Below are 72,089 nucleotides of genomic sequence, written 5' to 3' on the forward strand. Positions count from 1 at the left end.
CCGTGAGCTCAAGTGTCGGTTAAATCGCCAGAGCCTAACACATCCAGTAGCTAAACTGCACATTGTCTCTAGGTTGCGCATGTAAGAACCGCAACTAATCAACCGGTTAATTAAGTGATTATATTGCCCAAATTAGCTTCTAAAAAGTTAGAGTGAGAATTTGAGGATTTAAATGTGATTTTTGAACTCAGTGGGTTTTTCTGAGTCAGAAAATGTGTTTTCTGTGAAAAATCGTGAAAACCCACGAACCGGCAGTTGAACCGATTGAACCAGTTCAAGTCTACCCGGTGCCGCACGAGAAATAGTGGAAAAAGTCAAAAAACCTTAGAAAAATATTAAAAATAAAAAACCGGACGTTAACTTTAAAGGTTTGGCCCGAAGTTAGGCTAAACGGGATAAAAACGCTAACGGATTGGACCGGGCCCAAGTTGGACCCAAGCCTAACATATATAAGGGCTCATTAATGAACCCTACCCTCTCACAAACACACACACATAAGAAATTGAAAGAAGGAGAAGAGAAGAGATTGAACACTATTCATCATCATCTTCTCAAGCTCATATATTGAGCTACAAAGCTCCGATTGCCGCACCGTTTGCGGCTATGCATTCCTTGTGAAGAGCTCTACAAAACCCATATAAGAAACTAGTAGGGAAAGCTCGAATCCCTCTCAGTTATTCTCCTCAAAATTTCGAAAATCTAGGGTTTTGATTAAGTGAGTTTTTGTGATTTTGGATGTTTAGGTTTACTCTAATCCTTGCTTAACATTGGGATTTTGCTTCCAAAGCTATTGGGAAATAAGAGCTCTTGAGCCTTTGTGAGATTATGTTTATGTTGAGCCCTAGGTTGATTTGTGGTGATTTATATGTATATAGCTTGATTATTGTGAGTTTGGGAGCTTTTGGAGCTTATTGGTACTTGTTGGAGTTACATTGAAAGCTTGGATTGTGGTTGAGAGCTTGCTTGTGCTCAATTTTGAGTTTTGGATATATTAGGAATCGGTCAAGGTATGGTTTCTGTTTCCTCTATGTAGTATATAATATTCATGGACACTTAGGCTAGCGACCTATAGGATAAGTTTGAATTATAATGGTTGATGAGTTGTGAATGTTGATGTACGATGATTGATGAGCGGATAATTTATACGCTTTTTGGCATTGTTTTTAGTATGTTTTTAGTAGGATCTAGTTACTTTTAGGGATGTTTTCATTAGTTTTTATGTTAAATTCACATTTCTGGACTTTACTATGAGATTGTGTGTTTTTCTGTGATTTCAGGTATTTTCTGACTGAAATTGAGGGACTTGAGCAGAAATCAGATTCAGAAGGACTGCTGATACTGTTGGATTCTGACCTCCCTTCACTCAAAGTGGATTTTCTGGATCTACAGAACTCGAAATGGCGCGCTTCCAATTGCGTTGGAAAGTAGATATCCAGGGCTTTCCAGCAATATATAATAGTCCATACTTTGGCCAAGAATAGATGACGTAAACTGGCATTCAACGCCAGCTTTCTGCCCAAATCTGGCGTCCAGCGCCAGAAAAGGAGCCAAAACCAGAGTTGAACGCCCAAACTGACACAAAAGCTGGCGTTCAACTCCAAGAAGGACCTCTACACGTGCAACACTCAAGCCCAGCCCAAGCACACACCAAGTGGGCCCCGGAAGTGGATTTATGCATCAATTACATACTCATGTAAACCCTAGTGACTAGTTTATTATAAATAGGACCTTTTACTATTGTATTAGACATCTCGGAACGCATAGTTCTTAGACCATGGGGGCTGGCCATCTCGGCCATGCCTGGACCTTTCACTTATGTATTTTCAACGGTAGAGTTTCTACACTCCATAGATTAAGGTGTGGAGCTCTGCTGTTCCTCAAAGATTAATGCAAAGTACTACTGTTTTCTATTCAATTCATCTTATTTCGCTTCTAAGATATTCATTCGCACTTCAACCTGAATGTGATGAACGTGACAATCATCATCATTCCCTATGAACGCGTGCCTGACAACCACTCCCGTTCTACCTTCGACTGAATGAGTATTTCTTAGATCTCTTAACCAGAATCTTCGTGGCGTAAGCTAGAATGATGGCGGCATTCAAGAGAATCCGGAAGGTCTAAACCTTGTCTGTGGTATTCTGAGTAGGATTCAATGATTGAATGACTGTGACGAGCTTCAAACTCGCTATTGTTGGGCGTTAGTGACAGACGCAAAAGGAGGTTGAATCCTATTCCAGCATGATCGAGAACCGACAGATGATTAGCCGTGCTGTGACAGAGCATGTGAGCATATTTTTCACTGAGAGGAGGGGATGTAGCCACTGACAACGGTGATGCCCTTGCATAAAGCCAGCCATGGAAAGGAGTAAGACTGACTGGATGAAGATAGCAGGAAAGCAGAGGTTCAGAGGAACGAAAAGCATCTCCATTCGCTTATCTGAAATTCCTACCAATGATTTACATAAGTATTTCTATCCCTATTTTATTATATTAAATTCGAAAACACCATTATCAATTTATATCTGCCTAACTGAGATTTGCAAGGTGACCATAGCTTGCTTCATACTAACAATCTCCGTGGGATTCGACCCTTACTCACGTAAGGTATTACTTGGACGACCCAGTGCACTTGCTGGTTAGTTGTATCGAAGTTGTGAACCATGGTATTGGCACCATGTTCTTGGCGCCATTGCCAGGGAAAGAAGGAGCCATGAATTTTACATCATTAAAGTATAATCACGATTACGCGTACCAAGTTGCTCACGTTGCCAGGGATTATTCGAGCCTGGACATCACAATTTCGTGCACCAATGATTTATTATGAATTGATGATGATATGGTGATGATGATTGATTGTGTGAATTTGAAAAGTGAATTGTGATAATATGTGTGATGTTGAGGTTGATGAAAGGGTAATGTGATTGGAAATATGTGAAAGAAGATTGATTAGAATGTAATATATGTGGTATATTGATGTTGAGGTGGAGGAGGATGAAATGTGAAGGAAAATGTGGTAAGCTTGGTGTAATATGACATAGAGGGTCGATTTTGATGAGAAATGGAGTTTTGAATAGTTTGGTATGGTTTTGGTTGTGTTTTACAAGAAATTGTGGAAATTGTGAACTTGGGTAAAAGTTGGTTTTTGGTGAACTTTGTCTAATCATAACTTTTGCCTCAGTTTTCAAACTTGGTTGAAATTTGTTTACAATTAAAGTCCATTAAAAACACTTTAAATTGATATAATGTTTGCAAAATTTGGAATTTTGTAGAGAAAGTTATGATCATTCAAAGTTGCCGTTAAAAATCTGAAATTCTGCTAAAGTTGCAGAATTTTATGATTTCTGGTATGTGCGCACGCACAGCCCTGTGCGCACGCACACCTCTGTGAAAATTTCACCCTATGCGTACACACACGCAGAGGCAGGTAATCTGCTTGCAGCGCTAGCACAGCTTGTGCACGCACACACCAATGAGAAATTGCAACCTGTGCGTACGCACAGCCCTGTGCGCACGCACACATTGGGAAGGCCAGTCTGTTGGGGACGCTGGCACAGGTTGTGCGAGTGAATAGGCGTTGTGAATTTTGGCACCTGTGCGTATGCACACCCCTATGCGTATGCACACGTCTTAAAACTCTCCAGAGCGTGCGCGCGCACACCCCTGTGCGTACGCACACGCTCTGTTTCTCAAATTTTCCTTTGTTTTCAACTATTCTACCTTTCCAACAAGGTTGTAAGCTTCTATAACACGATTTTAGGACTCTTGGGCTCAGTTTTGGACATTTAAAACATGGAAAAGATTTTAAGGGTTTTAAATGACATTATTTGGGAAAAACTAGAAAACGGAGGTTAAGGTTTATGGCATACTGAGGATGGTTTGATGGTATGTGATGAATGGTTGATGTATGAGATGATAATTGTGGAATTGTTGAGTTCGGAATGAAAAAGTGAATTGACAGTGGTTGAGATGAGTCGAAGATTCGAATGTGTGATGAGGAATCATTGATGTATTAAACTGTTTTCTAAAAAACCACTGCACTACTGTTTTATGTTGAGATTATGAGACGCTGTGCACCCGGCAGGGACGGCGGTTGGATCCCGCCTGTCGAGGTAGCGGCGGTTGCGTAAGGGCGGTGGTTCATCTCGCTTGCGTTGAGATGTGAGGTCCGTGGCAAGAGTATCCCGCTCGCATCCCTTTGGATCAATAGAGCATGCAGGCGCAAAATCCTTGATAGTGATCCGAGCACTATATCTCGGGGGTTCCCATATGATGATTCCGAAGGGTGACATCTCCATGGAGATGTGTCGGGTTGGCAGTTGAGCCGATAATGTGATATCACAGCCAGTAGGGTAGGCATTCATCATGTGCATCTTCTATCTGTTTGTATACTTTGCCGATTTGTAATTGGTTGCCTAATTGTATAACATGCCTAAATGCTACTTGTATTACTTGTCTTATATGCTCCTACTTGTGTTTTATTTGCATTGTATATAATTGTGCTTTCTACTGGGATTGAGGAGGTTCGGAAGGCGGTGGCGATGGGATTGCATGGAGGATAGGTCGGTGGAGGCTGTGGGACAGCGATGTTTGATTAGATTAGAAAATCCCCTAAGAGTTAGTACCCTGTTTAGTTATGTTAAGGTTTTATATAATTATGTTTTATTGTTTTAGTATGCTTTAAGTTTGAAATCTTGTGATGGATATGAAGTCTAGGATTGCCTTTGGCGTCCCGGGGTCTTATATCCTACATCACTGGGCACTGTTACTATACTGAGAACCTCCGGTTCTCATACCATATTTCTGTTGTATTTTTCAGATGCAGGTCGCAACCCACCCCGGTGAGTTGTTTAATTGGTGACAGAAGTGGAGGATCCAGATACTTCTTTTTGAGTCTTTTGATTTATTTTGTATATGTTTCTCACTTTTGTATTTTGCTTTGCCTAGAGGCTTGTATTTGAGAGAACAAAATTTGTATAAGCTGTTTTTACTGGCCAGTTCCTTTTGGTCTGTATATATAGCTAGCCGACTTAAACTCCGTGAGCTGTGGCTAGATTCTTATGATATTATACTATGATAGTTGTTATGCGGTATCTATTTCTGGTGCTTTAAGTTAGTAGCTTCGTTAGTACGTTTTGCGCTTTGAAATCCAATTTTGAGCTATATCCTTCATCGGGCTTCTAGATTATATTAATTCTTCTATATATTATATGTATGAGTTTAGAACTGTCGTAAGCTTTGATTAACCTTTGCTTTACGACGCGAGGTAAAGCTTAGGCTAATTAGGGTGTTATAGCGCATCCCTAGGAGGAACACAAATGAAGGAGAGTGCCTTTCCACCTTCTCCTGAAATAATTACGAAGGAGGGTGTCTTTCCACATCGAAGGAGTGTGCCTTTCCACCTTACAACCAGATAAAGATATGGGAAAAAATAATACGAAGGAGCGTACCTTTCCACCTTCTCCATACCCACATCACGACAAGAGAGGGAGTCCTTCATCCTCAACTTGCCAAATTTGTGAGTGGGACAAAACTGTCGTCTTCACAATGTCCATCATAATCTCATTCTATTCATATTCACCATCAAACATAAACGATTCAGAATCAAAATGAAATCATATAAACCAAAACCAAATTATTTAAACCAAAACCAATTTTAGTTTCATTCTTATTTAAAAAATTCTCAAGAGGCTCAGAAATCATCCCATTTCTCTAAATCAAATTCAAATACTTTATCTTCCCCAAAACATCTCAATACTTTTCTTATAAAAATTTCGACAGCATCTCCTCTAAAATTTAGACTTTTGCCACCCTTCAAGGGTCCAAACCAAACCATTTCCAAATCTCAAATCCTTTTCCAAAATCAAACAAAAATTCAAACTTCCAAATATCAAATCGTTTCCAATTCTTCAAATCATTTTTAATAAATCAGCAAAACCAATTTCAATATCAAAATATTTACAAATCTTAAATTATTTTAGCAACCACCAATTTAACAAAATAAATTAATAAATCAAAATTCTCAATGACTCTAATGCAATCAAGAAATCAATATAACTATCAAATGACCACTTCAACAACAACCAACCAGGCAAGCAATTACATTTATTTGAAGCAACTCAATTTAGTCAATAAGACTTACAAAAATCATAAACATACATTTTTCGCATTAATATCAACTTATAACAATTTTTGAAAGTAAAATGAGTTTAAGAAATCGCCCCTACCTCAACTTGTCAAAACCCTCAAAATTAAATGTGTCTAAAAGCCTTATTCTCTTGTCCAGCAATAGCAGCAAAGAGCTTCGGCGGTAACGCAGTCACTTGTTGTCACACGCAGTAGCGCCACCGTCATCTCCACTCTTTCGGTTAGCCTCAAACAGCAACGGTGGCAACTTCTGACGGCTCTGGTGGCAGTAAGGGCGGTGAAGAAAACTACCACACCTTCCCTTCTTCTCTATCGTGTCCTCTCTCTATCTTGTCTGATTCATTTCGCGGCAGCTTGACGGCGATGCTCCTCACGGCTGCGGCTATGGAAGGTTCAGCGGCTCCCTCCGGCGAATTCTCCCAAATAAAAGTGGTGTCACCGTGAAGAGGAGGAAGATACGAACACTTTAATCGGATTATATTTTTCATTGGAGTTATGGAGCTCAAAAAATTGAACGCCAAAAGTTGGAGGTTCCATGGTTTCTCATTCTCTCTCTCACACGGCCTTTCTTTCTTTTGGTGATGAAAAAGGAAAATTAAGGGCTGATGATGATGATTATATAGTGAAATAGTGGGATACATGTCATTAAGGGGGTTGGGTGTCGCAGTTTCAAGCTGTTGAGTCGGTGACTCAAGTTATAAATATCTTAAACGGATAACTATGAAAGATGGATATATTAAAACATAAGTAATAATATATATAGGAATAAATATATATGAGTTACTAATATAAATGACATTATTCATATAATGATAAAAGATATACGATGAAGTAGTAGCAAAACTAAGTTCACTGAAGAATACCGATATTTACTTATACTGACAGATTTTGAACTTGATAATAATAATATTAACAAAACTTTATTTTAATCAAAGCGTGTAATAATAATAATAATAATAATAATAATAATAATAATAATAATAATAATAATAATAATAATTTTATCCTTTCTTGAAATATCTTGTTATAATACAATCAATTATATAAAATATTTTATTATAGAAAAATTATTTAATAACCTTAATTTGTCCAAATTCAAATGATAATAATAATTATAAAAATTCAATTTAATTTTGCCTAATAAAATAATTTCTAAGAAATAGTTCAAATTAATAGGATAAATCATAATTAAGTTAATCTTTAATAATTATAAAATCAATTTAATTATTATTAATAAATTAGTTTCTAAAAATAAGGAGCTCTAATTAATAAAATAAATTATAACTTATTTATATTTAGATTTTTCGAAAATGCGGGTCGTTATAAAGTGGCTCAAGCTTTGCCATGCTGTACATATGGTACGCGAATTGTTTGTTTCCCAGCAACGGCTCTAAAAATTTGGTGTACATAATGTGATCTCAACACTTCTTCACAACTCCGCGTAACTAAACCAGCAAGTGCAATGGGTCGTCCAAGTAATACCATACGTGAGTAAGGGTCGATTTCACGGAGATTGTCGGCCTGAAGCAAGCTATGGTCATCCTTGTAAATCTCAGTTAGGCAGATTCAAATGGTTATGAGGTTTTAATAATTAAAATATAAATAAAATATAGAATAAGATAAAGTTACTTATGTAATTCACTGGTAGGAATTTCAGATAAGCGTATGGAGATGCTTTGTTACTTCTGAACCTCTGCTTTCCTATTGCCCTCTTCCAACCATGCGTTACCTCCTTCCATGGCAAGCTGTATGATCCTCTCGGATGAAAACAAATCCATATGCGCTGTCACCGCACGGCTAATCATCTGTCGGTTCCCGCTAGCGTCGGAATAGGACCATTGTCCTTTTGCACACTGTCACTTGTGCCCCACATTCGCAGGTTTGAAGCTCGTCACAGTCATCCCTTCCCAGATCCTACTCAGAATACCACAGACAAGGTTTAGACTTTCCGGATCCCAAGAATGGCTGCCAATAATTCTAGCCTATACCACAAAGATACTAATCTCACGGATTCGGTCCGTGTATTAGATATCCAAGAGAATATACTCCAGCTGTCGTCCAATGACTACGTTAAACATCATGTAGACCGCTTTGTGGTTGTCAGGCACGCGATCTTGGCTAAGCGAGTAACGAAGATTGGGTGATTGTCACGGGTCACCCCTTCATTCTGACTTAACTGAATTAAGTACGAGAGTATATCTTGGAGAAGAAGTAGGCGTGAATTGAATAGAAAACAGTAGTAATTGCATTAATTCACGAAGAACAGCAGAGCTCCACACCTTAATCTATGGGGTGTAGAAACTCCAGCGTAGAAAATACATAAGTGAAAAGAGGTCTAAGTATGGCCATGAGGCCAGCCTCCATGCCAAAGGTCTAAGGACTAAACATCCAGAGATGGTAAAAAAGACGACGTAAAATAAATCTCTAAAAGTTGTTTTTATACTAAACTAGTAACTAGGGTTTACAGAAAATGAGTAACTAAGTGCAGATAGTGCAGAAATCTACTTCCGGGGCCCACTTGATATGTGCATGGGCTGAGCATTGAAGTTTTTTCGTGTTTAGACTTTTCCTGGAGTTAAACGCCAGCTTTGGTGCCAGTTTGGGCGTTTAACTCCAATTCTGGTGCCAGTTTGGGCGTTTTGCACCAGAATTTTTAGGCTGACTTTGAACGCCAGTTTGGGCCATCAAATCTCGTACAAAGTATGGACTATTATATATTGCTGGAAAGCCCAGGATGTCTACTTTTCAAAGAAATTGAGAGCGCACCAATTGGGCTTTTGTAGCTCCAGAAAATCTACTTCGAATGCAAGGAGGTCAGAATCCAACAGCATCTGCAGTCCTTTTTCAGCCTCTGAATCAGATTTTTGGTCAGGTCCCTCAATTTCAGCCAGAAAATACCTGAAATCACAGAAAAATACACAAACTCATAGTAAAGTCCACAAATGTGATTTTTGAATAAAAACTAATAAAAATATAATAAAAAGTAACTAAAACATACTAAAAATTATGTAAAAATAATACCAAAAATGGTATAAATTATCCGCTCATCAACATATTATAACGACGTTGTACACGTTTTGGCGCTAAAAAAAGTACTAAACGATGTCGTTTGATGGTTAATTGTTCAAAATAGAGGAGTATAACGTTTTAGTATTGTTCAAACCCCCAAACACCGTCGTTTAGTGCTAGCATCGAAACGCGTACAACGTCATTTTAATATGTTCAACGTGGCAAGACTTAAGTCACGTTACTAACAGCATTGAATTTGGGGTGACAGAAAATACACGAAAGACTATATTGGTGCAATTTTTTAAATTTAGGGAACTAAATTATAGCGATGGATAAGTCAATGGCTAAAATAATACAACTTGTCAATTTCAGGGACCAAAATAGGGTTTAATTATTCCTTGTTCAAGTAGCAAAATTAATTAGAAGAGAGATATTTAATTAGTGTGAAAGGTTACATCTTTAAATTTGGATGGAAGAAAAATATTAGGAAAATTGAATTCAGTTTGAGAGAAGAGTGATTATATATACAGGTTTAGTTAATATGTATTCTTAGAACATATAATAAAGTTACGAATTAAAAATTTTTTTATAGAAACAATGCAAAATTTAAATTTTTAATATATTTGTACGTATGTTGTGTATTTATTAAAATAAAATATTTAAAATTTTTTATTATATATGAAATATTTTTTATGAGAATGAAATTTTTATATGAAAATATATTTATAGTCATCTATTAATTGATTTAAATGCTAATAAATGATATACAGGCAATTTATATAAAGTATAAATACTTAAAATGTCATATTTTAGGTGATGTATAGGATGTGAATGGGTCAATGATTTCATTTAACAAAAAATATAAGTAAAGACGGATAAGGGTAGAATGACATATTTTAGGTGATGTTACTGGGATCACTTGGCCCAGAAGAGTAAGCATTTGTAGTTTGTCTTTTTCCTTGGGCCTCTGGCCCTTAGTTTACCAAAATTAGTAGACAAGGGTTGAGGATGAAACTCGGGCTTAAATTTAAAAGACTCATTACCCAAAAAGAGAAATTAAAAGACTTATAGACTGAACTGTCAAATACGTTTAAGACCAAAATCCAAACCGTCCAAGACCTAAACAAAAAGACTTAACTATCTAATTGGGCCATTTGTTACAGTGTTGCACTTGTCCAATACACTTGTGCCGGTGAGTTGCAAATTCATCTGCACAAATTTACAATAAATAAACAACGAGAAAAGTTTACCCGACCAAAAAAAAAAAGTAAAATAAAAAAAAAAATTTAAGAGCCACTAATGTTAATTTATATTGACTATTACTTTTAACTAGTAATTTAATACCTTTAATTTAGCAAGCTAACTTCACATTTTTAGTTAAAAATAATAAATTTTACTGGCCGTATCGCATTGGTCATAAACAAATATGAAAACAAAAATTCTTAGACCAAACTAAAAAAAATGTAAGATTTCGGTATACTTGTAACTGAGGCATGTGGTTTAGTGGCAAAAGTATTTGCCTTAATCCAAAGCCACACAAGTTTGAATCCTAGCCGTGGCTAGGTTAGTGTGTGTGGGTGTGTGAGTGTGTAATCTAAGATTGGGGTTGTTTAATCCATCAAACAAAAAAAAGGTTACTAAGTTACTATGTCAATAAAACATATTTTTAAAATTTTTTAACAACTGCTACATAGTCCTTTAACTAATTTTAATTATAAATTAATCCCATATATTTTTTTTAATTATAAAAATTGTCTTTAATTTTATAAATTATTATTTTATCAATCATCTATTATGTTTATTAACAATAAAAAACAAAAATAATAACGAATTAGATCTTCCATTGATCGTAATAAACCTCTTGGCCATTCTAATGGATTAAAAGTTTATATTTGATCGTGACGTTCGTGATCAACAATAAAATCGTGTTTCCTTGAAAACCAATTGATTGGAATTTCAAAACAATCGATTGAATTATAACTCAATCGATTGGATTACAGTTTATCACAAAACAATCAATTGAAAATTGCAAGGCAGCATGATTTTCGCATAAATCAATCGATTGGTTATATGACCCAATCGATTGAACGATGAATAAAAAGTAGATTTTTGTAATTCAATCGATTGTTTATACTCTCCAATCGATTGAATGCTTGAAAACAACCTGAGGTCTCACCAAAACAATATGGATTTGTCAAATTCAATCGATTGGTTGTGTATGTGAATTCCAATTCAATCGATTGGAAAGCGTTGTAAATGATTTTTTGCTGAATTCAATCGATTGTTAATATATTCCAATCGATTGAAATTTGAAATGCCTATTTATTAAACAAGAAAATCATGCGTATTCACACCCAGTCTCTTTCCGTTTTCTAAAACGTGAGAAACTTTCTAGATTTTAGAGAGAGGAGAAAGGAATCGAACTGGTATTCTTACGTAATCGAAGCAAGGTGTAATTGAGGTTATATATTAAATAATATTTTATTTTGTTATTTAGGTACTCCTTAGGTACTCCTAAAGTTATATATTAAATAATATCATCTTTTTATTCCTCCATTTGTCTTGAATTACCATAAAATAACAAAAATTAAAAACCTTAAACCCTTAAACTCAGTTTTCTCACCCTCAAATCTCAGTAAAATTTTTACCTTGAGCTTATGGTTGTTACGTGAAGCCAAGAAGGGTGCAAATTCTGGATCATTTAGAATCTCCATCCATTTGCCTTCCCTATGTTTCTCGACGCCTCAATGAGCGCGTCTTCTTCTTTCTTCCATTTCTCCCTTTGCTTACCCATTTGACTGCACCATAACAACAATGATTTTTCTAACAATTCAACTTGAGAAGTTTTTTGAATTTTAGAGAGAAGAGAGAGGAACCAAACTGGTATTCTTATGTTTCAAAACGGAGAGAGACTAGGTGTGAATACGCATGGTTTTCTTGTTTAATAGATAGACATTTCAAATTTCTATTAATTGGAATATATTAACAATCGATTGAATTCAGAAAAAAATCATTTACAACACTTTCCAATCGATTGAATTGAAATTCACATACACAACCAATCGATTAAATTTGGCAAATCCATATTGTTTTGGTGAATTCAATCGATTGAGTAACAAAACCAATCGATTGTTTTGGTGAGACCTCAGGTTGTTTTCAAGCACTCAATCGATTGGAGAGTATAAACAATCGATTTAATTACAAAAATCCACTTTTTATTCATCGTTCAATCGATTGGGTCATATAACAAATCGATTGATTTATGCGAAAATCACTGTAATCCAATCGATTGAGTTATAATTCAATCGATTGTTTTGAAATTCCAATCGATTGGTTTTCAAGGAAACACGATTTTATTGTTGATCGCGAACGTCACGGATCAAATATAAACTTTTAATCCATTGGAATGGCCAAGAGGTTTATCACGATCAATGGAAGATCTAATTCGTTATTATTTTTGTTTTTTATTGTTAATAAATATAATAGATGATTGATAAAATAATAATTTATAAAATAAAAAATTATTTTTATAATTAAATAAAATATATGGGGTTAATTTGTAATTAAAATTAGTTAAAGAATTATGTAGCAGTTATTAAAAAGACTTTAAAAATATGTTTTGTTATGGAACTATTTAATGGTCCAAACATTTTGGGACCATCGAATCCGGTCCATTAGTTAGAGGATAGTTTGTTATGATTAACTTAGGAGTAGCAAGCATTCCGTTAGAGTTAGTTAGACACTGGTTTAGTCAGCCTCAATTCATGTATATAAATTGTTGGTGGGTTCCAATTTCAAGTGGGGTCACACAACTTTATAAATAAATAAATAAATAAATAAAGGTAAGTGACTTTTAGGCCACGAGAGACCGAGAGAGGGTTTTAGAGATTCTCATGTTGAAAAGAAAGAAAGAAACGAAGCAAGGGCTTCGGGGTCGAGAGAGAAGAAAAAATTGGGGAAAAAAGAATATGTAATTTTTATTCGATTAAATCGGTAGATTCGTTCTATTTTTTATGAAATTTTAGTATGTTATTCTTTGTGTAGAGATGAATATTAGAATATAACTTGCTAGTTGTATTATTTTTTTCTTTGTCTAATTTGAGATACTCAGTTTATGGAGGGTTTATGTTAATTCTATCAATTTTGATGATGTTTCTTATTGATTGCTGAGATGTCCTAGTGCTACTTGAAAGACTAATTGTGTACCAATTATTTTGATAGTGAAAAATTTTATTGGACTAGGTCCCGTGAGTTTTTTGTCCCTTTTTTGAAATTTTTTCACGTTGATGTCTGATTATTTAATTTCTGCCATTATATTTGTTGCTTGGAGTATCTTTGGTATTGCCTATTTAATCGCACAAGTTGTGGAAAAATTATTTTTGGTGCTTTCGCTATTAGACAGGTTCTTGTTTGAAGGAGTTGTATGAGAGGAAGAATGTGCAAAACAAAACATTTTTTATTAGGAAGCTTGTCAATATGAAGTATATTGAAGGTAAATCAATATCGGAGCACGGGAGTGGATCCTCTCCAGTGAACAAAAAACTGGATGGTATCCAGTGCTTAATCTAACCATTTATTACTCTCTCTCTCTCTCTTATTTATTTCTGATCCCACTTATAGAATCAAAGGTGAGAAATCACACTGTATCTTGTCAAGTGTTAAAAAAATTGGAGAGGATCCATTTCCTTGGAGCACTTGAGTACTTTTCAGGAGACGGTGAACCAACTGACAATAATGAAATCACTTTGAATGATGAGTTGCAAGCTTTGTTGCTGTTGAGCTCTTTGCCTGATAGTTGGGAAGTTCTGGTTGTGACACTGACTAACTCAGCTCCAAAAGGAAAGTTGACGTTAGCAATGGTTAAAGAGAGCATGTAATAAAGAAGCTAGAAAAAGAGAGCAAGGGTTGACTAATGCCTCCTCCCAGTCAGAAGCACTTGTTTCAGAGTCACCGGGGGGGGGGGGGAGGGAGGGAGGAGTCAAAGTAGAAAACCTCACAGTTCTGACAAATCAGAGAGTCAAAGCAAGTCAAGAGGAAAGTACAAGCCAAAAAAGGAGTTTATATGTCACCATTGCGGCAAGTCATATAAAGAGGTATTGTAGGTTCTTGAAAAGAGAACAATCAAGGGGAAGAAACGAAGACATAGATAAAGATAATGATAAAGAAATTGTTGCTATTGTTTATGAAGATGTTCTTATCACATATGATGAAAATTATGTGAATCTTATCTGTGATGATTCCACTTTGATTATGGACTCTGGTGCCTCATGTCATGTCACTCCGAGGCATGTATTTTTCACTTTCTATACTGCTGAAAATTTTGGCAAGATCAAATTGGGAGACAAAGGAGTGTGTGATATCATTAGTATGGATGATATGTGGCTTGAAACCAACATGGGATGCAAGTTGCAGTTGAAGAATGTTAGGCATGCGCTAGATATCCAGTTCAATCTTATTTCAGTGAAGACATTGGATCAAGAGGAGTATTGTACTTCTTTTGATAGTGAAAAGGGACTCTCATTGTTGCTAAAGAAGACAATAGTCTCACTACTCTCTACCAGTTGCAAGCAAAGTTGTGCAAAGAAGAGGTGAATGTAGCTGATGATTCCTCTTCTAATTTGTAGTATATACGTCTTGGTCACTTGAGCGAGAAAGGACTAAGCGTCTTAGCCAAGAAGCACTCACTTCCCATAAAAGATACAACTTTAAATACTTATACTCATTATTTTGTTGGAAAGTATAGTAGAGTATCATTTCATAATTCTGGACCTCATAGGAGATCACATGTTCTAGATTTAGTTCACACTGATGTTTACACTATGGATGCTAAGACACTAGGTGATGTATCATATTTTGTTACTTTTATTGATGATTATTCTTTAAAAGTGTGGGTTTTTGTTTTGAAATCTAAAGACCAGATGCTCGATATCTTCAAACACTTTCATGCAAGTATTGAAAGAGAAACAGAAAGAAAATTGAAATGTATTAGAGCAGATAATGGTGGTGAATACAGAGGTCCGTTTGAAGAGTATTGTAAAGGATATGGGATCAAACTTGAGAAGACGGTTCCTAAGACTCCTCAACATAATGGATTTGCATAGAAAATGAATCGCACTATCAATGATAGAGTCAGGTATATGCTCTCTCATGCAAACTTGCCTAAATCCTTTTAGGATGAAACAATAGATTTGATCAACCTTTCTCCTTCAATTCCACTAAATGGTGATGTTCCAGAGAAAGTTTGAAGAGGGAAAGATGTCTCTATAGTCACTTGAGAGTGTTCGGCTCTAGGGCATTTGTTCACATTCCAAGAGATGAAAGGTCCAAACTTAATGGAAAGTTAAAGCAATGTATCTTCATGGGTTATGGTCACAAAGACTTTGGTTACAGATTATGGAATCTTGTGAGCAAGAAAATAATTAGAAGTTGAGATGTGATTTTTCTTGAAGACCAAACTATTGAAGATCTTGAGAAGACGGATAAGTCAACAATAACTTTTAGACATTCTGCTGATAATGAATCTGGTCCTTCCACTAGACCTCCTATTGATGGGGGAGATGTACAAGTTGATAATGATGGTGATGATTTGCATGATGAACCTACACCTCAACCTGAGGTGCCAGATGCAGAAGTTCCACTAGATGTTAAAGTCCCACCTGAATCACCAGTTGAACCTGAATTGAGAAGATCTACTAGAGAGCGTCGTCTTTCTCAAAAATATTCTCCTCATAAGTATGTGATGAATACTGAGACTGGGGAGCCAGAGAGCTACCAGGAAGCTATGTTTGATGAGCATAAGGAAGATTGGTTGAAGGCCATGCAAGAAAGAATGAAATCCTTGCATGAGAATCATACGTTTGAATTGGTGATGTTATCGAAGGGTAAAAGAGTATTCAAGAATAAATGAGTATTCAAATTGAAAGCAGATGAAAATGTCTCACGGCCAAGGTACAAAGCTCGATTGGTTGTGAAAGATTTTGAGCAAAAGAAAGCTATTGATTTTGAGGAGATTTTCTCTCCAGTTGTGAAGATGTCCTCTATTCGATTTGTACTTGGATTGGCAGCTAGCTTGAATTTAGAGGTTGAGTAACTTGATGTGAAGACTGCATTCCTTCATAATGACATAGATAAAGAAATTTATATGGAGCAACCAGAGGATTTTGAGGTTAAAGAAAAGGAACATCTTGTATACAAGTTGAAGAAGAGCTTATATGGGTTGAAGCAAGCGCCAAGACAGTACACGAAGTTTGATTCCTTCATGGAAGGTCATGGGTATAGTAAGACTTCTTCTAATCATTGTGTATATGTTAAGAAATTCTTTGATGGTGATTTTATAATTCTCTTGCTTTATGTTGATGACATGTTGATTGTTGGTCATGACGCTGAAAAGATTGAAAGTCTTAAGAAAGACTTGAACAGATCCTTTGCTATGAAGGATTTGGATCTTGCAAAGAAAATCCTTGGCATGAGTATCACTCGTGACAGGAAGAATAGAAAACTGTGGTTATCGTAGCAGAAGTATATTGAGAAGGTTTTAGAGAGGTTTAGTATGAGTAATTCCAAACCTGTTAGTACTCCACTTACTAGTCATTTCAAGCTGAATTCGCGACAATATCTTATAAATGAAAAAGAGAAAGCAGAAATGAAAAAGATTCCATATGCATCTACAGTTGACAGTTTGATATATGCTATGGTTTGCAGCAGATCGGATATTGCTCATGCCGTTAGAATTCTTATTAACATATAAAAGATTATCAAACATATAAAAGATTATAGTAACATTGGATTATTATTCTTATTAATGCCAATAATGTTAATTCATTACATAATAAATTATAAGAATAATAACCATTTTTTATTTTTGTTTTTAATTATATTTAAAAATTAATATTAAAAATTTAAGATTGATAAATAATATGAGAAAAAAAAGTAAAAGAATTGAGAAGTATTTCAATTAGAGTTAAAAAGATTAAAAAGTAATTTAAGTTAAGTTGTGTGAATTAATCACTTAATCTAATGTGACAATAGTAGAAAACTAAAAGGTTAACAATATATTTAAAGACTATTTTAGATTCTATTTTAATTTATTACTAATTGATAGATATATAGTAGCTAATTTTAATAATTGATTTTAGTGTCAAAGAAATTTTTTTTATAGTGCATTCAATAAACATTTTTTCATTCAGAGTTACCAGTAAACTTATTCAATTAAGATGATATATTATTACATGAGCATGAACCAAAATGAGACTAGATCTTTTTTTTTGGTTGACACTAGATCTTTTGGAAAGGTCAAACTTTATTTTGATAATGTTACATGATAAGTAAGTTACAAGAAAAGTAAACCTCTAACTTAGAAACCAGCAAAGAATAAATTCTATCCCAAAAAAAAAAAAAAAGCATACACATCATACTAGAAGAGACATCCCTTTGATTTCAAGCATCTCATCACTTTGTCAAATAATTTATTCATCCCCTTCCTCCCTGTTTCTTACGACAGCCCCAAATTTATTTACCATAATGTCCACAACTATGGGGACTAGGTCCTTACAAGGGACACCCTTCTTATAAACCTCACCCAAATGAGAATCACTTCCAATCTTCCCTCCTAAGTAGATATCAACCCCTTCAACGGCCTTACCATTTTCATCCCTAGTCATGCACCCCATGAATCCAATATCAGCAACCTGAACCTGCCCACAAGTATTAGGACACCCAGTCCAATGCATTCTCACAGGCCTCGAAACCGACACGTGTCTCTCAACTTCGTCAGTTACTTTCAACGCCCTTGCTTTTGTCTCGATTATGGCTTGTCCACAGAACTGGTTACCGGTGCATGCAACTAACGTTTTCATGAGAATAGAAGGTTCTGGAGAGAACCTTTCCTTCAGTAAAGGCTCCTTAAGTAAGGTTTCGAGTTTTGAGCTTTGGATGTTTGGGATTATTATGTTTTGCTCCACCGTGAGGCGGAGTTCTCCGGTGCCATACTCGTCAGCTATACGGGCTAGCTCGTTCATTTCTTCGGCTTGAATTCTGCCAACCGGAATGTGGATTCCGACGTAGCTTAGGCCTTCTTGCTTCTGTGGATGAACTCCTAAGTAATCTCTTCTTTCCCATTGTTTGTCAATTAGATCTTCTTGTGATGCTCTTTCTAGCTTCTTCTCTGGCATTCTTTTCTCAACTTCTGCCCTAAATACTTCAATTCCCTGCGTAATTTGCCAATGTGAATGACAATATAAGACCATGCATGCATTCAAAAGTAAATCAAATAAGAGATGTGTTATTTCTACCACGAATAAAGATGTTTAGTAAACTCTTTAACATGAAGATATTTTTATATATGCTATCTTTTTTTTAGAGAAATGTTAGAGGCCAGCAATTTTTGTAATTTGTAAACATCAAATAGTCATCAAGATGGTTTTAATAGTGTGAGATTGGTATAAAATTTCATCTAATGGCTCACTTTTCTTTGCTGGTTATATGCTGGCCAGAATTTAATAAAATTGCTGGTCCCTAGACTTTTCCTTTTTTTTATTATATAAGATCTAGAATCTATTTTAATGTAAAATAATGGCTCTTAAAATATTTATTCCATGCTTTAAAAATATTTAAAGTCACTATTTAAAATTTATATGTAAAATATTAAAAATGAAACACACGCTAAATCTACTATAATATAACATATTTCTTATTATCAGGGTTAGAGATGAAATCTTAAAAAACAAAAAAGCTTTGAAGATGATTCTTGAGTTAGAAAGATCGTAGAGATGTTTTAAGAAGAAAAGAAAGAAAGAAAACTAAAAACTTGAGTAAAAACTGAACTAATGATCTCAATTACACTAAGTGACAGAAACCGATATCTCAAGTCTATTTATAGACCAACTCTAACTACTACTCCTGTTATCCTTCTATGTTTCTATTATTTCAGTTATAACAGAATTTGTTCCACACTCAACACTTATTACATTTCTACATTTCTTTTGCTAATTAAAAAAGAAAAATGTTAAGGAGTTAATATTTTTAGTGTAAAAAAAAGAAAAGGTTAGTATTGATTTAAGGATTTAGTTGACATGTGTTCTATGGACACATGATAAACTTACTATTAAATATTAGTAGAAGGTTTTAATTTTTTTATTTAATAAGTAGAAAACAAATGTATTTGAAATTGCGGGATTGATTGATTTAGGCATTTTTATTCTTGTTTTCTATGATAAAAATAAGGCATGAAAATATAATTGATTAAATATTTTAAAAATATTTTCAATGAAAATATTTTCAAAAAAATAGAACAAAGTAAAAAACGGTATTTCTATGTTTCTAATATTTTTTAAAATGTGAAAATTTTAAAATAAAAATAATTTTTTAAAAATAAAACAAAAAATAAAAATAAAAAATATTTTCGTAAATCAATTAATCTCTTAAATTTTTTGTATTTCTAATAATTTTTTTAATTTATAATTTTAATATGTGTCCTTAAAATACAAGATAGAAAAACTCTTGATTTAAATATAACAAAAGCAATAAAAAGCCACCTAAAATCTCTCATAAAAATAGCTACACGGATATTTCTGAAAAATGAAGTGTAGTGTACTAGAATAATCAAATCGTGTTGACCATAGGATTCAGACCCGGAGATATTTTAACAAATTGCATGAGTTTATTACTACTACTACTTTTGGCAGGTTTAAGATTATTTTGACATAATTAAATCATCCCACAATGTACTTGTTTGATTTTGACACAAGGCAAGAAGTGAATTGCATGAGTTTATTATTGTATTGTCCTACTCCCATCCCCTGCATAAGAACTAGACAAGAAGTTGCATTCAAAAACAGAGGAAATATATGTTATACTTGGATAACCTGTCATGTTGATTCCAGCATTCATACCCAGAGAAAATATATTTCAAATTACAATCGCATTTGTTTGAGTTTAATTTCGATAAACTAACAATGTGATTTTACTAAGTCATTTAATTATATTCGTTCTTTTAGATAACCATTTATGCAGTCAATGTAAAAGGTAATTATTTTTAGTGACGTATATCAAAATTAAATTCTTATCGATTGATTTGATGAAACCAAAACAATAAGAAAGCAAGAAGTGGCAAAACCAAAACAAAAACATTAGATGAAAGTATAAAAAGGGAAACTTACGAGTTCATCAATTAACCACATCATCCTAGTTTTCTGTCGGTTGCCTCTGAAGCCAAGATCCCTAAAGGCCTCAAGAACAGCCTTGCAAAGAGGGATAACATCATCAGCTGAGACCCATGCATCAAGTGGAACTGCCTCTGCGCATCTCTTAGCACTGAAGAAACCACCAACCAATAGGTTGAATCCAAAACGGCCATCCTTGTTGGCAGGCATGTAAGCCAAATCATTTATGTGTGGATGCTCATACAGTTCATGAGACCCTACCACGCACACATTCCACTTCCTTGGCCTGCATTTACACGCATTAACACTCTAACTAATGCTTCTAATGCCACTATGTTGTTACTTGTTAGTAAATAGTAGTGCCTAACATCTACCAAACAAAATATTGTATTCTTACATAAATATATAATACAATTTTGGCGAAATCATGATTAATTTTTGTTATGTTAAATTTTTATATAACTTTTATCTTGCTTAAATATTTTACTATTCATTTAAAAAGTGGACCTAGAGAGGTACCTTGGAGTAACGGTTGAGTTGTATCCATTGACTTCAAGGTCACAAATTTAAATTATGAAAACAACTACTAAAGCAATGATCAAATTAAGCTACCTACATTTCAGTTTTTGAGTAAGATTCTTTCTTGTTTAATAATATTACTAGATAAGTTTAGGTGCTTTAGACTTATTTTCTATTGTTTCCCATACATTTTTGAATAAACAGTGAGATAACACACATGATAAGGTTTTATGATATTCATATGATCTCATGTTAATCTATAATATCTGTACTTAATACTTTATAATTTGATTATATTTAACATGCACTATCAAGTAAGTTTTTCTTGGGTTAGATGCGATAATATCTTGTAGTCATAAAAGTACATGAAAGATATAACACTGTATAGTTATTTTTTTATAGGGTAAATTCTAAGATGCCTACAAATTTTGTGTGTGAATTGTCTAAATGTGAGACTCACTTTTTTATGAAGTTAAGATATGTGTAATTTGTAAGCACCATAGAACATACCTTTTTCATATAGCAAGTTGAATTTCTCTTCCCTATCATTAAACAGAGTATAAAACTAAACTCAACCAATCTAATAATAGAACAAAATGAGTACATTAAGTGTAAAATATTTGTTAGTATAGTTAGTACTTACAAGTTAGAGACAGCAGGGTTGCCAAGAAAATTATTGGTAATAAATTGTGACAAGAAGTTGGTGTAAGGTCTTGTATCAACAATCTCACGAGGGTCAATGCCAGCAAGAGGGTTACCAACAGGGTTCCTCACATTGTCCATCCCACTCTGCAAACTTGTCAACCCAACCTCTGCCAGACCTTTCAAGATTTCCGGCACGTCAGACAGCACCACTCCTCTGATCTGCCAGTTCTGCCTTGTCGTCACGTCGGCGCAACCATCTTTTCCATACTTCTTTATCACGCTTGCTAAGTACCGCGTCTGCGCGCTTGTTGTTATTCCGTTTGGAAGCTTCAGCCTCATCATGAACCTTCCATCTGAATTTCACCAATCCAACATATAATTTGAGTAATATTAGGTAACCATCTTTTTTCACCCAATATCAGCTAACTTTTTTAAAATTATTCTGTTTATCTTAAATTTTAGATTCTAAATCATCAATCTTAAATTATAAATCTAAACACTAAAATTGACTGACTAAAAATTGGTTTCCTACATTTTCTCTTTATACAGAGATATGATCGTGTCACGGGAAAATATGAAAACGTATAATTAAAAAATTTAATCAAATAATATAACAATTTCAATTTTCAATTATCATTTTCAAATAGAAACATCTCACCTGATTTATTATAGTTTGTAACCTAAATGATGATGAGAAGAATTATACCTACTATATTTGTGATTTTACTTACACGTGGTTACTATATACACAAAGATGTGATCATGTGAAAATGTTGGCATGAAGATGTAAAACATGAATAAATTAAATAATATAACAGTTTTAGATTCATCTATCGTTTTCATAAGACATATTGTTAGTTCAAAACAAAAGAAAAAGAAGCACGATGATACAAAGATTATACAAACACCACAATCAACAGTTAAAAACAAAGAACCTAACTAATCGAATGTGCTCTCTTCAAGTTTTCGACAAACTAGTCCTTTTCAAGATTATATGATTTCTAGACAACTAAACCAAAACATATTACGAAAGAAGAAAAATCAATTGTTGGAAGAAAAATAAAAAAATAAAGGTTGATGATGAGAAATATACACATATATATAGTTAGACTTACATTGATGCTTTCTCCTATGAAAAAGTCCAAGCCATTTGAGCCTAATATCAATATCATCTTTGGTAAGCTTAGAACTCTCAATCTCCTCAAGAGATATCTTAGAAAGTTGTTCAATACCATTCTCCATGAAAAGCTTCATTGGGTCCGATTCAAGCTTCACCTTCTCCTGAGGGTTGATGCCTCCCCTGTACTCTTCTTTCAGAACCCAGTAACCGTCTCTTTGCTCCACTCTAGGCTCCAACCTGGAGGCGTCCACCTCCGAAGGAGGGGGAGGAGGAGACGTGGCCGGAGCCGCCGTGGGAGTGGTGGCCGAGAGGCATGTTGGTGTCTTCGGGCGGCAAGAGAGGGAGGAGGGGGAGCATGGTGGTGGGGTGAGAAAGCGAACAGAGAAGGAAGACATGATGATGTTTGTGTATGTTATGGTGATGGCGGTGAGGGAGAAGGAGAATGAAAAGAGTGAACATCTTTGTAGGGATAAGAGGTTGGGACTTGGGAGTGAAAGGGGACCTTAGGAGATAGCAAGAGCTTCTTTCTTCATATCTATGTCCTTTCGCTCCTACTAAAGGTTATCTTGTTTTCTTCTCACCCCATAAACATCTTAAATTCAAATTACAAAAAAAAAAAATAAATAAATAAATAAATAAAAAAGATTATTTATACATTATTTTCAATCATTATTTATTTATATATAAAATTATAAACACATAATTTTTAATTTATTTTTAATATATATTTTATATTTTAAAATATATTTAATTTGATAAAATTAAAGATATTCGTATTATTGTATTCATAGAATTAGTTATATGTAGTTGGTTTTAACTTTTAAAAAGAAGTAATTATTTGAAACGGTTAGTTTTAAACTAAAAAAAATAAGTACATTCGTATTATTTTTAAATTAAAAATTTTACATTAAAAAATTTTAAAATAAATTTATTCTTATTATTTTAAAATTTTTAATTTAAATAAATATATTTTTATTATTTTAAATAATTTTAAAATTAATAAAAATAAATTTATTTAAAATGTTTAAATTTTAAATTTTAAATAATATACTCTTATTATTTTAAATAAACCATATTCTTTTAATTTAAAAATAATATGAGTGCATGTATTTCTTAATTTAAAATTAATAATTTTAAATTGTTAATTTTTTAATTGAATAAATATAATTAATCATATTAATATAAAAATAAAAATATGTTTATTTTTATTAAATTGAATTATATTGTTAATTTAAATTATATTTATTTAAAATTTAAATTTAACAATTTTATATTTTTAAATTATTTAAAAAAAGTTAAATTAATTATAAATATAAAAATTGCTAATACCATCCAAATCGTATCAGAACATAAATAAATTTGTCAAATTCAATAGCTAATTCTATGTAAATAGACAAGTTTATTTTTTTTCCCCCAAAGATAGTAGGTTATATTTCATTAATTATTGAAAAATGAAATACAAAGATGTCTAAAAGCAGGACAGCATAATGAAAAGTGGGGATTTCCCAAAAACACTACACTGAAGGTATTCATCCATCGGTGCATGGTCGAAAAACGAAAAAAAAATCTTAAAGAAGAAAGAATGATAAATCAAATTGAATGCAACTAAGAGCTTGCCTCATGGAGATGACGACCTAAACTGGGAGTTCTTTGGATTTCACGGAGCAACTTGACAGAGCTTGCTAGAATGGCAGACGGCATTGAAGTAGAACCTTCAAAAGTCAACTGGTTGCGAGCTTTCCAGCAGTTCCAGCAAATGATGGCAAGTAATTGAGGATTACGGTCAGCATTCTTCAACGGGTTAAGCATCTCTGTTGATGCAATCCACCATGTCCAAAAGTCGTTAAGACTCTGAGGGGGAAGACAATCACGAAGATAACTCTGAGACCATACATCTTTAATTCTAGAGCAATCGATCAAACAATGAGTGACTGTTTCGGTTGCTTCATGACAGCAGGGGCATATTGGTGATATAGATGGGATGCGGTGATAAATCTGAGCAAGCACCGGGAGCCGACCATGGAGAGCTTTCCAGATAAATAGCTTAATTTTGTGAGGCAAGTTCAACTTCCATAGATCAATCCACGACTTTTTCTATTGCATATAATTAGGGCAAAGCTCCAGAGGCGGATGGTAAAATAAATAGTCAATTCTGTAACATGAAGCTGTATCATATTGTTTGGATTTGTTCAAATCCCATTGTAATTTGTCCCTACTCTGCTGAATTTTAACTGACAAAATCCTGTTTGCAACGTCTTGGGGAAATAATTCTTGAATAAGATTCTGATTCCAATTCCTATCTTCAGTAATTAGATCTTTAACTCTTGGAACCAACTCAGAGATAGCTTGTCTATTTGGCATGTCAGAAATCTTTAAAGGATACGGAGGAGGCAGCCAAGGATCCTCAAAGATTCGGATATTCTCTCCAGTACCCACAGCCCAATTAAGACCTTTTTCAATAATCTTTTGGCCTTCCAGTATGCTCCTCCATCCCCAAGAAGGTAAGACTCCAATTTCTGCCGTTATAACATTACCATTGCTAAAGTATTTACCTCTTAGGATTTTGGATAATAAGGAAGTAGGCTGTGTTACAAGTCGCCAAAACTGTTTGCCTAAAAGCGCCAGATTTTGGATTCTGAGATCTTTAAATCCAAGGCCTCCTTCTTTTCGTGGGCGAGTCATAGTGTCCCAGCTAATCCAAGCCATCCGCCTTTCGGAACCTTTTTGTCCCCACCAGAACTGAGAAAGTAGAGAGTGAATTTCCGAGATTAAACCATCAGGCAACTTGAAGCAAGACAATGTATAAATAGGAATAGCTTCTCCCACTGCCTTAAGCAATACATGTCTACCACCTGACGATAGAAGATTGTGCTTCCATCCTTGGATTCTTTTCTGAACCTTTTCTTTGATCATACTAAAAGAAGCCTTTTTCGATTTAGAGACTGTAGAAAGCAAACCAAGGTATTTATCCTGAGCCCCAATATGATTAATATTCATAGAGTTAGCCAGTAGTGTACGAGTAGTGGAGGGAGTGTTGTGGCTAAAGAATACAGCAGATTTATTAAGATTTATCCTCTGGCCACTGATGTTTTCATAAGAATTCAATAAATGCAGGATATTTGAACATGCTTCAGGATTAGCCTTACAGAATAAGATGGAATCATCAGCAAAGAGGAGGTGGTTGACCTTGGGACATCACCTATGTATCTGAAGACCCTGAATTAGTCTGTTTTGTTCTGCCTTGTGTAGTAAGAAGGAGAGACCTTCTGCACAGAAAAGAAAAAGATAGGGAGATAGAGGATCTCCTTGTCGAATACCTCTATTTGGTTTGAAGAAACCATAAGGTTGTCCTTCCACAATAACAGAATAAGAAACAGTTGTCACTAATTCTCGAATCCACATGATCCACCGGGAGTCAAAACCAAACTTCTCCAATATAAACCAAAGAAAGTGCCATTCCACCCTATCATATGCCTTACTCATATCTAGTTTTAGCGCCATTTCATTTTCGAGTCCCCTTTTTTTGTTCTTCAAGTAATGCATACACTCGTGAGCAATTAGGATATTATTAGAGATTAATCTGCCTTTAATAAAAGCACTCTGCGTAGGGCTAATTAGTCTATTCATCATACCCTGAAGTCTATGTACAAATACTTTGGAGATAATCTTGTAAAAGACTGAAGATAGGCTTATTGGTCTTACCTGAGTCATATCTTTAGCATCAGAAGTCTTGGGAATAAGACAGATCTGAGTGTGATTAAAACCCTTCAAAATTCTGCCCCCTGAAAAGAAGCTCTTAACTGCTCAAAATACATCACCACTAAGTATGTTCCAGAAGCTTTGAAAAAATTTTGCTGTCATACCATCATCTCCTGGAGCACTTTGGGGATGAATGCTAAATGTTGCACGTTTCACTTCCTCCATAGTCACTGGTCTTTGAAGCCTACGGTTCATGTGAGCTGTAACCTTAGGTTCAAAATCAGTAAAAAGAGGTTCATGGTTCTCATGACAAGTGGAGGAAAAGATGTCCTTGAAATAAGATTCAGCCACAGAAGCAATACCAGCATTTGAAGTAGCCACTTCACCGTCACTGCCAGTTAGTTGCCAAATTCTATTCCTTCGGGTTCGATTTCTAAATTTTTGATGGAAGAAAGCTGTATTCTGATCGCTAGATTTGAGCCATTTGACTCTAGACTTATCTTTCCAATAAGATTCCTCATTTTGCAATGCTTTTTCAAGTTTGTCCTCTATTTCTGAAATGATGTCGCCTCCATGAATTCCTGCTAAATGAAGTTCCTCTAATTCAGACTGTAGTAAATCAATCTCCACCTTCGAATTAGATCTGTATTCTTGCTGCCATCTGACAATCTTATGTTGACAACACTTTAGTTTTTGAGCTAGGATATACATGGCTGAACCATCAATCTGTTCGTGCCAAACCTCTCTAACAATCTGCCTTATTTCATCATTGGAACACCATCTTTCTTGGAATTTGAATCGGCGTTTAGATCTCTCAGTTCTCAGATTAGAGTCTAAGAGAAGAGGAGAGTGATCCGAGCTTGATTCTGACAGTCTAAGAACCGTTGCATTGGGATAGAGTTACTGCCAATCAACTCCTACCAGGAATCGGTCCAGTCTTTCCTGTATCAACTCATCACCCCTCCGTTTATTCGGCCAAGTGAATGGTCTTCCGACCATACCAATATCAATCAGAGAATTATCATCAATAAAACTGTTAAAGGTTTCGATAGAAGAAGGAGATTTAGCACCCCCACCTGCTTTCTCCAATTGACTAGAAATGGCATTAAAATCACCCATTAACACAACCTTACCATCAAGCTGTTGCGTGACTGAAGTTAATTCAGCAAACTGAGCCATTCTATGTTGATCATTTGAACTGAGATAGACACCTAGAACACCATAGGGATCATCAGAACCAGCTGTCAGAACTGATGCCGCAATGAAGAATCTACCATGCTGCAAAATCTGAATAGTGCAACCGTCCCTCCATGCCATTGCCAAACCCCCTGATAATCCATCCGGATCCACAATAAACCATTCCTTGAAACCACAAGATCTTAATTTTCCTTCAACTTGTTGAGATTAATTTTTTTGTTTCACATATAAAACTAACCTCGGGGGAGTAGGATTTGCAAATCCCTTTAAGATTGTGGATTGTCAGGGGTCTCCCCAAACCCCGACGATTCCACGAGAGCAGTTTCATATTTCTTTGGGTGCCACTTGAAGGCTGGCACCCTCCACCATCATAGCATCAGAGACAATATCATTGAGACAAATTTTCTTTGAAATTTCTTCAGTACCATTACCTCCACTCCTCCGTTTGAAACCTATCACAGACTTTCTGACAAGTTGTTTCAGGTTTGGCTTTTTATTCTTCTTTTTAAGCTTGGATATGACATTGTTATTGTGTTGGACATTATTCATGGGATAAGATATCTCCAACAAAGCATTAGAAGAAGAATTAGTATCAGTAGCCGTACCTGTGTTTTCTGATTCACCCTCATTTTCTTTTCTAGAACCCAAATTGGCAGTAATTTTTTCATTATTCTATTTTTTCTGATCATCTTGTACACTCATTTTTGAGAAACTATCAAAAAGCCAAGCAGGTGGAGGTTTTTTCTTCGGTTGAGCTAGAATAGAACCATTCCGAGGTTGGTTAGGATTGAAGGAAGCTCTCTTTTCAGTTAAACGCCTACCGTCTTGATCTGCCTTAAGCCATTCACCAACTTTATCTTCCTTGATATTGTTTTGGGCAGAATCATCAATAAAACATTGGCAGTTCTTAGATTCATGCCCCAATTTTGCACAATAAGTACAGAACACACCTATATGTTCATAGCGTACTCCAATTTCCAGCATTTTCTGATTAGGATCAAGCAGTTTCAGTGTATCCCTCACTCTTTTATCACCGTTCAGTTCGACTTTAGCCTTCACTATGCGTGTATCTTTGCCTCTAACTTCAAATAGAGCAACATCTTCAATTTGACCAAGTCTCCCATCCAATTTTCGTCCAATCTCAAGTGTTTTGTATTGTTCAGGCAATCCCCAAAATTGTGCTCATACAGGAAAAGAAGAGATGTGATTATTCTCCATGTTTATTGACTGCTTCCATCTGCGAACATGAATAACAAAACTCTTGAATAACCAAGGTGAACCTCTCTCAATTCGAGTCACATCAGAGTCGTTCTCAAAGAAAAATTGAAACTGGTTCCTGGATTTTTCGACTACTCTGAATCCTTCTGGTTTATTCCATATTGCATAGAGAGCTCCTTCCATGGTACCTACGGAAAAGATCCGATCTGAGAAAATTCTTTCAGACAGGCTCCGTGTACAGGCTTGAATTCCTTCAGAAACATCTTCATAAGCTAAAACGATCAAGTCATCCTCCTGATCACTATCAATTATATGAGGGTTTTGTGTCTCTGATTTGTTTGCTCATGGTGTAGAGAAAAATAGAATTGGTATTTAACGATTTCAGAGAGAAATAAGATATATGGAATGGGTGAATTAGAAAACGAAATAAATTAAAAGAGGAATAAATTGGGAGAGAAAATGAAAATTAGGGAACTAAGTGGAAAAAAAATTAAGAGAAGAAAGTAGAAGAAGATAGAAAAGACTTTGACGAAGAAAAAACAAAGAAAATTGTAACCATGGAGGCGACGCAGTAAAACCTAGCAGAGCGTGAACGAACTCATAGAGACAAGTTTACTAATACAATAGGCGAATTTATTTTGCATTATTGAAATTCACTTATTTGTTAAGTAAATTTTTGGATGTCAAAAAATTAATGTGCTTTTAATTTGTTTTGAAAATTAAATTTTTTTTATATTTTATAAAAGAAAAAAAATTCTGCTTAAAATATTAATTATAGTTAATTAATTAACGTGATAATGCCAGCCAGTGTATACTATACTCCATGCGGCGGCATGTATCCGTTTCACATGAATACGACCTCGGGAAAGGAAAAGAACAGCAAGAAAGAGGGATTTTTTAATCAAATAAATAATTTAATTATTTTAATTACCATTTTGTAGAGCATTTATTAATTTATATCATATTTATTTACTACGTTTACACACAGTAAATAAGATAATTTTGTACGTATTTCATTTACAGTAAAAATAAGTAATATGTGTATTTTTCCAAATTTTCATATATCTCGTTTTGTAAATATAAACGAGATACATAAAAAAATTATCTTATGTACAGTATAAACAAAATATATGTATTTATATAGTAAATATAATTTTTAAAAATAATAAAAAATATTAATAATTTAAATTAGACTAAACTTTTAAAAATAAAATATTTTAAATAATAGAAAAAATTAATAGTCCATTTTAATTAATAGAGAACATTGTCCATTTAAAATAAAAAAATAAAAGAATATTCTTAAAAAAATTTAGGATTTCAAAAGATAAAATTTTTTATTTTTTTGAATTTTTAAATTTAAAAATAAAATTTTTTATTTAAAGTAATAAAATAAAATAAAGTCCAGTAATATTTAGAAGAAAAAAAAATGAAAATTTTTTATTTTTAAATTTGAAACTAAAAAAAAAATCTTTTTATCAAAAAAGTAGAAAAATAAAGAATTTGAAAAATATTTAACAAACAAAAAATTTAAAAGGTTTAAATTTTTAAAATTAATATATTCTATATTTGTAAAAAATCTAACAGGTGTAGCATTATTCGATAAATAAAAAAATATTCTTAAAAAAAATTAGGATTTCAAAAGACGAAATTTTTTATTTTTTTGAATTTTAAATTTAAAAATTAAATTTTTTATTTAAAGTAAAAGAATAAAATTTAAAAATTTAAAATATAATTTAAATATATGTCAGCCAGGTTCTTCCGATCGAATAGGGATTGATACCTATTGATTAATCAGAATTACCCAACCAATCAATCCATCTCCATTTAATTCTTTTTGGATAAGGTTATTTAAATTATATTTTAAATTTGTATTTACTTCCATGCAACAAACAAAATTTTTATGTACTTCCATATAACAAACACAATTTCAAATTTTTATATAAATTTTAATAAAAAACCGTCAATGAATGGAAGTAAGTGAACGGAAGAAGCAAATGTATTAATAATGGACAGTTAGAAAAAAAAAAGGTGCACTTATGTGCTTTCAGTGTAAACATGTTAACGGACTTATTTTAAATGAGTGGTCTATCTTTCCTATTATTTAAAATAGACGGTTTATCTTTTCCGTTATTTAAAATCGTCTATCTTTTCTATTATTTGAAACGTTCTATTTTAATAGTTTGGTCTAATTTAAATTATTAATATTTTTTATTATTTTTAAAATTATATTTAATTATTTATAAATACATATATCTCGTTTACATTGTAAACGAGATATATAAAAATTGAAAAAAATACACATTTTTCGTTTACAATATAAACGAAATACGTACAAAATTATGTCGTTTACAATGTAAAAGAAATAAATAAATGTGGTGTAAATTAATAAATACACTACAAATTATTTATTTTGATAATTAAAAGAATTAAATTATTTATTAAAAAAACCCAAAAAAGAGAGTTAAATATAATCAATATTAATATTTTTATTTTACTACTATAATAAACTCTTAAAATGATTACTAACAAGTGTTAAAATTAAATATGCTTTGAGATAAAATTATAAGGATTATACAATTTAGAATTGAGTTAATTATCAATTTGGTATTCCAAAAAATTAGACATTGATTGAATAGTTTTTAAAAGACATTATTGATAAAACAGTCTTTAAATAATTAAAAAATATGATAAAAATAATTAATAAATATTATATTTTTTATAATTAGCTCATTTTTTTATATGAAAAAATATTGGTATTACACAAGAAAATAAATGTTTATAAAGTATTTATACCGTTATGATGCCAGTGCAAAATGCAACATGTGATTTATATTTTTACCTTTTTTTTTTTGGTTTTTTAACAACACAAAATTCAAGTTGCATTTTGTTTTAAAAAAAAATTATTTTCAAACCTGCAAAATACATTGCGTTTTGTATTTTCTTTTTTTTTTGTTTCCAACAACACAAAACACAGGTTGCATTTTGTATTTTTAAAATTTTTTTAATTAAAACCTGCAAAACGCAGGTTGCGTTTTTATAAAGCGTAAGTTGCGTTTTCTTTAAATAAAATATTTAAATTTAAGAGTCTTGCCTATAAATACTATTGTTATTCCATAACTGAATCGTACTTGTGTTTTTTTCATCACAGTTAGTAGTATCAAAACATATTAGGTGATGTGAGGATGAGGTTATGGAACGTATTGCAAATTTGTAAATGTATTATAACGGTGAGATCATAATAAACACAAGCGAAGGAATGGCATTTATTTGTGAATATCCGATTTCTTTTGCTATTCTATGCACCATCAATTTTGTAGAGTTGGAAAATGGTCCTTGTGAGGACATACAAAGTTACATTTCAAACAGGGTGAGCAATATTTTATACAAGAATCATGTACAAGTATTTGGTGGGCTAATACAGTTTCAAATAATGCCCATCACTGACGACACATGCATGCAACAGATGTTCTGTATTCATCCAAAAACCAGATTTCAAGTGTCGATGATAGAGTTTGTAATACCCTAATTACCCTAAGCCTTACCTCATGGCATAAAGCAAAGGATAATTAAAGGTCACGACAATTCGAAGGCTTATACGTATATATATATATATACACACAAAAATAGAGAGAGAGAGAGAGAGAGAGAGAGAGAGAGAGGAGAGAGAGAGAGAGAGAGAGAGAGAGAGAGAGAGAGAGAGAGAGAGAGAGAGAGAGAGAGGAGAGAGAGAGAGAGAGAGAGAGAGAGAGAGAGAGAGAGAGAGAGAGGAGAGAGAGAGAGAGAGAGAGAGAGAGAGAGAGAGAGAGGAGAGAGAGAGAGAGTCTACAAGTTCGATAAAAAAATAAACTCAAAAATAGAGTTACAAAAGTTCGAACGTTCACACAAAGCTACAAGTACAAAGGTACAAGATATAAATACAAGATGATAAGGCATATGTAGATATATGAGTATAATAGTCATAAGTATTAGTCTCAGCCCACGGAGTTTAGGCCGACTAGTATATACAGACATAACAAAGTTTTGAAAGTTAAAACAGCATATACAATATCTCTCTTAAAGTTAGCCTCTAAGACAAAAATAGATACAAAAGTGAGAGTACTAAAACAAAACTATTCAAAAGGAATCCAAAAGATGATAAGATCTTCTGTTCTGTCACCATCACGCAACTCACCGAGATGGGTTACGACCTGCATCTGAAAAATAACAACAGAATATGGTATGAGAACCGGAGGTTCTCAGTATGGTAACAGTGTCTAGTAATGTAAGATATAAGATTTCGAGACGCCTGAGGCAATCCTAGAACTTTACATCGAGCATAAGATTCAACTTTATAAAATAGTTAAATAAATCCCTAAACAGATCATCTAACTTAGGGGATTTCTAGTATAACATTTTGCCACTGTCCCATAGTTTTCACCAACCTAACCTCCAAGCGATCCCATCGCCACCGCCTTCCGAACCTCCTCAATCCCAGCAGAAAACACAAGTAATAGCAATACAAGTAAAACACAAGTATAATCATGTATATCAAGTAATTCAAGAAGCAATTAAGCATGTTATACAATTAGGCAAACAATGAAGTTGGCAAAAGCAAGCAAACATATTGATGAATGCCTGTCCTATTTGGCTGTGATATCACATTGTTGGTTCAACTGCCAACCCAACATATTCTATGGGAATGTCGCCTTTTGGTCACGAATATAAGTGGGATCTCCCACGGATATAGTGCCGGGCACACTACCCACGGATATAGTGCCGGGCACACTTTTGTGATCCGAAAGGATGCGAGCGGGATACTCTGCCACAGACCTCACATCTCAATGTAAGCGGGATAAACCAACCGTCCTTATGCCGCCGCTGCGACCTCGACAAGTGGAATTAATCAACCGTTCTTGCCAGGTGCATAGTGTCTCAACAATCTCAGTATAAAACAACATATCAGTGGTTTTTAGAATTCATTTTCAGTACTCAGAGTCCTAGACTTGTCTCAACTATCATCAGTTCATAATTCCACAACTCATCACATTAGTCATCATTACAGTACTCTGCCATCTCTCTCAACTAATCCATCCTTAGTACCCCAGAAACCTAAGCCTCCATATTCTAAATTTATATAGAAATTCACTAAATTAAGTTACTAACTCATCTTTAGTAATATGAGGACCTAAACACTAGATAGTATTCTTAAACGGTACATAAAGAAGATTAGAAAGCTAGAAAACCTTTGAAAACAAAGGAAAACAATTTTTGAGATAATACTCAATTTGGTCCCTGAACTTACACGCGAGTCTCAATTTAGTCCCTGAGGTTTCAATTGCCTTTATTTAGTCTCCGAAGTTTATAAACGTGCCTCATATTAGTCCCTGAGACCATTTTTAGTATAAAAATGTTAATAGAGCGCTGTTGTAGACTATCACATGTCACGTTAAAATTTGTAAAATAATGCAGTTTTGGTTTTGACATTTAAATAGCTCAAAAATGACATTGTATTACTTATTTTGTTAGGTAAAATTTTAATAAACACCATTTAGGATGTTGTTTTTAGGTTATTTGAGTGTCAAAACCAAAACGACATCATTTTACAAAGTTTAGTGTGGCATTCGGCTGTCACGACAGTGTTCTATTAACGTTTGTACGTTAAAAATTGTTTCAAGGACTAACATGAGTTATGTTCACAAAGTTTGGGGACTAAATAGAGGCAATTGAAACTTTAATGACTAAATTGAGACTCGCGTGTAAGTTCAGGGACCAAATTGAGTATTATCCCACAATTTTTTTCAGCAAAATAGGGGTCTCGCGTACGCAAGCCTCTGTCTCACATATGCATGCATGAAAAATTGGGTGTCCGCGTACACGGCACCCTGTTCGCGTACGCGAGTATCCAAATCCGAATGGAATGCTCGCGTCGTGTGTTGAAGCTCGCATACGCAAGGGTCAGAATTTTGGTGGTTTGCGTACGCATGCAGTACCCGTGTACGCGCAATGCCCAACCTGAACAGAATGTTCACATTGTGTGCACTGTGTCGCGAACGCAACCCTCACCAAACTTAGAAAATTTTCAAATTTGCAGAATTTTAGTTTTAAATACCAAACTTTAAACGTTCATAACTTCCTCTATAAAACTCCATTTTCCTTAAACTATATATCAATTTAAAGCTCTTTAAATGAACTTCAATTTAAGATAAATTTCAAGTAATTTCAAAAACTGAGGCTCAAGTTATGATCTGCCAAAGTTCAATAAAAAAAAGGTTTTACACGAAATCCTCAAGGTTCTTTAGTTTCCGATTTCCAAATCCAAACCAAACCAAAACCTACTCAATTTTCACCACAAAACATTACCATATAATATACTTTACCTTTCCATTGCAATTCAATCAACTCAACACCCATTTTCCCTCAATCTTTCCACCATAATTCCACAATTCACAATCAATATCTCAACCTCAACAATTTTCACACAATTTAACTTTTCATATACATTATTTAACACCATTCAATATCAACACCAACCACAATATTCAAAACCCAATATCCTCATAAATATCTATCATCAAACAATAACACTCAACATCATATTTTATCAATTTTATCATAATCACCAAAAATCATTATACATTATCAACAATTCAAACCTATCCTATGGTTTACTAGCCTAAGTGTCTAGAAATATTACATATTATATAAAAGAAACCGAAATCATACCTTGGTCGATTCCAATATACACCACACACTAAATTTGAGTCCAAATCAAGCCTCCAACTCAAATCCAATGCTTCCAAATAGTTAAGATAATTTCAACAAGCACCAATGCTCAAACTAACATCATATATTTCATCAAAATCAATACCTAATATTCACAATATACCAAACTACAAGCATTTTGGAGAAAAATTACCTTGTCCACAGAAATTGGGGATAGAACCCAATAATTTCTCACTAATGATTAGCACCTAAACAATCAAAACACAAAAATCTACTCAAAACTCAAACCTTAATTTTCGAATTTTTAAGGGCTGCATAATGGAGAAAAAATTTCAAAATATTACCAACAAAATTTAGATAGAACTAACGGGCTCGACGAGATCTTCGCGTAGTCGCTGACGACACACGAATTGGAGCACTATAGCTCGAGTTATAGTCACTAGAATGAAGAATGAATAGTAACCTTTCCCCTTTTGCTCTCTTCTCTCACTTCTCTCTATGAAGCTATGTTTTTTATGTTTGTGAGTGTGCTGTGCTGAATGGGTTATGTTTGGGGTGTTATGTGTGTTGGCTTGGGCCAAACTTGGGCCCGGTCCAACTCGTTAGCATTTTTAGTTCATTTGCCCCAATTTTGGGCCAAACCTTTAGAATTAGTGCCTGGTTTTTAACTTTACATTTTCTAAGTTTTTCTATAGTTTTTACTACTCTCACATAGTACCGGAGAGATTTAAGCCAGTACTGCCAGCTAATTTACCGGTATGTATTTTTATGCAATTTTCGCAGAAAATTATATTTTCTAACTCAAAAAAATCTACTGAGTCCAAATATCATATTTAAATTTTATAATTAATATTCTAAATTTTTGAACCTATTTCAGACAATTAAATTATTTTAATTAAGCAGTTAATTAATTGCGGTTCTTCCATTCTCCCCACCAAGTAAGAAATTTTGTCCCCAAAATTTAGTGACTACCTGAGAATAACTCGGGATAATCCTTCCCCATCTCGGACTCCAATTCCCAAGTATGCTTTTCTACTCTTGCTCTCTTCCAAGCTACCTTAACCAACAGAACTTCCTTTCCACGCAACTTCTTCACACTAGTGTCGTCAATCCGCACCAGTGTTACTTGAAAAGTCAGGTTCTCCTTCAACTCAACCGACTCAGGTTTTAACATATGAGCTGCATCTGACGTGTACTTATGGAGTTGTGACACATGAAATACATCATGTAAGTTTGAGAAATGCGGCAGCAAGGCTACTTGATATGCCACCTGCCCGACTCGTCTCAAGACCTCAAAAGTCCCAATGAACCTCAGATTCAACTTCTTAGTTTTGATTGCCCTTCCTATTCTAGTTGTTGGAGTAACCCTTAGAAATACATGCTCACCCACTTCAAATTCCAACGGTTTCCTTCTCTGATCTGCATAACTCTTCTGTCGGCTTTGCACAGTTAATATTCTGGCCCTAATTTGTTTGACCTTCTTAGTGGTTTCTGTTACCAAATCCGGCCCTAACATACTTGCTTCACCGGCTTCATATCAACACAGTGGATACTGACACTTCCGTGCATACAAAGCCTCATACGAAGCCATTCCAATACTCACATGAAAGCTGTTGTTGTACGCAAACTCCACCAATGGCATGTAACGGTCCCAACTTCCCGGTTGGTCCAACACACACTGATGAGTGGATATTTTATACGCTTTTTGATGCAATTTTCTTAGTGTTTTTAGTATATTTTGTTAAGTTTTATTATGTTTTAGTAGGTTTTAATGCAAAATTTACTTTTTGGATACTACTTTGAGCTTTTGTGTTTTTCTTATGATTTTAGATAATTTTTGGGTGAATTTGGCAAGTTTTAGCAAAGTCTAATTCAGAGGCAAAGAAAGGAGTGTAGATGCTGTCAAATCCTGAACTCTATGCTTTCAAACGAGCATTTCTGGAGCTACAGAGGTTCAATTGACGCTCTCTCATTGGTGTTGGAAAGCTAACTTCCTGGAATTTCCAACAATATATAATGGCCTATACTTTTCTTTGGATTGGACTACCCAAACTAGGCGTTGAACGCCCAAACTACCCCCTTTCTGGTGTTCAACGCCCCAAAAGGACCAACCTCCCAAGTTGAATGCCCAAACTGGCGTTCAACGCTACAAGGGGAACAAGGAAGCAACATATTTACCCCCTAGTAGGTGTTCAAGTTGGACGCCAAGCTCAACCCAAACACGCACCAAGTGGGTCCAGAAGTGGATTTTCACACCTTTAGCTTAGTTTATCTCATTTTTGTAATTTTTAATTATGACTAATATCTTTTAGGTCTAGTATTTACTATAAATAAGGGGCTTCCTTCTTCCTGAGGACTATGCCTCCTAGGAGGGGAGAAGCACATACACATTATTTCTAAACATTATGAGCAACTAAACCTCCTAGGTTAAGGATAGGAGCTCTGCTCATTCCTGTGGATCAATATCATTACTTGTCTACTTTAATATATGTTTGATTTCATTCTATGATGCATATTCATTCTTCATCCTTATGAATCTGGGGTGGAACTAGCATATGACCCCTTATTCTGCATGAGTTCTTACGAGTCCTTCACGGGATAGTATTGAGCTGCAGCTTGAGAATGCATCACAGATTCCAATAGAGTATCTGGGCTGATTGGGATATGTGACATAAAATCCTATTAGTCATGGGTAAATGAGGTTTCTGTGGTGCTAAGGCTAGAATCATAGAGCTTTATTCTCGGATCCGGAAGATCCGACCTTGTCTGTGGCATTTTGAGTAGGATCATCGGAGATTGAATTGCGTGAGCTTCACCCTCGTTTAGATCGATTGACCATTGGCATGGCATTTGATGTGGATCAAAAGAGATTAATGACCATTGGCCCTGGCTTTAATCATTTACAGCCTTGCCATTGAATGGATCACTCATTGTTAAAGTAGTTAGTAAAGAGGTGTAATTCGGAAGAACAAGCATCTCCGAGACCTTAACTGTGTTCTTATAATTGTTTCTACATCAAGTCGATATTGCCTTTGTTCTTATTTTGTTTCATGCGTTTCTACAACAACCACACTTTTCTATTTGCCTGACTAAGATCTGCAAGAGAACCATTGCTTGCTCAATTCGACAATCCTCGTGGGATCGACCCTCACTCACCTAAGGTATTACTTGGACGACCCGGTGCACTTGCCGGTTCAGTTGTGCGAGTCACAAATTCGTGCACCAAGTTTTTGGCGCCATTGCTGGGGATTGTTCGAGATTGACAAACTACCGGCCATCTTGCTCCTTAGATCAGATACGTTTTACTGTTTTTGTTTTTGTGTTTCTTATTTTTTTCTCTAAATTTTTTTCAAAAATATTTTTTTATTTAGTTATCTTTTTCTTTTGTTTGAGTCTTGTGTCAATTTTTAAGTTTGGTGTCTCTTTGGTTTTTGTTTCTTTACTTGAATCTTTGAAAATTGTTCTTGCTCATTTTCTTATTAGTTTGAAATTTTTTTTGTTATTTTCTTGTGTTTGATCTCAAAATCTTTAAGTTTGGTGTCTTTTAGTGTTTTTCCTTCAAATTTTTGAAATTAGCGTCAATTAAATTCAAAATTTTTAATTTTGGTGTCGTGTTAGTGTTTGTTTCTTCTTTTTTATTTTTTTGAACAAAAATATTTTAAATATAGTTTCGAAAATCTTTAAGATTTGATTTCAAATTTTAAGTTGGTATCCCATTAGTAATCTTTTCATTTAATTTAATTTATTTGGTTATCTTTTTTTTTATCTTTAAATCTCTATCTTATCTTTCTCTTTAAAGTCTAAAATTTTGTTATCTTATCTTTATTTTAAATTCAAATTTTAAAATCTTTCTTTGACTTGCTCTTTTTAATTTCAAAATTTTTCAAAAATTAAATATTATTTTTAAAATTTTTAAAATCTTATCTTATCTTGTTTGACTTTTTCTTTCCAGATTCAAATTTTAAAATCTTTGATTGACTCTTTCTTTTTAAATTTCAAAAATTTTTAAAATCAAATCTTTTATTTTATTTTCAAATCTTGTTAGTTAATTGTTTGTTTTATCTTGTTTTAATTTTAAGGTTTAAAATTTCTTTAGTTCTTCTTTCTTTCTTTCTTTTTGAATTTTGAAAATTTTTAAACCCCTTACTTTCAATTTTTTTATTTTTCAAAATTTTCAAGTATTAATTTTTTATTTTTAAATTAGTATTCTATTTTCTTATTTATTTTTGAAAAAAAATTTTTTAATCCCTCCTTCTTTAGGATATCTCACTGGGAGCTCTCTATACTGTGACATAGAGACTCCCATTTTTCTTTGTTTCTTATTTGTGTATGCAGGAACACCAAAGTCACTATGGATCCGAAGGAGAATACACAAATTAGGGGAACTCTGGACTCCTATACATTTCATATTCCTAACTTCTATGGAAGGAGTATTAGCGTACCTCCTATTAACTTAGATGACTTTAAGGTCAACATAGACTTGATCATGCTAATGCAGCAAAAGTTCCAGTTTCATGGACACCCATAGAAAGACCCCAGTAAATTTATCTCCGACTTCCTACAGTTCTATGACACTGTAGAGGCCAATAGAATGGACCCTGAACTCAATCCATAGGCTAAAACTCTTTCCATTTGCTATGAAGGATCAAGCAAAGAGATGGTGGAATATTGAACTCAGAAGAAGTGTGAACACTTGGGATAAGGTTGTTAACAAATTCCTAAACAAGTTATCTCCCTTGCAGAGATTAACTAAGCTGATGACAGATGTTCAAATCTTCAGGCAAAAGGAGAGCGAGTCCCTCTGTGATGCTTAGGAGAAGTACAAGCTAATGTTCAGGAATTGCCCCCATATGTTCTCATGTTGGGGCAAGACAGTCATCTTCTATGAAGCTGTCTTTGAGATGGCCAGGAGGTCAGTAGATCACTCTGTAGGCGGTTCTCTGTACTTTATAGAGACACACGAAGAGGCAGATGAGCTCATTGAGATGATTGCCAATAACCGGTACTTATACTCATATGAAAGGACTCCAATTAGGAGGGAAGCTCAAGGGTGGAGGAATCACTCCAGCAGTGCTGAAGTTGAACGCCCCGGAGGGGGCAGAGAGGAGGTTGAACGCCTAAAAGGGAGTTGCAGGGGCGTTGAATGCCCAGAGAGGGATGGCACTGGCATCCAACGCCCAGGAGGGTGTAACCCTGGCGTTTAACACCAGGAAAGGATCAGCAGTGGTGTTGAACACCTAGAAGGGGGGAGGCATAAGCACCAGTTCAGAGGATAAACCATCCCCCTAGACATCTTGACAGTCTCTTTCCAGTTACTCTGGACACTCATCCTGCATTACCCAAGCCTCCAGAGTACAGAGCCAACTCCCATACCCTCAGAAACTTCAGAGACCTCCTAACACTCTTCCCAGTGACATAGAGTTAAATCCAGAAGAAGAGTGCAAGGCCCTCATCAGGACTAAGGAGTCTGAGCCTAAAGTGGTACACAATGTTGAGGAACTAAATGAAGAAGAGGCTCAAGAAGAGGCTAGAAGTGCACTGTTACACGCCCCTCTTATATGAAGAAAGCCTGAAGTACCACACTCTCAGAAGCCCTAGAAGGAGACCAAGGACGAGCACTACTTACAACCGTTGGAAGGCTCTAAGAAGTTTCAAATCAATATTCCTTTTGATGAGGTTTCAGAGCAAAGACCTCTCTCTTCTGCATTCGTGAAGAGCTTGCCCACTGAAAAAGAAGCAGAGAAAGGCATAGAGGGTGAGTTCCTTGAACCACCAATTCAAGAAGTTCTTGATGATGGGTACACTCCACCTATCACACAACAACCAAGTCCTGAATTCATGGTGGTGAAGACAATCAAGGAAAGCCCAGCAAAGGGGATTATGACCAAGGAACCAAAGATGATATCCATGAAGAAGAAAAGGTCTTCAAGAAACAATACAACCCCTACCCTAACAAGCAAGGAGAAGTAAGCTAATAATAATAACAGAAAACCTATTAGGAGGAATTCAAATCTAAGGGCACTAATCTTCTCCTCTTCCCCCTTGGAGTCATTTCTGTTAACCAACTGGAAGAAGAGGAAGAAAGTCAACAATCAAGTGTCAAGCTAATGACATTAAAGAAGTGCTTGTTGGGAGGTAACCTAACTATAAGTATCCATTAGTTTAATTCTGTTTTGATTTCAGTTTTCTTTAGTTTGAGTTTCTTTTAGTAAATTTTTATTTATCATTGATTTCCATAGTTTTTCCTCGCTTTTTAATGTTTGTGATCATGTGCAGCACTTAGAACAAAGGCAGAGATATTGAGGATTGAAAATAGAACACTCTGGAGAGAGTCTCTCACTAGTGTTGAATGCCAGCAAGGGAGAAAGCTGGGCGTTCAACGCCCATCAAGGATCATGCACTGGCGTTGAATGCCAGTAATGGAGAAAGCTGGGCGTTCAACACCCATAAGGGAATAGCAAGGACCAACTTTTCTTTACTTGGGGATAAGTAAACTTTTTAAGTTTGGTGTTGCAGAGCAAGCTCTAGGTGTATTCCATCATCAATGGCACTAAAAGGAGGTGAATCATCCTCACAGAAGAGCATAGCCTGAGCAACCATCAGTACTGAGGTGGTCGAGTTTCATTCCCCCTTTCTTTTTGCTTTTCAGTATTTCATTATGTTTTCTATTTTCTATTCTAGCTTTTGCATGATCACTCGTAGGATTTATTTGCTTAGTAGTTTATTTTCAAAATTTTTATGATTATAAGATGTCTCATGCATCACCCACTAAGCTTAAAAAGAATTTTTTTTGAAAAAAAGTTAGTAAAATACATAAGATCTTGAGTTATATCATGAGTTATTCCAATTACTTTGATGTGGTGGCCTTGCATTTATTTCTGAATGCACGAATTAACTGTGCATAATTGATATTGAAATTAAGTGTATTGACTCTTGAAAGAACAAAGAATTTAGAGATGTATTATTGACTTTCCGAAAAATAAAAAAATTGATTCTTGAAGCAAGAAAAAGCAGGAAAAAAAAAAAAGAGAAAAATGAAATGAAAAAGAAAAAAATGCTCATAGAAGAAAAAATCAAAAGAGCAAGGATCCAAGACTTTGAGCATCAATGGTTAGGAGGGTTAAAAATCAACCTAAAAAGCTCAAATGAGTTGCTATCCCTAACTAAATGCTTGTGGTGTGAAGGTGTCAAGTAAAAAGCTTGAGACTGAGCAGTTAAAGTCGTGATCCAGAGTAAAAGAGTACACTTAAAAACTCTGGGCACCACTGTCTGGGAATTTAAGGAAAGCTAAATTCGAATCTAAGAGGTTCCCCCAGTTAAGTGTATGTGGCATTGATGTATCAGGTGGAAATACGGGAAAACAAAACGCTTAGAGTCACGGCTAGGCTAAAAAAGGTGCAAAGCACCAAAAGAAGCTGTGTTCAAGAATCAAGAAGAGCTAAACTAAGAGAATCAACAATATCATTCGGATTCTAGTTCCAAGAGATGTCAATATTTCTAAACTTCAAAGAAAAATGAAGTGCCAAAACTGTTCAGAAGTAAAGAGCTGTTGAGTTAAGAAATTAACTAACATAATTGATGATGACAAACATTAAATTTATTGGGCCAACTATCCAATTAGTTTTGATGATTTGTGTTTTAAGTGATGCAGGCTAATATTCAATAATGCAGCAGCCCAATTGAATGGAACACAAATCTGAAGCTTTCATAGTGTACAACACTTTCAAACAAGCCCAAATTAATTTAGAACAAAGAAATAAAATGGGCTGAATGGACAAAGCCAACCCAAGCCCAAATTGATCCCTCATGCCAATCCCTCAAAAGTGCTTCCACCAAAAGCAACGTTCACATTTTTCTTTCGATCAGACACAGAGAAAAGTGAGATAACTTCTTCCTCTTGCTCGTTTCATCAAAGAAGAAAGAAAGAGAAAGCTTAATCAGAAAGGAAAATGTCTAATCACCCAAACTAACCATCCTAGGCTAAGTTAGAAGTTAAAGGTGATTTGTTTCCTCTTGCATGCATTTTACTTTCCTCTTTTCTTCTCCAACTCTCTGCCAATCCAATTTGGGATACATGAAAAAAGTGATTTCTGATAATCACTACTATAAATCAAAGGCCAAGATTGTTTCTTGGGGATCAAGTAGTATCTCAAGGGTTCAGATGTGGGATTACCATTGAAAATTTTTCTTCTTTACTGTTCTGAGGCATTCGGCTAAGAGAAAGAGATCTGTTTCGAAATTCCAAACTGGGGATTAATGGATAAAAGTGAAAGGCTAAGTTGGTAGCTCACAGCTCGAGGAGTTGACTTGGAAGAGAGGATCTCAACAACATGCAAGGAGATATAAAAAGAAAAAAATTGTTTTCTGCTGAGGCAAGGAGAGAGAACCAGTTTTTGAAGTTCATGTTCTGAGAAAAGTTCTCTGAAAAAGTTCATCAACTTGGACAGTGCTTCCTAGTTAAAGGAGCATTCCACCAGAATGAGGAACTAAATCAGAGGCAAGAAAGTCTGGTTCATCACATAGCGAAGAGGCTGTTGAAGCATTAATCTCCTTCATGTTTTAAAGATTGTAATTTTCTTTTCAATGTTTATCTTTCTGTAATTTCTTGAGGTAAAAGGCTAAATGAGAGAGATTTTGAAAGAACCTAAGAGTGGAAAGAGGTAGAGAGAAACACTTAAGTGAAAAGCTGATAAGAGGACTATTGTTAGTCTAGATTTTCACAAAATAGAATTCCATCGTTGAAAGTATAGTCTAGACCAATAATTAATTCCCAAGATCAAATATTAAATTCAAAACATATATATAAACCAAGAGTAATTCAACCTCGGGTCGTCTTCCCTAGGAATTGCAATGAAATGCACAATTATTGGCTATTAGAGAGAGTATGGGAATTGGGAAAGCAAGAGAGCAAGAGATGTAAATAGCAAGAGAGGTAACTTAGCATGCAAGAAATTAAATGAAAGCAAGTAAAGGCAATGAAAATGGCAATTAAAAGCTAAAAAGGACTCTTGGCAAGAAGTGGGTAGTTAGGGATTTCTATCCTAGTTATGGACCACAAACATGGCAATTGTGTGGAATCAATCTAAATTAATCAATCCTCCTTGAGAATTTGTCAAAAGCATAATTGATCTCAATCCATAAGTCCTAGTCAACTCATTAATTACTTAGTGAAAGACTAGCGTCAATGAAAACCAAACCAATTAACTATTCTCACACAATGCGGAATAGACATCCACAACTCAATTCCACCCAAACATCCAATTTCTCAAACAAGAGTGTGAAAACTAAACATGCAAGGAAGTAAACATCAAAGCAATAAAAGTCAAAGCAATTAAAATGCAAGGAAAGGAAACTTCAAATGCAAGAAACCTCTTGGCAAGCAATTGAGAGCTATGGTTACCTATCTTAACCATTGACCACAAACATATGATGATTATGAAGAGTTAATCCTACTTAGTCAACCTTACATCGAAGATAAGTCAAATAGGCATAGTTAATTTCAATCCATAAGTCCTATGTCAACACTAAGGGTCACATAGAGTTAATAGAGACCAAATCAACTAACTACTCTAATATATCAAACAAGAATGGACATCAATGATTCAAGGATCACCAAAGTCAACAATTTCAAGCCAAGAGTGAAGAAAAACTAAGTGAAAACTGAGCCAAGCATTTTATCAAATACTTGGTGTGCGTGAAAATAAAATAATATTAAATTGCAATAAAATAAATTCTAAAACTACCAAAGGCAAGAAAATAACAATAGTAACTAAAGAAAGCAATAATCAACATGAAAACATAAATTGCATTAATTAAAATTAAAATTAACAAAGAGTGCTCATAACATGAAAATGATAAAATAAAGGAAATAACAAAAGAGATGAAGAAGATAAAGGTGCAATAACAATAAATGACAAGGAAAAGTAAATAGAAACAAGAATTAAAAGTAGAAATTACAAGAAATTAAACTAACTAACCCTAGTTCTGACTTGTGCGTACGCACAAGTACCTGTGTGTACGCACACTTAGACTTATGTCCACTATTCCAAATTGCATATCATTTTAAAGCCCCGGATGTTAGCTTTTCAATGCTGCTGAAACCGCCTCATTTGGACCTCTGTAGCTCAAGTTATGACCAATTTAGTACAGAAAGGTTAGGGTTGACAGCTTTCCAAATCCTTCATTTCTTGAATTCTACCTTTTTGCATGCTCTTTTCCTCACTTCTTCAACCCATACTTGCCTTGGAAACCTGAAATCACTTAACAAATACATCAAAGCACCAAATGGGATTAAAGTGAATAAAATTGACTAAATTAAGCACAAAAGAGCATGTTTTCACTTTCAAGCACAATTTAGGAAGAAATCTCAAAAGCATGCTATTTAGGTGAATGAATGTGGGTTTATGTGATGGAATCCACTCAAATCAAACTAAAATATATCATAAAATATAGATTCATCAAAAGCCTAGAGTGATTTCAGATTTCTTTAGGTTGGTGTTATGTCTTGTATCTTGTACTAGTGAGGTACCCCTTTCTTAGTTGGGTGAGCACTAAGAGTGAAGAGTTAGGTATTAGCATAACCAAGTCAAGTTAGGTTAGAACTTGAGAGTGAAAGGATTGTGTCAATCTTGTGAAATTGGTGTATGTAATACTTTAACTATAGTGGAAATTCCACCACTGTTATGGTGGAGACTGGATGTAGGTTACATTGCACAAGGCAACTGAACCAGGATACATGATGGTGTCAGCTTCTCTCTTCCCTTCTCTGTTCTGTTTATTGATATTTATGAGACAAAATAAAATTGTCTCATAAATTTTTCGCTACTGAGTTCAAACAGAATCAGACTGAAAGTTAGTATTAAAGGGTTATTTTATTAAAGTTAAAGAAGGTCATAGATTCAACTCCCATTCTCTAAGCCTTCTAAAACCTTTAAGGGCTATTAGCCCCATTCAATACATGGAACTGAGCTTCATTGAAAAACTTTAAGACTTATTGTATCTTTCTCTTTTTTTTTATTCCTACTTGTTTTTGGTTGGTTGAGGACAAACAACAGTTTAAGTTTGGTGTTCTGATGAGTGGATATTTTATACGTTTTTTGATGCTATTTTCTTAGTGTTTTTAGTATATTTTGTTAAGTTTTATTATGTTTTAGTAGGTTTCGATACAAAATTCACTTTTTGGATAATACTTTGAGATTTTGTGTTTTTCTTATGATTTTAGGTGATTTTTGGGTGAATTTGGCAAGTTTTAGCAAAGTCTGATTCAGAGGCAAAGAAAGGAGTGTAGATGCTGTCAAATCTTGACCATGATGCATTCAAACGAGAATTTATGGAGTTACAGAGGTCCAATTGATGCATTCTTAATGTCGTTGGAAAGATAACTTCTAGGGTTTTTCAGAAATATATAATTATCTATACTTTTCTTTGGATTGGACTGCCCAAACTACCCCATTTCTGGCGTTCAACGCCCCAAAAGGACCAACCTCCTAAGTTGAATGCCCAAACTGGTGTTCAACACCACAAGGGGAGCAAGGAAGCAACATATTTACCCAACGCCCACTACTTTAATTTGGACGCCAAGCTCAACCCAAACACTCACCAAGTGGGCCCAGAAGTGGTTTTTCGCACCTTTAGCTTAGTTTATCTAATTTTTGTAATTTTTAATTATGAGTAATATCTTTTAGGTCTAGTATTTGCTATAAATAAGGGACTTCCTTATTCCTGAGAACTATGTCTCCCAGGAGGGGAGAAGTACATACGCATTATTTCTATACATTATGAGCAACTAAACCTCCTAGGTTAAGGATAGGAGCTCTGCTCATTCCTATGGATCAATGTCATTACTTTTCTACTTTAATATATATTTGATTTCATTCTATGATGCATTTTTGTTCTTCAACCTTATGAATCTGGGGTGGAACTGGCATATGACCCCTTATTCTACATGAGTTCTTGCGAGTCCTTGGCGAGATAGTATTGAGCTGCAGCTTGAGAATGCATCACAGATTCCAATAGAGTATCTGGGCTAATTGGAATATGTGATATAAAATCCTGTTATTCATGGGTAATTGAGATTTTTGTGGCACTAAGGCTAGAATCATAGAGCTTCATTCTTGGATCCGGAAGATCAGACCTTGTCTATGGCATTTTGAGTAGGATCATCAGAGATTGAATTGCGTGAGCTTCACCCTCGTTCAGATCGATTGACCATTGGAGTGGCGTTTGATGTGGATCAGAGAAGATTAATGACCACTGGCCCTGGCTTTAATCACTTACAGCCTTGCCATTGAATGGATCACTCATTGTTAAAGTAGTTAGTAAAGAGTATTAATCCAGAAGAACAAGCATCTCTGAGGCCTTAACTGTGTTCTTATAATTATTTCTACATCAAGTTGGTATTGCCTTCGTTCTTATTTTGTTTCATGCGTTTCTATAACAACCACTCCTTTCTATTTGCCTGACTAAGATCTGCAAGAGAACCATTGCTTGCTCAATTCGACAATCCTCATGGGATCGACCCTCACTCACCTGAGGTATTACTTGGACGACCTGGTGCACTTGCCGGTTCAGTTGTGCGAGTCATAAATTTGCGCACCACACACGCCCTTAGCATATCCTCCAACATCTGAATAGTGCGTTCTGACTATCCATCCATTTGCAGATGATATGTTGTGTTGAGACATAGCCTCGTATCAAAAGCTCTTTGAAAAGCTCCTTAAAACCTCGATGTGAATCGGGGTCACGGTCCGACATTATACTCGATGGAACCCCGTGCAACCTTACAATCTCCTTGATGTACAACCTCTCCAGTTCCTCCAAAGAGTACACTCAGATAAGCAGGAAGTGAGCAGACTTGATTAAGCGATCCACAATCACCCAAACCCCATCAACTCCCGACCTAGTCCTCGACAAACCGGTCACAAAATCCATTGCAATTCCTTCCCACTTCCACTGAGGAATCTCAAGTGGCTGTAACATTTCCGACAATCTCTGGTGTTCTATCTTCACCTTCTGATACGTCATACACTTACAGGTGTGGCTACATCACTCTTCATCCCAAGCCACCAGAACATCTTCTTCAAATCATGATGCATCTTCGTACTACCTGGATGAATGGAGAATCCGCCACTATGAGCTTCCAACAACAATTCTTGTCTCAAATTTCCGACATCCAGCACGCAAATCCTCTCCTTATGCCTCCATAACCCTTCATTGTCCTTAATTAGTAAACTATCCATGCCTCTCCTTACCAATTGGTTGGAACAATCTCTGAAGTTCTTGTTCATTTGCTGAGACCTCTGAATTTCTGACTTAAACGTACTAGAAATTTGTAACTGATTCAAACAAGCTATCCCGACAACTTCACCAATATCCAACTTGAGGTATGCAAACTTGTCCACTAACTCCTCCTCTTTAATCCTCATCCAAGCTATCATCAACAACTTTTGACTCATTGCATCCACCACAACGTTTACCTTTTCGGGGTGATAACTCAGTTCAAAATCATAATCTTTCAGAAGCTCCATCCACCTCCTTTGACGTATATTGAGCTCTTTCTGATCAAAGATGTACTTAAGACTCTTGTGATTAGAAAAGACTCTAAACCCCACTCCGAAACCCCACTCCGTACAAGTAGTGCCTCCAAACTTTCAACGCAAATACAATCGCCGCTAATTCCAAGTCATGAGTTGGGTAATTCATCTCATGAGGTCTTAGCTGACGCGATGCATAAGCCACTACGTTCCGGTGTTGCAATAACACACAACCCAAACCTTTCAACGAAGCATCACAGTGCACTTCAAACGGTTCGTGCGGTTCTGGCAAAATCAAAATAGGTGCTGAAGTTAATTTCTCCTTCAAAGCTTGAAAGCTCTCTTCATACTCTACCGTCCACACAAACGGTACCTCCTTCCAGGTTAACTTAGTCATTGGTAATGCGATTTGAGAAAATCTTTTAATGAATCTTCGGTAATATCCGGCTAAACCCAACTCATAACCTCTGTTACCGTCGTCGGCCTCTCCCATTTCATCACCGCCTCTACTTTTGAAGGATCTACTGTTATTCTGCCCTTACTCACTACGTGGCCTAAAAACTTCATCTCTTCCTTCCAGAAATCACACTTAGATAATTTTGCATACAATTTATGCTCTTTCAGGATTTGCAAAACAATTCTCAAGTGCTCTTCATGTTCTTCTACCATCTTTGAGTAAACTAAAATGTCTTCTATGAATACTACCACAAATTTGTCCAAAAAGGGATGAAATACTCTGTTCATGTAATCCATGAACACAGCAGGTGCTTTCGTCAACCCAAAGGACATCATCGCAAACTCGTAGTGTCTATAGTGCGTCCTAAACGCAGTTTTTAGAATATCATCCTCCTTCACTCTTATCTAATGGTAACCGGATCTTAAATCAATTTTTGAAAATACTCCAGCTCCTTGCAACTGATCCATAAAGTCATATATCCTCGGCAACGGATACTTTTTCTTCACAATCACTTTGTTCAAGTGTCGGTAATCCACACAGAGTCGCATTTTTCCAACTTTCTTTTTCACCAATAAAACTGGTGCTCCCCACGGAGACACATTCGGTTGAATTGAGACTGGTCCGGCTCCCAGCACCAAGTCTATTGCAAATTCAATCTCCCATTGAGGTGGGAACTCGAGAATATCTTCAGGAAATCCTTTCAAAAAGTCTCTAACTACCGGAATTTGATCTAACTTCTGTTCATCACCTAGAGTATTCTAGCAAAAAGTATATAACCCTGACACTCTTTCCCACTACAATTTACCAAAATAGAGTTCAACTAATGATTCACTTGAAAACTGTCTCTCAACAATTTCCTATCGGCAAGTGTACCGGATTGTCGTCAAGTTAAAACTCACTGTAGAGTGAGGTCGAATCCCACAGGGATTGGTTCGTTGATCAATGTTAATTGGAGAATTATTCTAGTTGAGCAAAATTAGATTTGGTTGAGAATTGCAGAAAGTAAAATTGGCGGGAAACTTAAATTGCAAGAAATTAAATTACAGAAATTAAATTGCTGAAATTAAATAACAGAAGCTTAAATTGCAAGAAATTAAATGGGAATGGAGAATGATAAACCATTATTTTATGGTTTATATTATGTTTAATTGTGTGGTTTTATCAAATCTTTACCCACTTATTCATTAAATTAGCATGTATTTACAATTCATTCCCAAAATTACTCCATGATTGAAAACTTGCTTCCTAGAGACTTTTAATTATGTATTTTAATTCTCCTTTATTCCATTCAATGCTGTGATATGTGTGTTAAGTGTTTCAGGCTTTATAGGGCATGAATGACTTGGAGATTGGAAAGGAAGCTTGCAAAAATGGAAGGAATACAAGAAATTGAGGAGATGACCAGCGAGAAGTGACGCGGACGCATGACTCACGCGACCGCGCGAAATAGAGGAAATCACAATGACGCGCTCGCGTGCCTGACGCAAACGCATGGATTGAAAACTGCACAAGTGACGCGAATGCGTAGACGACGCGCACGCGTGGCAAGGCAAAATGCTGGATGACGCGAACGCATGGAGGACGTGCTAGCGTGACATGTGCGATTTGCAGAATCTGCAGAATTCGCTAGGGGCGATTTTGGGCCCTGTTTTGACCCAGTTTTCTGCCCAGAAAAGCAGATTAGAGCCAGGGAACATGCAGAGACAAAAAACAACATTCATTCCGCATAATTTTAGTTTTTAGATCTGATTTTACTCTTCCTCTAGGTTTTCTCTCTACACATTCATAGTTCTTAGGATTTTGATTTTATTGCTTTTTGGATTGGGATATTGAGAAGAGTTATTACCCCCGTCAAGACTTCGTCATTCTAGTTTGTTTCCTTACTTGTCACTTAATCTTCCATATCCTTAATTTATTCAGAGTTACTATTGGATTATTTTTAGAATTTATTAATACAAGAACTATTTTTATTTTTAATTGATCCTTTTGATTATTATTTATCATGCCTTTCTTTATTTCCTTTTTTTTTATTTCGTGGATTTTACAATCATAATGAGCGAGTAGTTCCATAACTTGATTGGGAGTTGGTTGAACGGAGGACCTTGAGTTGGATGCTCAAGAGTAAAATTATAGTTGGGTTTAGCGTTGGGTCGCCCTCTAATCACTGACACTAGTCTTTCCCAAGGGAGAGGATTAGAACTTGTGAATAGAAACTGACTTCCAACTTGCTTAACTTTCCTTTATCTGGTAAAGGATAACTGAGCAGGCAACCTTCAATTATCAATTGATCTTGGGAGAAATCCATCAAGGATATGGCTTCCAACTAATCTACTTCCGGTCAAGGTTTTTATTTAAATTACATAAATTCTCTGATTCAATTTCCTGTCTATCAAACTCAAACCCTTTTGGAAAACATCTGATTAATAAAATAGCACATCTTTCTGCAACTCATTGGGAGATGACCTGGGATTCATACTCCCAGTATTTTAATTTTAATTTTGTGACAACCCTTCTAAATTGATAAGCAGATTTTTGGTTTGTTAAGAACTATACTTGCAACGTATCTCTTATAATAATTTCTTAACTCGCCAATTTCCGCCACGTCAATTTTTGGCGCCGTTGCCAGGGAGTTGCAATAGAGTGCTAAGTTATTGATTGGAATTTATTTATTTGCATTTTATTTTATTTATCTACTATGAGCTGCATGTTTCTTTCATTAAATGACGCGTTCACTTCTTGATCCAAGCTTGCCAGTATTTGATCCTGAGATTGAAAGAACTATTTCACGTATAAGGCAAGCTCGGCGTCGGTTAGTCCTCTCCGAGGGCGAATCTAAAACGTCACTTGAGGAAGAAACAAGCTCCCTTTCTACTGATTCGGTTGATTCACGTGCAGGTGACATGGCAGCACCTAGGAGAGTTACTATTCAGGAGGCTGGAGCCCCTGATTTTATAATGCAACCGTTTCAAGCGCATCACCCAACAATGGCTACAGATTTTAAAATAAAGACTGCACTGCTTAACTTGATGCCTAAGTTTTATGGCTTACCTACTCAAGAGCCTATCAAGCACCTCAGGGATTTTCAAGTAGCCTGTTCTACTGTCAGGCGTGATGGTGCAGATGAAACTTCTATTTTGTTAAAAGCTTTCCCATTCTCTCTTGAGGAAAAGGCAAGAGAGTGGTACTACACTCAACCCGCAGTAACTGTTTCTGACTGGGATACGCTCAGAAGAGAATTTTTGGAAAAATTCTTTCCAGCTGAAATTACTGACAAACTGAGGAAAGACATTTTCATGATTGTTCAGGACAAATCCGAGACTCTTTATGAATACTGGGAGCGCTTCAACAATCTTCTGGAAGCATGTCCCCACCATATGATTGACAAGATAGTGTTTCTCGGCTACGTCACACAGGGCATGAGGCCCCAAGATAAGACCACATTGGAAAGTGCTAGCAATGGGTCTATGAAAAAGTACAAGACCACTGATGAGGCATGGCAATTGATCAGTGACTTAGCTGAATCTACTAGGAATCACAGGCAGAAACAAGGCCGGTCAAAAGCTGTTGCGGAGGTATCTTCTAGCAAGGAGACTACTGCTCTGACTCAGAGTATATGTGAAATGACCAACTTACTGAAGCAGATGCAGTTGAGTTAACAACAAGCGCAGCAAAGCCAACAGCTAGTCCCACAAAGAGTGTGCGAAATCTGTGCTGATTATAGCCATTATACTGATGAATGTCCGCAGCTCCAACAGAAAGACAACGCTGTGGCAGCCACTCATAACTTTTACGACCGCCCCAATCAAGGATACAATCAAGGTGGCAGTTACAACCATGGATGGCAGGACAATTCTAACCAAGGTTGGAGAGATAATTCTAACCAGAATTGGAGGGACAACAATAATAGAGGAGGCAGAGACAATCAAGGATATTAGAGGTGGAATAATAACAACAACAGGCAGCAGAACTAGAACCAGCCTTACAGAGCACCTCACCTGAGGCAGTCCCAAGGACCACAACACAACCAACAACAAGTTCTGCATATCACTCAATCTAATTCCTCTCCGAGTGACGAGGCACTTCAATCCATTGCGCAAGGACAAAAGAACATGGAAAGTTCACTTAATGGCCTAGCATCCGCTATACAAGCTCTCATCTCTCAGCTGGCATCACCCAATACTTCAAACGCTCAACATGCAAGCTCCAATGGGATTCCTTCTCAACCCTTACCCAATCCAAAGGGTGGCATCAATGCCATCACCCTAAGGTCTGGAACCACACTGCAAGAGAGGAATCAGGAGGAGCCAATCCCATCAGAACACGCCTCAGCTAAAGAGGTGGTGGAAGTAGAGGATGCTGAAGAGGAAGAGGAGATACAAGACATGGTTGAAGAAGAAGAAGCTCAACCACAAAAAGAAGCACCAAAGGATGCAGACGTTGCAGAAAACGCCCTTCTTATTCCATTTCCACAAATTGCAAGGAAGCTCAGGAAGCAGATGGAACTTGATCCCAAAATGGTAGAAATATTCAAAAAGGTTGAGGTAACTGTTCTCCTTTTTGATGTTATTCAGCAGGTACCTAAATACGCAAAGTTTCTAAAAGATTTATGTATACATAAAGACAAAATTAATGAATTAGAAACTATTCCTTTAGGTAGTCCTATATCCGCTTTAATGGGAAGTATACCTGAAAAGTGTAGCGATCCAGGTCCATGTATGGTTAATTGTACTATTGGTGGTGTGATATTTTCTGACTGCATGTGTGATTTAGGAGCATGTGTTAGTATAATGCCGTTGTCTATATATGATACTTTGAGGCTCCCTCCCTTAAAAAGGTCGGCAGCTCGTTTTGTGTTAGCAGATAAAAGCATTATTACAGTGGTTGGAATTGCTGAAGTTGTATTAATGAGCATTAAGGGACTCATATTTTCCATTGACTTCTATATCTTGGAAATTCCCCCTAATGACTTAGGAAGGCCATCATCAATCCTGCTTGGAAGACCATTCCTGAAGACTTCAAAGTTCAAGATGGACGCATTTTCCGGAACTTATTCTTTTGAAATAGATGGTAGAATAGTGAAATTCAATTTAAATGGAGCTATGGAGCACCCTCTGGATGATCATTCTATCTCCCAGTGTGACATCATAGATGAAACCGTGGCTGAAGTTCACCAGGAGGAATTAGAAGAGAAGTACACAGGACGAGGTCCAAGTGTAGGGACATCTTCAGAGGACAATGAGGGCACTTTGCCATTATCACCAGCCCCAAATAATCCAGAGCCTGACCATGAGCAGAAATTAGAATTAAAGCCCCTCCCTCCACACCTCAAGTATGCTTACCTTGAGGACAAGCAGAAGTTTCCAGTTATTATTGCAAGGGAACTCACTTCCCAACAAGAAGAACAGTTACTCAGTGTGCTGAGGAAACACAAGAAAGCAATTGGATGGAGCCTGGCGGATATAGTAGGCATCAACCCTCAAGTTTGTGAGCATAGAATATTCCTAGAAGAGGGAGAAAAGCCTGTCCGTCAACCTCAGAGAAGACTGAATCCCACCATCTTAGAAGTTGTCAAGAAAGAAGTGACCAGGCTACTTGAAGCAGATATTATTTACCCCATCTCAGATAGTGAATGGGTCAGTCCAGTACAAGTGGTGCCCAAGAAGTCTGGAATCACAACAGTAAGAAATGAGCATGGAGAGCTCCTGACAACTAGAGTGCAGAATTCATGGAGAGTTTGCATTGACTATAGGCGTCTCAACCAAGCCACTCACAAGGATCATTACCCCTTGCCATTCACTGATCAGATGCTTGATCGCCTGTCAGGTAAATCTCATTATTGCTTTTTAGATGGTTATACAGGCTATTTTCAAATCCATATAGCTTTTGAAGATCAGGAAAAGACTACTTTTACATGTCCTTTTGGCACTTATGCTTATAAGAGAATGCCCTTTGGCTTGTGCAATGCACCAGCTACTTTCTAAAGGTGCATGATGAGTCTTTTTTCTGACCTTATTGAGGACTATATGGAGGTTTTTATGGATGATTTTAGCATTTGTGGTGATTCATTTAGCCTTTGCTTGGATAGTTTATCTAGAGTATTAGATAGATGTGTCAGTACAAACCTTGTATTGAATTTTGAAAAATGTCACTTTATGGTTAAACAAGGGATTGTACTAGGACATGTTGTGTCTAATACTGGCATTTCTGTAGATCCATCAAAGGTGGATGTTATTTCTAGTTTACCTTACCCCTCCTCTGTGAGGAAAGTCCGTTTGTTCCTTGGCCATGCAGGTTTTTACCGGAGATTAATTAAGGACTTCAGTAAGGTAGCACTACTTTTATCCAGACTACTGCAGAAAGATATTGAGTTCTAGTTCAGTGAGGATTGCAAACAAGCGTTTGATAAGCTGAAGACCGCCCTGACTCAAGCTCCAATTGTGAGAGGACCAGACTGGATCCAGCCATTTAAAATCATGTGCGATGCTTCCAATCATGCAGTAGGAGCAGCGCTGGCTCAGTGTGAAGGTAAGGATCCTTTTGTAATTGCTTATGCGTCTAAGACTTTAGACACAGCTCAGTCTAATTACACTACTACTGAGAAAGAGCTTCTTGCTATTGTTTTTACTCTGGATAAATTCTGAGCCTATTTACTTGGTACTAAAGTAGTAGTGTACTCAGACCACGCAGCTTTAAAGTATTTATTAGCTAAAAAGGAGTCCAAACCAAGGCCTATGCGTTGGATACTGCTACTACAAGAATTTGATTTAGAAATTAAGGATAGGAGTGGTAACCAGAATCTAGTGGCAGACCACTTGAGTCACCTTGAGCACATGAAGGATACCGCCACTCCTATAAATGATAATTTCCCGTTTGATAACTTACAAGTAGTATCTGAAGTAGTCCCTTGGTATGCACCTGTAGCTAATTATCTAGTTAGCCGCACCTTTCCTCCAAACTTTACTAAGCATCAAAGAGACAAGCTGAAAAGCGAGTCCAAATATTATATATGGGATGACCCATATTTATGGAGATGTGGCGCTGACCAGGTAATTAGACGGTGTGTGCCTCAATCAGAATTCCAGTCTATTTTAGAGGCCTGCCACTCATCTGAGAGTGGAGGACATTTTGGCCCTCAAAGAACAGCTAGAAAAATTTTAGACTGTGGATTCTGGTGGCCTACTCTTTTTAAAGACGCTGCTAAATTTTATAAATCTTGTTCTCCATGCCAAAGGTTTGGTAATATATTCAAGAGGGATGAGATGCCTCAACAGACTATGCTTTTCTGTGAAATTTTTGATGTTTGGGGCATTGACTTCATGGGTCCATTTCCAAATTCTAATGGTTATTTTTATATATTGTTAGCTGTAGATTACGTTTCTAAATGGGTGGAAGCAATTCCTACCCGCACTGATGATGCTAACACTGTTGTTTCCTTTGTAAGAACCCATATTATTTGTCGCTTTGGAACACCACGAGCAATCGTGAGCGATCAAGGCACCCATTTCTGTAACAGGAGACTAACAGGATTACTGAAGAAGCATGGGATAGTTCATAAAGTGGCAACAGCTTACCATACCCAGACTAATGGGCAAGCTGAGGTGTCTAACAGAGAGATAAAATGTATATTGCAGAAGATAGTCAAACTTAATAGAAGAGACTGGAGTACCAGGCTACAAGATGCACTCTGGGCATACAGAACAGCATACAAGACACCCATTGGGATGAGCCCCTTCCGCTTAGTTTATGGAAAAGCCTGTCACCTCCCAGTTGAGGTAGAGCACAAAGCCTTTTGGACAGTAAAGGAGTGCAATATGGAATTTGAGAAGGCCGGAACTGAGAGGAAGTTGCAACTGCAAGAATTAGAGATCCTATGCCTAGAAGCTTATGAGAACTCAAGGCTGTACAAGGAAAAGATGAAGGCTGTGCATGATAAGCACATCAAGAGAAGAGAGTTCCAACCTGGAGACTTTGTCCTCATTTACAACTCTAGACTGAGGCTCATGCCAGGAAAGTTGAGATCAAGATGGGAAGGTCCATATAGAGTAGAGAAGGCTGAGCCATACGGAGTTTTCCACCTAAGTAATCCTTCAAGCTCTGAATTCATCAAAGTTAATGGACATCGCTTAAAGCTATATCAGAGTGAGAAGGCGACGAAAACCAAGGAGCTAGAGATCTTCCTCTTGGAGGATCCAGCCACAGCAGAAGACTGAGCTAGTGGAGCGTCCAACTTAAGGACGTTAAAGCAAGGTGCTAGGTGGGAGACAACCCACCATGGTATGATCGTTCCTTTCTTTCTTCTTAGTTTTCTTTTTCAATAACTCTTCTTTTTAGTAGCACATTTAGTTTGCATCTTCATTTGCACAATTGCATATAAAAAAAAGGGAGGGAGGGGGGGGGCACGCGACGTGACAGCGTCACCGATGCGTCCGAGTCGTATGTGAGTAAGAAAGAAAAAAAAAATCGAATAGAAAGTCACGCGAGAGCGTGGCTGGAAGCGTGCTTTAGGCACAAATTGATCCACGAGACCGCGTCGCTGATGTGTCCGCGTCATGTGGGAGAAATGCCTCCCATGCGTCCGCGTCACCCACGCGGACGCGTGAGCTGAAAATCGACGTAAGAAAGGGTGCATGGCCAAAAGTTGTGCTGAAGTGGGGCTGGACTGTTGCTAGACGCCCAAGCCCTACCACACGAACGCGTGCCCCACGCGTCTGCGTCGTATTCCAATATTGGCCATCCACGCGATCGTGTCTACCACGCGACCGCGTCACCCTGAAATTTGGCAACAATGAGTTTCGAACAGAGAGTTGTGCGAGCGCGAGGCTGCCCTCGCGCCAGTAGCACCGAACGAGTCACGCGTCCGCGTGACCGACATGACTGCGTCGATTCATATAAGCGCCATCTGCGCGAACGCATACCCCATGCGTCCGCGTCGCTTGCGCCGCACAGCTTATCCTAATCTGCCAAAATATCTTATCTTTCTCTTCCCCAAATCCTACTTTTTCTTTTCCCTCCTTATTTCTTTCTTTCCCCTTCTTCTTCTTCCTTCTTTCTCACTTTCTACTTTCTCTCTCTCACCACCATTAACAAGGTTTTTCTTTTCTTCTTTCCTCCTTACTTTTCTATTCTTCTTCTTAATTTATGTTTTCTTCTTCTTTTCTTTTTCTTTTTACTTTCATTATCCATGTTTTCTTTTTCTTTCTTTTTCTTTTAATTGGTGTTGAAAATTTATTAGGGTCATTATTATTCCTTATGATTTGCTTGTGGATTGTTAAGGATTTGTTTGGCAATTATATATTAATTTGATAGGGTTGCTTGCATGTTCCAATTCAATACTTTCAATAGCTTATTCACCATGCATGCTATGTGTTTGTGAAAATGCCCGTATGGCATTGTGCACTGTTTTTTCGATATCTTTTATTCTACTACTCTAAATACTTGCTTTTCACAAAAATCCTTCTTTTATTTTATTATTTAAATATAATTGTTATTACAAACAGGTTATTAGTTTGAAAGGCTTGGTAATCTAACTTGGACATTGAATGCTTGATCTATGCTACTCATGCCTTTGCCTGCATGCTAATAAACACCTTGCATTTAATTGTCAACATATGCACTTGCTATATTTCCATAGTTGATCTCTCACATGTAGTCATGACCATATGTTAATATCCTTCATCTTTTAATGTGCATTGATTACCACCTTTCCCGCCCTCTTCCTTGCTCTAACCCTTGACATTTTGACATACTTTCTCTTTTCTTTCTCTTAGGATGGCCTCCAAGAAAGGCAAGGAGAAAGCTACTCCCAAATCAACAGCAAGGAGAGGAACCAAACGAGCTCTAGTGGCAGAGCCATCTTCAACTGCAGTCAAGCCCTTAACAAAAAGAATTAAGAGGATTATAAAGGTTGATGAAAAAGAGAAAGCCTTCCCAGCAAAGGACACTATGCGATTTCCCAATCGCTACCGTGAGCAGATGTTCCCCATCCTGGCAGAAAGGAGTTACAACAACGAATACATTCTTATCCTCCCAACCCGTATTGCTGAATTTGTTGAGCCGCAAATTGAAAGAAGACAATGGGATTTCCTTCAGAGACAGCCACGGCAGGTTAATCTTTCCTGGGTAGTCGAGTTCTACTCTAATTTTCACCTGCCAAACCTGCAATCTGTCTATGTCCATCAGAAACAAGTCCCCATTACAGAAGAGACCATTCAACGAGCTCTTGATCTTTCCCCTACTCCAGAAGGACTGGACGCATTTCAAGAAGCCTCACTCAAATGCCAGACGTACCAATTTGACTGAGATGCTGTTCTCAGAGTTATCGCACTTCCTGGCAGCAGCTGGATCTACAGATACCATCGTTCCCGTCCTAAGGGAATATCGGCTTCCGCACTTACCTTGGAGGCTCGCGTATGGGCACAGATTATGTCCCATTACGTCTTTCCAAGCACCCACGAGTCCTCCTTCACTGCAGACATGGCCGTTCTACTATGGTGCATCCATACAGACCAGCCTCTGAACCTACCAAGACACATCCAGAATGCCATGGGACACGTACAAATTGCGGATAACTTACCTTTCTCCGCCTTGGTTTCAGATCTCGTCTCAGCAGTCGGAGTCTCCTACAGAGCTGGAGACACCAAAGTCATGCTCCCACGGGATGATCAGTACGTCCCTAATGGGAAATATATCAGACCTCCAGCAGCCACTACACGCCAGCCTATTGAACCGGCTGAAGACATTCCACCTTCAACACCACAAGCACCTACAACAATCCAACTGCTCCATCAGATACTTGAGAGGTTGGATCGGCAGGAACACAAAGCAAAGCTAAGAGAGTGCCGTAACAAGCACCGATTCACATACCTCAAGGAGTTACTTAAAGGAAAATAAAGAGACTTAGACACCCCGGACTCTACCTCCTTTACCAGCACTGGGAGCCATGACGGTCCCGACTGTGGAGATACTATTACCAGCCCACCTTTGTTCCTAACAGATGGCACCGAGGACAGTGCAAATCCTTAAGTGTGGGAGGTCGGTCAGTACCTGACTTTCGGAGGTAATTTCTCTTCCCTAACGCCAATAAAATAGGATATTTAGTTAGTTTTTCTTTTGTAGAATAGGATAAATTGCATAGTAATAGGTTAGTTGTATGCATGTTCTACTTGATTGAAAAGACAATAAGTTTCTTCTAAGACCCTATTTTTAGAACAAAATTTCACTAATTTTAATCAAAATTTTTATGTTAAATTTGCTTGAAGTTGTATTTGGAACATGGTTTTTGAGCTAAAGAACACACAACCTATGAGACTTTGATCCTAAACACATGGTTACATTATTTAACCATAATTATTTTATTCCTGTGTGTTTACTTCTCTATGATTGTAATCTATATTTTATTTCATCATATATGTCCAATGTTTTATATATTTATATGCTTGCATATGATTGAGGCCATTATTTGTTTATCTCACTTATCCAAATTAAGCCTACTCCTTAAGTTACCTTTGTTAGCCACTTTGAGCCTTTAAATCCCATTTGTTCTGTATTTTACCACATCACTAGCCTTAAGCGAAAAAACAATTATATATCCCAATTGAATCTTTGGTTAGCTTAAGATAGAATGTGTTAATTAAGTATGGGAAAATTGTGGGAACAAAAGATAATAAGGGAATGTGTCATGATAATATAATGGGAATTTGGGTGCCTACTCATGCGAAACTATAAAAATTAAAAAATCTATGTGCATTGATAAACTATGTCTATTTTTATGTTAAAAAAAAATCCAAAAATATTCAATAATTAAATAAGGGGACAAAATTACCCAATGCTAAGTTAAATTTCAAGGATCAATGCATATATGATAAAATTAAAATAAAATTTGATACATGAGTAAGGAATGTGAAAGGTAAATTTTGGGTAGCTAGGTATGAAATTTAAGTTATATAGAATATATATATGTGTGTTAGGTGAAAGCTTGGGTTAATTAAAGATTCAATTTATAAGCTTTCTTAGCCATATATGTACCCTTACCCTTACCTTGGCCCCATTACAACCTTGAAAAGACCTCATGATGTTTGCATTGGTACATTAAATGTTGTTGATTGGTTAGGTGAAGAACAAAAATTAGAAAGCATGATTACAGAAGGATAGAGTGATTACCCTATACACTAGAGAGATTAAGAGCGTACATACATCATCAGTGAGGGTTCAATGCTTAAATTCTATGTTCTCTGCTTTCATGAGCTACCTTCTTCAATTTTTATCTGTTCTTACTGTATAAGAATTGAATTAGTGGAATTTGATTTGTGATTGTCTTGAAGAGCTTATTTGCCTTTAACCAAGTGGACAAGAATCATATAGTTGCATTCATATGTATAGGTTGCATTGCATTGCATAAGTTTTACATGTTCCTACTCATTTATTTCATCTCCTTCAACTAAGTATGAGGACATGCTAATGTCTAAGTGTGGGGAGGCTGATAAACCATTATTTTATGGTTTATATTGTGTTTAATTGTGTGGTTTTATCAAATCTTTACCCACTTATTCATTAAATTAGCATGTATTTACAATTCCTTCCCAAAATTACTCCATGATTGAAAACTTGCTTCCTAGAGACTTTTAATTATGTATTTTAATTCTCCTTTATTTCATTCGATGCCGTGATCTGTGTGTTAAGTGTTTCAGGCTTTATAGGGCATGAATGACTTGGAAATTGGAAAGGAAGCTTTCAAAAATGGAAGGAACACAAGAAATTGAGGAGATGACTAGCGAGAAGTGACGCAGACGCATGGCTCACACGACCGCGCGAAATAGAGGAAATCGTAGTGACGCGCTCGCGTGCCTGACGCAAACGCATGGATTGGAAACTGCACAAGTGACGCGAATGAGTGGATGACGCGCACGCGTGGCAAGGCAAAACGCTGGATGACGCGAACGCGTGGAAGACGCGCTCGTGTGACATGTGCGATCTGCAGAATCTGCAGAATTTGCTGGGGGCGATTTTGGGCCCTGTTTTGACCCAGTTTTCGGCCCAGAAAAGCAGATTAAAGCCAGGGAACATGCAGAGACAAACAACAACATTCATTTTGCATAATTTTAGTTTTTAGATCTGATTTTACTCTTCCTCTAGGTTTTCTCTCTACACATTCATAGTTCTTAGGATTTTGATTTTATTGCTTTTTGGATTGGGATATTGAGAAGAGTTATTACCCCCGTCAAGACTTCGTCATTCTAGTTTGTTTCCTTACTTGTCACTTACTCTTCCATATCCTTAATTTATTCAGAGTTACTATTGGATTATTTTTAGAATTTATTAATACAAGAACTATTTTTATTTTTAATTGATCCTTTTGATTATTATTTATCATGCCTTTCTTTATTTCCTTTTTTTATTTCATGGATTTAACAATCATAATGAGCGAGTAGTTCCATAACTTGATTGGGAGTTGGTTGAATGGAGGACCTTGAGTTGGATGCTCAAGAGTAAAATTATAGTTGGGTTTAGCATTGGGTCGCCCTCTAATTACTGACACTAGTCCTTCCCAAGGGAGAGGATTAGAACTTGTGAATAGAAACTGACTTCCAACTTGCTTAACTTTCCTTTATCTGGTAAAGGATAACTGAGTAGGCAACCTTCAATTATCAATTGATCTTGGGAGAACTCCATCAAGGATAGGGCTTCCAACTAATCTACTCCCGGTCAAAGTTTTTATTTAAATTACATAAATTCTCTGATGTAATTTCCTGTCTATCAAACTCAAACCCTTTTGGAAAATATTTGATTAATAAAATAGCACATCTTTCTGCAACTTGTTGGGAGACGACCTGAGATTCATACTCCCAGTATTTTAATTTTAATTTTGTGATAACCCTTCTAAATTGATAAGCAGATTTTTGGTTGGTAAAGAACTATACTTGCAACGTATCTCTTATAATAATTTTTTAACTCGCCAATTTCCGCCACGTCAGGGAATTATCATGAAATTGAAGAACAGAATGTAAAAGAATGGGTAAGATCAGAGTAGGGATTCATTGGGTTTTGGGAGATATTGAACTCTCCGGATCAAATCATTTTCACCTCTTCCTCAATCAATGCATTCATTGACATTGTTTGGCAATCTTAGATGATTGGATCCTAATGTCTTGGCTCACCAGTCTCTCTAAGCATGAACAATTGCCTAATGTCTTGATTTAATTGCTCATGGGAAGAGTTAAAGTTCGGTCACTGACTATACCACACAAATTCATAGATCAAAGTATTGGTAGAATTACATGTCACTATATCCATCCAACCCCCAATCTAATCCAATGTGAGAAAGCAATTCTAGCATGAATTCTTCATCCCTCTCTCAAGGATCCGAAGAATTCCAATTATGGATAGATTCTCTCTCAAGATAACTATCCAATTAAATTAAGACCGAAAGCTTTCTAACAAAAATCAAGAGAAAAGAAAGAAGAAGAAGATGAAAACTACTATTGATCCATTGAATTACAATAGAGATCCCTAACCCAATGAAAGGGGTTTAGTTGTTCATAGCTCTCAAAATAGAAATTGAAATTGAAAGATACATTCTGAATTGAAAGAAAATTGCAGAAAACTAAATCTGGCAAAAAGTAAGTGAAGTAAAAAGGTCCCCTCTACCTTAAATTCTAAGCTATTTATACACTTTCTTCCATTGATCTTCAATCTCTGAATTGCGCTTTTGGCCTTTATGGAATTGGGTTGAAAATGGCTCCAATTGGTTTCTCTTGCTGTTGAGAAGAGATCTGTTTGAATTTTCAAGTTCTGATGCTTCACGTTGGAGTCAACGTTTGATGGCCAACATTGACAAAAACGCCTTTCAGAAGAAAACCAGAAAAACCAGATACTTTGCTGTCATTGGTGTTTGACTCAACGTTGGAGAGCCAATGTTCTGCTTACCCACGCGTACACGTGCATCACACTTAAGCGTGAAGTCTGTGATTTTGCTTATTCATGCATACGCGTACACCACACTTACGCGTTCATTGCCCTTTTTCCCATCTACGCATACACGTCACTGACGTGTTCGCGTCGATTCAAGTTTCTCAACTCCAACATTCGTTTGTTGACGCGTACGCGTGACCCACGCGTACGCGTGGATGGTCAATTTTGCCATTCCACGCGTTTGCGTGACTCACGCTTGCGCGTGGATACAGAAATTTCGCTCTTTCATGTGCACGCATCATCGACGCGTGCGCGTCACTCAAAATTTATTTAGCTCCAGAATTGAACTTTTTATCACCACGTTGGGGGTAACGTTGGATGTCCAATGCTCCCTCCAACGTGAGCATTAGTAAATCATGCAGAGACTTGCTCTGCCTCTCTTCCAACATTGCTTCTTCTTCATCTTTTCTATGCTCCTTCTTCAACTTCTTTCCATGCCTTCCTTCACCTGTCATCAACCAATATATGCATCAAAGCCTTGCTAAAGTCATGAGAATTCTCATCATTCTTAGCACACAAGTAATTATAGCATAATTCTCATGAAATTACATCAAATTAATCATAGTTGGATGAATCTAGGTATGCATGAATTTCTACCCAATTTGCTTACTTATAATTCAAGAAAGTGCATAAAACCTATTAAAAACAAAGAAAAAGGCTAGTAAAACTAGCCTAAGATGCCCTGGCATCACACCACCAAACTTAAATCTTGCTTGTCCCTAAGCAAGTTCTGAATTATTAAGAAGAAAGAATGAAACAGAAGGGGGTGTTCATATCAGCAAGTCATTATTATTAGTTAATGGGGTTTTATGCAGAAAATACAGTAACTCACTTCTTATTGATCTTTAGGCGTAGAATGTCTCCTTCAAGCATCAATTAACATATTGCTATGACCTCTTATTATTCACTCATCCTTGGTAATTGCTTTTCTTTATTTTCTTTTCCTGTAAACTTTAGCTCAGTGTCATGTGTTGTAGCAGTTTCTTAGCTTATTTGTACTTAACACATTTTCACTACAGACACTTGACTCACAATTCTTCTTAAGACATTGGTGCCCAACACCTCTTTGGGTTACTAAATGTCTTGTAACTAGGTTGCTCTTGATAATGGACTTTCGGTTGATAATCCCGGGTTAGTTAACCCAAGTTACCAAGTGTTAAAGCACTCCATAGAACCTAATCATCCAAGCAGATCCTAGTATAAAGACAGCACAGGCATATGTCCTAAGGTCCAAGCTATTGGTGTCTAGCCTTATTCTTTGCTTTCTTTTATTTTTGCTGCCACTTTTGGCTTTTCTTTTTCTTTCTTTTTATTTTGTTTTTCTTTCATCCAAGGACTTTTATTTGCTAAGATTCATAGATAGCATGCTAGTTTTCACTTAAAAGGAGAACAATCTATCCTTTATTCATTATAAGTGAGCTACTACAGAATCAAACATACATACCACCACTTACTGTTATTTGACTTCTTGCTAAAAAGGAACTATTCCACTTCTTGTTTAAACATTTCTTTTATTCAAATTGAAAACACTCAGGGGAAAAGACAAGCATTCAAACAAGTGAAAGTGAAAGCACACACACCTAGGCTAGCATACTTATTGCAAACTTAAACACACAGAATGCAGAAAGACTTAAACTAAAAGTTACTATTAACATAGCCACATTCAGACTTCCAATTTAGAGCATCTCAAAGTGGATGGAATTAAGTAACAATACAACCTCTTGGTGGTGCCTTCTTTTTTGCTCTCAGCTAAACGGTGTGTATTGACAACGATTAAGTGAAGTGGAGATCTAGATCTAACATTTTTTATTTTCTGTTTATTTGATTTTTAACTAACACACTAACTGTTTGAATTTTTGCTTAAGCTAACTAAAATTGCACTCCAGCAATGCGTTTTATGTGATTCTTTTTGTTTTGATTGTATGTCAGGTACAAGGAGAGTGATAAACCACTATTTTATGGTTTATCTTGTGCTCAATTGAGTGGTTTTTATCTACTCTTTACCCACTTATTCATATTATTTGCATGGTTTTACATTTGCCTTCCTAATTATGTGCTTTGATTGAAAACATATTTCTTTGGACTTATATTTGCTAATATTAATCCTCTCTTATCACCATTAGATGCCTTGATATGTGTGTTAAGTGTTTTCAGATATTATAAGGCAGGAATGGCTTGGAGGGTAGAAAGGAAGCATGCAAAAGTGCAAGGAATACAAGAAGTTGGAGAAATTGCTAAGCTGTCCAGCCTGACCTCTTCGCACTCAAACGGCTATAACTTGAGCTACAGAGGTCCAAACGATGCGGTTTTAGTTGCGTTGGAAAGCTAACATCTGGGGATTCGATTTGATATATAATATGCCATAGTTGCTCTGACTCTAGGCGACACGACCGCGTGCTCCATGCGACCGTGTCGTAAGTGACGAAAATCAGCAAATCTGAATTCACAACCAGCGAATTCTGGGCTGTTTTTGACCCAGTTTGCGGCCCAGAAAACACAGATTAGAGGCTATAAAGTGGGAGAATTCATCCATTCATAAGAAGACTCTCATAATTCATAATTTTAGGAGTAGATGTAGTTTTTAGAGAGAGAGGTTCTCTCCTCTCTCTTAGGATTAGGATTTAGGATTTCTCTTAGTTTTAGGAGTGACTCTCAATCCCAGGTTTAATATTCCTTTTACTTTATATTCCTCTTTTTACTTTCAGATGCTTCAATGCTTGTATTAGTTATGTTGCCTATTTGGCTTATGCTACATTCATGTTATGATTTTCTTAATTAATATTATTTGAGGTATTTTAGATTTAAGATTGCTTTGCTTTTAATTTAATTTAGATATTTTCTTCCTTTTGGCTTTGGTTAGGTAATTGGTAACACTTGAGTTGTCAAACTCAGGAGTGGTTGAAATTGGCAGATTTTGCTTTAGCTAGGATTTCTCTAACACTAGTCTCTCTACAGGGATTGACTAGGACTTGAAGATCAAGCTAATTAGTCCACTTGACTTAACTAAGTGGGATTAAAATCCAATTCTCATCACATCTGATAAGGATAACAAGGACAGGATTTTCGGTCCTCATTCCTTGTCAAAAGCTTATTTTTCAGTTATTTATTTATTTTTATTGCTTTGAAAATATACCTGTGCCCATTGCCCAAACTCCAAATTTTCCCAATTTACAAACTCATAACCAATAATAAGAACATACCTCCCTGCAATTCCTTGAGAAGACGACCCGAGGTTTAAATACTCGGTTATCAATTTTAAAAGGGGTTTGTTACTTGTGACAACTAAAACGTTTGTACGAAGGGATTTTTGTCGGTTTAGAGACTATATCTACAACGCAACTGTTTCTATGAATCTCTTTACTGGTAAAAATCCCAACGTCAAAATGGCGCCGTTGCCGGGGAATTGCAAACGTGTGCCTTATTATTGGTTATTATAAATATTTTTCTTTTGCTTGTTTATTTGTTTTTATTTTTTTTTATTTTTGCTTTTTCATAAATTAAGAGGTTATTTGTTTTTATTTAGTTATTAAAAAATTTTTTTTCAAAAAATTTGTTCTTCACGTTCATCTTGACCTTCAAGCTGTTCTTAGTTGTTTTCTTCGTTTTGATCTAAAAATTTGAAATTTGGTGTCATTTTATTGTTTTTCTCTTTCCTCATTAAATTCAAAAATATTTTTAATTAATTTTTTCGAAAAAAAAATTCAGATTTTTATTTTTAAAATTTTTATCTTATCTTATCTTATTTCAAAAAAAAAAAAAATCAAATTTCAAAATTCAAATTTCAAAAATTCAAATTTCAAAAATTTAAATTTCAAAATTCAAATTTCAAAATTTCAAAATTTCAAATTTCAAAATTTAATTTTCAAATTCAAAATTTAAATAACCTTTTAATTTAAATTTATTTTTATTTTCATTTTTAATTGCTACTATGAACTCTCACCCCTTTGGCTGAGTCTAGTTACAATTATGTTGCAGGAAGAAGAAATTATAATGAGAACAGGCATCAAGGTTGGAACAATCAAAGATGGGAGGAGCAACAAGGATTTAATCAACCCTCATGGCAACAACCACCTCCAATGGACTATCAACAACCACCATCATATGCCTATGAACCTCCTCAACACAACTTGGGACCACCATACTCACAAGCCCCTTTCCACCATTCACCTCCATATGACCCTAACCCACATCCACCATACCAACCACCTTATGAACCAAATGAACCATACATAGATCCACCCCAAACCTCCATGAAGAGAGCACTTACTGATCTAAACTCTACTATACGAGCTCTCACCGCCCAAATCAGACCACCAAATACCTTTAACAATCAACCCTCAAGCTCTAGTGCACTTCCTTTTCAATCACAGAATGATCTCTCCATCCCACCACCACCTCAATATCTGCCATCTCCATATCCATTAATCCAAGAGCACTATGATCTTACCTATGATGACCGAGTGCATCAAGAGACAAAGGATCGTTTCAAGGAAACAGTGGATCGATTTCAGGCAACCACTCAATAACTGGAGCAAGCATTAATTCAATGGGCTTCTAGGCACTCAAATATACAAGGATCAGCCACAGCTCTATGTGGACAGTCTAGTGAAGAGCGTAGCATGAAGGAGATACCAGAAACTCCATTGGACAAGACAGAGCATGAATTCATACTAGAACAAGTAGAAGAATCTGTCATCGTTCAAGAAGAAGAGTTGGTTGAAGACTTAGGAGATGCAGAACCTCCATGGGAAAGTCCAGTCATAGAGCCTCCTTCCAAGACGGTTGAAATTGATGCTGGGGAGGGTGTACAACCTCCAAAGCATATCATAGTTAAAGACTTGGAAGAGGTTAATCAAGAGATGGAGATTCAAGAAGAAGAAGCACAACCTCCCATGCCCTTGGAAAGCAATGAAGAGGAGATTGTCAGCCACTTTGAGCCTTTTAACCCCCTCTGGTTCTGTATTTTACCACATCACTAGCCTTAAAGCAGAAAAACAATTAAATATCCCAATTGAATCTTTGGTTAGCTTAAGATAGTGTGTTATTAAGTATTGGGAAACTGTGGGAACATGGGTTAATAAAGGAAAAGTATAATGTTTCTAATTTATTTGAATATCAGGAATTTGGGAACCTACTCTTGAAAAACCAAAATAGAAAAATAATAGAAAATCCATGTGCATTGATAAGTTATGTTTGTTTCTCTACAAAAAAAAAAGAGAAAAAAGAGAAAAAATCCAAAAATACTCAGTAAATAAGTAAATAAGGGGACAAAATTACCCCAATATTAAGTTTAATAAAAGATCAATGCACATGTGATAAAAATTAAAGAAAATTTGGTACATGAGTATGGGAATTATACAAAAGTGGGAATTATGGGTAGCTAGGCATGAATTTAAAAGTATATAGAGTATATGTATATTAGGTGAGAGCTTAGGTTAATTGAAGATTCATATTATAGCTCACTTGGCCATACATATATCCTTACCTTTACCTCAGCCCCATTACAACCTTGAAAAGACCTCATGATGTTTGCATTGGTACATTAAATATTTGTTGATTGGTTAGATGAAGAACAAGGTTTAGAAAGCATGACTAGAGAAGAGTAGAGTGAATAACCCTATACACTTAAGAGATTAGAGTGATATACACTACCAGTGAGGGTTCAATGCTTGATTCTATGTTCCCTGCTTTCATGAGCTGTCTTCTTACAAGTTTACCTGATTTTTATTTTATGATTTGAATTAGTGAAATCTGATTTATGTTTGTCTTGGAGAACTTATTTATTTTTAACTAAGTAGGTAGAAACATTTTGCATGTAGTTGCATTCATATAAATAGGATTGCATTTCATACATCTTACCATTCCTCTTCATCTTTATAGCTTCTCTTGAGCTTAGCATGAGGACATGATAGTGTTTAAGTGTGGGGAGGTTGATAAACCACTATTTTATGGTTTATCTTGTGCTCAATTGAGTGGTTTTTATCTACTCTTTACCCACTTATTCATATTATTTACATGGTTTTACATTTGCCTTCCTAATTATGTGCTTTGATTGAAAACATGTTTCTTTGGACTTATATTTGCTAATATTAATCCTCTCTTATCACCATTAGATGACTTGATATGTGTGTTAAGTGTTTTCAGATATTATAAGGCAGGAATGGCTTGGAGGGTAGAAAAGAAGCATGCAAAAGTGGAAGGAATACAAGAAGTTGGAGAAATTGCTAAGCTGTCCAGCCTGACCTCTTCGCACTCAAACGGCTATAACTTGAGCTACAGAGGTCCAAACGACGCAGTTCCAGTTGCGTTGGAAAGCTAACGTCCGGGACTTCGATTTGATATATAATATGCTATAGTTGCTCTGACGCTAGACGATGCGACCGCGTGCTCCATGCGGCCGTGTCGCAAGTGACGAAAATCAGCGAATCTGAATTCGCAACCAGCGAATTCTGGGCTGTTTTTGACCCAGTTTACGACCCAGAAAATACAGATTAGAGGCTATAAAGTGGGGGAATGCATCCATTCATAAGAAGGCTCTCATAATTCATAATTTTAGGAGTAGATGTAGTTTTTAGAGAGAGAGGTTCTCTCCTCTCTCTTAGGATTAGGATTTAGGATTTCTCTTAGTTTTAGGAGTGACTCTCAATCCCAGGTTTAATATTCCTTTTACTTTATATTCCTCTTTTTACTTTCAGATGCTTCAATGCTTGTATTAGTTATGTTGCCTATTTGGCTTATGCTACATTCATGTTATGATTTTCTTAATTAATATTATTTGAGGTATTTCAGATTTAAGATTGCTTTGCTTTTAATTTAATTTAGATATTTTCTTCCTTTTGGCTTTGGTACTTGAGTTGTCAAACTCAGGAGTGGTTGAAATTGGTAGATTTTGCTTTAGCTAGGATTTCTCTAACACTAGTCTCTCCACAGGGATTGACTAGGACTTGAGGATCAAGCTAATTAGTCCACTTGACTTAACTAAGTGGGATTAAAATCCAATTCTCATCACATCTGATAAGGATAACAAGGACAGGATTTCCGGTCCTCATACCTTGTCAAAAGCTTATTTTTCAGTTATTTATTTATTTTTATTGCTTTGAAAATATACCTGTGCCCATTGCCCAAACTCCAAATTTCCCCAATTTACAAACTCATAACCAATAATAAGAACATACCTCCCTGCAATTCCTTGAGAAGACGACCCGAGGTTTAAATACTCGGTTATCAATTTTAAAAGGGGTTTGTTACTTGTGACAACCAAAATGTTTGTACGAAGGAATTTTTGTCGGTTTAGAGACTATATCTACAATGCAACTGTTTCTATGAATCTCTTTACTGGTAAAAATCCCAACGTCAGAGAGTTATACCCACTTTTTGTGAACAAGACGAAAGAACTCTTAGGAGATTAAGGAGAGCTGAAAGAGGGAAGAACATTGTTGGAGAAGAGGATTCAGAAAAAGAATTCCAAGATATGGAGGAACACTTAACAAATCCACCAAATCCACCAGAAGGAGCAGCTAATAACAATAATAATCCACCACAGAGGAGAGTTTTGGCTTCCTACACTTTTGCAAATCCTAGACATTGTGGGAGTAGTATCCTTACCCCAAATGTTAATGCAAATAACTTTGAACTGAAGCCACAACTCATCACCTTGGTTCAAAACAATTGTTCTTATGGAGGAGGACCACTTGAAGACCCTAACCAACACTTGTCTA

At 35.9% G+C, this 72,089-nt stretch overlaps 1 protein-coding gene across 1 annotated transcript; it reads right to left on the reverse strand.

Annotated features, from left to right (window-relative positions):
• Window positions 1–17,437: 17,437 nt before the first annotated feature.
• On the reverse strand, window positions 17,438–23,223 carry LOC112782974 (ferredoxin--nitrite reductase, chloroplastic). Its single transcript, XM_025825676.3, has 4 exons — window positions 22,595–23,223; window positions 21,478–21,832; window positions 20,313–20,601; window positions 17,438–18,362 (listed from the first exon to the last, which is right to left on the reverse strand). The coding sequence occupies exons 1-4, from the start codon at window positions 22,992–22,994 to the stop codon at window positions 17,622–17,624; spliced, it is 1,785 nt and encodes a 594-aa protein (XP_025681461.1). The 5' UTR covers window positions 22,995–23,223; the 3' UTR covers window positions 17,438–17,621.
• Between the last annotated feature and the right edge of the window lie 48,866 nt (window positions 23,224–72,089).

Source organism: Arachis hypogaea, chromosome 20 (assembly GCF_003086295.3).
Source record: "Arachis hypogaea cultivar Tifrunner chromosome 20, arahy.Tifrunner.gnm2.J5K5, whole genome shotgun sequence".
NCBI lineage: Eukaryota > Viridiplantae > Streptophyta > Magnoliopsida > Fabales > Fabaceae > Arachis > Arachis hypogaea.

What these genes read in the sequence shown, in the direction of transcription:
- LOC112782974 (XM_025825676.3), bottom strand. Translation starts at nt 22,994, where the DNA reads ATGTCTTCCTTCTCTGTTCGCTTTCTCACCCCACCACCATGCTCCCCC. An exon ending in TCATAGGAGAAAGCATCAAT is followed by an intron (nt 21,833 to 22,594) that starts GTAAGTCTAACT and finishes GGTGAAATTCAG; the next exon opens with ATGGAAGGTTCATGATGAGG. An exon ending in TGTGGTTAATTGATGAACTC is followed by an intron (nt 18,363 to 20,312) that starts GTAAGTTTCCCT and finishes CAAATTACGCAG; the next exon opens with GGAATTGAAGTATTTAGGGC.